The sequence below is a fragment of the Gracilinanus agilis genome, chromosome 5 (assembly GCF_016433145.1).
Source record: "Gracilinanus agilis isolate LMUSP501 chromosome 5, AgileGrace, whole genome shotgun sequence".
Classification (NCBI taxonomy): Eukaryota; Metazoa; Chordata; class Mammalia; order Didelphimorphia; family Didelphidae; genus Gracilinanus; species Gracilinanus agilis.
In genome coordinates, this window is record NC_058134.1 from 83,311,223 (window position 1) to 83,383,311 (window position 72,089).

A 72,089-nucleotide genomic window follows, 5' to 3' on the forward strand; every position below is an offset into this window, starting at 1 on the left:
ATGATGAGACATCCTACCAAAATCTGTGGGATGCGGCCAAGGCAGTATTCAGGGGGAAATTTATATCCTTGAGTGCATATATTAACAAATTAAGGAGGGCAGAGATCAATGAATTGGGCATGCAACTCAAAAAATTAGAAAGTGAGCAAAAAAAAAAAAAAAGAAGAGCTCCGAATAAACACCTCCCCCATCCCATAGTCACCACTTATTTGTAGAGGTAGGGAATAAGGACTTCAAGTATGGAACACTGCATATAATGTCAGATTTCTTAATATGGTGATTAATGATTATTTTTTCAGAACCCTTTTTCATAATCTTTTCAGTTTTTTATCATATTATAAATAATTGCCTCTGAAAAGTTAATGGAATAAAGAATCTATGTTATATTTAATAGCCCTCTATTAAGGCTTGTGATAGACTTTGAGCACATTGTATTTCTTCCTTGCCCAAGAAGAAAATACCTTAAGCAATAATTAAGACTTGAAGGAAAGGCTGGGATTTTTTTCCTCTCTAATTTGGGGCATAATCTCGAGCCATTCCTATGTTCCCTCCAAAGACAGAATTAATATGAGCTTTGTAGGGGCTAGGTGACTCAGTGGATAGAACCCTTCTATTCCTTTTAAAAGATTCAATTAAAAAATTTTTAAATACCTATATGTTACACACTCTTAAGCATTGGGGATATATAATAAGGAAAAGATAGTTCATTATATCATGGAGCATGCAATCTCAAAAGGGAAGACAACACACAACAAGGGGTGGGAGGGATGAGAAGGAACCTAACATAGGATGCTTCATAGAGTCAAAAAATAAGAGAGACTACTGGAAAGTAAACATTTACCTGGAAAGTTCTGAGAATTCTGTGTCTTTCAAAGAAGAAGACTTTGAAAGGATCTTATTTCTCTATGCTATAATTTTCTAGTCAGAGGGGAGAGAAAGCTTAGGTTGTTGAGGTGTTTAGCTTCAAAAAATAAATAAAAGATAATGACGATGAGACACAGAGTTTAAATAATTTCCCCAGTCACCCAAATAGTCAGTAGCAGATATAGAATTCAAACTCAAGTTTTCTGATTCTAAGACTTGTGTTCTTCCTACTGTGCCAGAGTCTTATTCTCTCTCTGGCACTGTCTCTGAATCTCTATCTCTGTCTCTCTGAATCTCTCTGTCTGTCTCTGTCTCACTCTCTGTTTCTGTCTCTCTCATGCTGACTCTCTCATGTTGTCTCTGTTTCTCCTGTTATCTGTGTGATTGTTGCATCACTTTGCTTTTGACTTATTTTTTGACTAATTATAAACATTTCAATTTATTGGACTTCTAGGACAGTGATAGGCAACCTTTTGAGGTTGGTGTGTCAAAATTCACCAAAAAAATGATCATAACTTGGGTGGCATGCCACTTTGAGAAAAAAAAACATAATTTCACAATATTTATAGTTTAATAACAAAAGTATATAACTGTAATATATAAATATATTTAATAAACCAAAAACTAATTAATTATCTTACCTATTTAGTAACAGTTGTTTTGGCCTACAGACCTCCAGCACAGAGTGTCTACACTACACTACAGCAAATATTTCATCCTTGGCATGAAGTCCTATACTTCTCTGTATGCATGTGGCTACATGTCATCCAAAATGGGTACTGACATGTATGTCATAGATTTGCCATCAAGGTTCTAGGATAATCCTGAAGAGATACATCTTATTTTTTAATTTTGTAGGAGATTTAACCATTTTATTATTAACTCTTAATTTAAAGGAAGTTAAACTTTATAAATGAACAACACATTTTTAACTGTTTGGAAATATTAAAGTGTTGTAGGTATGACTTTAAAAGTGAATGGTTCAGAGACAGATAAGCGACTCAACAGATTGAGAGCCAGAGCTAAAGATGGAAGTTCTTGGGTTCAAATCTAGTCTCAGACACTTCCTACCTATGTGATCAACTCTCCATTGCCTAGCCCTTGCTGTTCTTCTGACTTGAACCAATGGTTATTACTGTGAAAATAGGTAATAGAGGGCACCAGGGATGTTACAATAAATCTAAATAATTGTGGGTACACACACTGGGTTGTAGGAGAGACTGGACCAGGATTGGAAGACCAGAGTTCACTGGATTAACATGGGAATGGCAGTTGGTCTTAACTGTCACTCAGCTTTCCCTAGGCCAGAGTCTAGAAACAAGCAGGCAAGGTAAAAGGGTTTAACAGGTGTAATTATGTTTAACTAAAAGGTGGAAAAGGGATTTCTATACTTAAAACCTAATGGGCAAAACAACAGGGCAAGGGGAGGACTTCTCTACTCTAATCTTAGTGATCTAAGCAGTCAGGGCCAAAGGAGCAGTAATGGAGTCTCTGGGAGGTTGCATCAGACCTGGTCCTGCCAGACTTGACCAACACAGCTAAGGGCTGAGGGTGGCTTTGAGATTTCTCACAGTAATCCACAGATATTTACAGGATGTCAAAAGCCAAGGTATCCAAGTAGAGAGGGTGTGCTTGAGATACTGTCCACCAGATCCCAAACTTCTTCTCTTTCCTTGGTGCTGCTTTGTTGTTCTTGTCGTCTTTGCTAGATGCCACCACCACACAGGATCCCAGGGAAATCAACATGCAGGGTGTCCTTTACTCTGAGATCTCCCAGGGCTAACAACAGTTTGATGCCAACCCCTAATGGAGTCCCTCTCAGGGCACAAGCACCTCCTTCCTGCTGCTTCATTCCATCTTGGAATTCTCCAGCTCTAGCCCTTCCTGCTAGATGAACCTTAATTCTTAATTAATTACTAACTAATCTTCCTCACAACATTACTGATTCTAAGACAGAAGTTAAGGGTTTTTTAAAATGTTAATTCCTCAATAAGAGAACAGATTATTTTTGGAAAGGGTTAGTTCACCTGATTACTGAGTTACTAACATTTTACTTTTTAAGCTCATAATTGAAAGGAAAAAATCAATAATTTAAATTTAATTTCTGAGTCACTAGGAAAAAATTTTAGAAAGATTTTTTTTGAATTTAAACATTTATTAATAATCATTTTTAACATGGTTACATGATTCATGCTCCTACTTTCCCCTTCACCACCCGCAATTCCCCCTCCCCATGGCCGAACGCATATTTCCACTGATTTTGTCATGTGTCCTTGATCAAAACCTATTTCCAAATTGTTGGTGGTTGCATTGGTGTGGTAGTTTCGAGTCCACATCCCCAATCATGTCCACCCCGACCCATGTGTTCAAGCAGTTGCTTTTCTTATATGTTTCCTCTCCTGCAGTTCTTCCTCTGAATGTAGGCAGCATTCCTTACCATACATCCCTCAGAGGTGTCCTGGGTCATTGCATTGCTGCTGGTACAGAAGCCCATTACATTCGATTTTACCACAGTATATCAGTCTCTGTGTACAATGTTCTTCTGGTTCTGCTCCTTTCGCTCTGCATCAGTTCCTGGAGATCTCTCCAGTTCGCCTGGAACTCCTCCAGTTTATTATTCCTTTTAGCACAATAGTACTTCATCACCCGCATATACCACAGTTTGTTCAGCCATTCCCCAATTGAAGGACATACCCTCCTTTTCCAGTTTGTTACCACCACAAAAATCGCCACTATAAATATTTTCGTACAAGTCTGTTTATCTATGATCTGTTTGGGGTACAAACCCAACAATGGTATGGCTGGATCAAAGGGCAGGCATTCTTTTATAGCCCCTTGAGCATGATTCCAAATTTCCAGCCAGAATGGCTGGATCAGTTCACAACTCCACAAGCAATGCATTAATGTCCCAATTTTGCCACATCCCCTCCAACATTCATTACTCTCCCCTTCTTTCATTTTAGCCAATCTGCTAGATGTGAGGTGACTGGCTGTATATTGGACTTATTCCTGGTTCCTGAGACATCTATGATCATATTGGAGCTTCACTGAACCAGTGCAGTGAGAAGCCCTCCTCTCCAGCCCCTCCTTTCTAGTTAGAGTTTAACTTAGTTTAGAACTTAGTTTAGTTAAACCATTAGGGCTATTCCTTAGTATAGAAAACCTCTCTTCCCCACTTCCCTCATTTAATATCAATAAACCCAGTTTGTTAGTACTTCCTGTCTCCTCTAAGCCATAAAGAACTCACTTCATTGGTTTTCCCTGGTTGGTAGATTGTCAGTTACTTGACCAACTGTCATTCCTAAACCTCACATACCCAAAGACTCTGTCAGTCCTTCCCTTATGAGGTGTGAGAGTGTCACCAGTTTGTCTGGCATCTAGTTATCCCCCTATTCTCCGTATCATCTTTTCACTTCCAGAAAAAATTCCTCAAATGAAAACTTACAGGAATATAATTAAATTCAAGAGGCCCCAACCCAAGGAGAAAATACTATAATCAGCTAGAAAAAAAAAAAAACAATCCAAATACCATGGAGCTACAATCAGGGTTACATAGGACCTAGCAGCTTCTATGTTAAAGGATTAGAAACCATGGAATATGCTATTCAAGAACACAAAAGATCTAGTTTTATAACCCAAGGTCACCAATCCAGCAAAACTGAGCATATTCTTTCAGGGATAAAAATGGACATACAATAAGATAGATTTCCAAGTATTCTTGAGGAATAAGCCAGATCTAAACAAAAAATAGGAAGTCCAAACATGAGATCCAAGAGAAGCCTAAAGAAGTAAATAAGAAAGAGAAAATTTAATCAACTCAATAATGTCAAAATGCTTGCATTTCTTTAAGGAAATAGGAAATCTGTATTCCCAAAAATTACTCTCAGTATTAGAGAAGAAAGAAGGAATATACTCAGAAAGAGGGTGAGGAAGTAAGCTGATTATAATGATATGATGTATATGATGATGTATGATGATATGATGTATATGTATATGTGATGATATGAAATGATATGTATGTATGACATGATATATATGTATATGATATGATATGTAAATAAATCAAGGGGTGAAAAAATTGCCCTTAGAGAAAAGAGAAGGGAAAGATAGAATGGGGTAAATTATATAACATAAAGAGTCATGAAAAATCATTATGGAGAGGGGAGGATAAAGGTGGTGGTGGGTAATGCTTAAACTATACTCTCATCATAACTGACTCAGAGAGAGAAAAACAAATATACTCATTGTGGTATAGAATTATATCTTACTCTCCAGAAAAGGAGAAAAGGAATAATACCAGGGTAGTGAGAGGTAATTGGAGGGAAAGGAAAGTGGGGCAGTGATAAAAAGCAAAACACTGGTGAGGAGAAACAGAGTGAAAGAAAATAAAACAGAATCACAAGGGGAAAATAAGAGAGAGGACAATATGCATTTAGTAATAATAACTCTGAATGTGAATGGGATGAAATCGCCCATTAAATGAAAACCAGAATCCTATTATATGTTGTTTACAAGAAACACATTTGAAGCAAGGTGACACACAGATTACAGGTAAAAGGCTGGAATAGAATTTATTATGCATCATCTCAAGTAAAAAAAAAAAAAAACAAAAGCAGGAGTAGCAATGATGATACCAGAGAAAGCTAAAGTAAAAATTAATCTGATTAAAAGAGATAAGGAAGGAAATTTCACCTTGCTAAAAAAGTGCTATAAACAAGGAAGTAATATCAATACTAAACATTTAGGCACCAAATGGTATAGCATCCAGATTTCTAAAGGAAAAATTAAAGGAGCTTATGGAGGAAATAGATAGTAATACCATACTAGTGGAGAAACTCAAGCTTTCCCTATCAGAACTAGATAAATTGAATCAAAAATAAATAAGAAAGAAGTAAAGGAAGTGAATGAAATATTAGAAAATTTAGAGTTAATTGATATTTGGAGAAAAATGAACAGGGATAAAAAGTTATATACCTCCTTTTCAGTAGTACATGGTACTTATACAACGATTGACTATGCACTAGGGCATTAAAACATTGCAAATAAATGCAGAAAAGCAGAAATAATAAATGCAACTCTTTCAGATCATAATGTAATAAAAATTACAATTATTAAGGGTTCATGGAGAGGAAAATTTAAAATCAATTGGAAACTAAATAATCTAATTCTTCAAAAGTAGTGGGTAAAAAAACAAAAATCATAGAAACAATTACTGATTTAACTGGTAAGCATGTCAATGAGGAGATAATATATCAAAATCTATGGGATACAGAAAGTGAAACATTGTTTATGATCAAATGTAATCAACTTTGCTACTAATAGCAATGCAATGATCCAAGACAACCCTGAGAGACTTATCAGAAAGAAAGCTATCCACATTAAAAGAAATAACTAAGGGAGCAGAAACATAGCAGAAAAAGGCATGATTTATCATTTATTTATATGGATATAGGGTGTGGGCTTTTTTAATTACTTTTATAAAAATGAATAATAAAAAATGAATAATATGGAATAGGTATTGAGTGATAATACATGTATAACACTGTGGAATTGCTATTTGGCTCTGGAAGTGGGGAGGGAAAAAAGGAGGTAAAAAACATGAGTCATGTAACCATAGAAAAATACTTTAAAATATTTTTAAAGGGTGTTGGCATTAGAACCTAATTCAAACAGTGTTTTAAAGAAAATTAATCTGGTAGTGATATGGTTACATATAGTAGACAATACTGGGGTGGTGAATACTGGATTTTTCTGTCTTATATTTTTGTCTTACATAAATATTTTTGCACATATATTTTCCCCTATTATCTCTTTGGAATACAAAACCAATAGTGGTATGGCTGGGTCAAAGGACAGGCAGTTTTTTAAAGCTCTTTGGGAATAGTTCCAAATTGACTTCCAGAATGGTTGGATCAATTTACAACTCCACCAATAATGCATTAATGTCCCAATTTTGCCACATCCCTTCTAACATTTATTACTTTCCTTTGCTGTCATATTGGCCAGTCTGCTAGGTATGAAGTGATACCTCAGAGTTGTTTTGATTTGCATTTCTTTAATTAGAGATTTAGAACAATTTTTCATGTGCTTATTGATAGCTTTGGTTTCTTTATCTGAAAACTGCTTATTTATATCCCTTGCCCATTTATCAACTGAGGAATGGCTTGATTTTTTTGTACAATTGATTTAGCTACTCATAAATTTGAGAAATTAAATCTTTGTCAGTCTTTTGTTATAAAGATTTTTTCCCAATTTGTTGCTTCCCTTCTAATTTTAGTTGCCTTGGTTTTGTTTGTACAAAACCTTTTTAGTTTAATGTAATCAAAATTATTCATTTTACATTTTGTATTATTCCCTTTCTCTTGCTTGGTCTTAAATCTTTCCCGTAGGTATACTATTCTATGTTCACCTAATTAATTATAGTTTCTATCTTTATATTTAAGTAATTTACCCATTCTGTATTTATTTTTGCAAGGTGTGAGATGTTGGTCTAAACTTAATCTCTCCCATAGTGTGTTCCAATTTTCCCAGCAATTTTGGTCAAATAGTAGGTTCTTGTCCACAAAGCTGGGATCTTTGGGTTTATCATACAATATCTTGCCAAGGACATTTACCCCATGTCTATTCCAATGATCTTCCCTTCTGTCTGTTAACTAGTACCATATTGTTTTGATGAACACTGATTTATAATACAGTTTAAGATCTGGTACTGCTAAGCCCCACTCCTTCTCATTTTATTCATTACTTCCCTTGGTATTCTTGCTCTTTTGTTCTTCCAAATGAACTTCATTATATATATATATATTTTTTTTTTTCTAATCCAATAAGAAATTTTCTTGGTAATTTTATAGGTATGCCACTGAATAAGTTAATTAATTTGGGTAGGATTGTCATTTTTATCATATTACCCATGAGCTCATCTTACCCATGAGCAATTAATGTTTTTCCAATTATTTAGATATAGTTTTAATTGTGTGAAAAGTGTTTTGTAGTTGTGTTCATATAATTCCCGTGTTTGTCTTAGCAAATAGATTCCTAAATATTTCATATTGTCTCCATAGATTTTTAATTCAGGTGAATTCCTAGGCCACTGAAATATGTTTATGTCCTTTCTGTTGGAAAAAACAAAACAAAACTATATTTTCTCTAATATTTTATGACACATGGTTGTGTTATGGTATTCCATCTCTATTTGGAAATTCCTTTAATCATGGTACAATTGTGCTCCTCGGTATATTTGAATATTTATCAGAATTTATGATTTTATCAGTGGGGTTAATTCTTGCAAATACAATGGGAGAAAACATTTTCAAAATAATTTTTTTGTGTGTAGATATATTACTTTCTGATTAAGGTACTGAAATCTTTCCAAATAAAATCTGGACATTTTCTGGCAATAGTTTTGATATATCTTCAGTTATGTTTAAAGATTTACCTGAAGATTATGCCTCATTTTAAAAGTTTTCTTCTCCAGTTTTCCCTAATCCTGTCTTTCTATTATCTTGTCTATGACTACTTTTTTTTTGGTTTCTTTAAAGAAGAATTTTTTTGGTTGCATAGGAGTAACCCTTTCACTATTCCTCCAATTTCATGAAGTCCATAATATACAGTAAAAGGATCAATAATAACTTTGGCCTTTGAATGTCTTTTTGTTTTGTTTTGATTTCTGAGAATTTTTTTAGTCTGTTTTTACCTAAAAAGCTTTCCAATTCTTAATATTTAAAAAAAACATTACCTTCTCTCTTAGAATCAATACTATATATTGGTTCCAAGGGAGAAGAGAGGCAAGGGCTCAGCATTGGTGGCTAAGTGACTTGCTTATGGTTGTCAAGTGTTTCAGATGGGTAAGAAAAATGGGGTGTGTTAGGAAGTATGAGATGAAACACCTATGTGGGATCAAGAGGGCTAGAGGTGCTGATAGCAACCAAAAGCACTTTATTGAAAGTTAGATCTAATTTTATAGGGGGAGAAAGCAAGCTGGGGTTTCAACACAAGATTTTCACCCTACACAGTAAAAGTAAATGATTGTTAAAGGGATACAATATAATTTTGTTTACCTCATTGAGTCTACACAATGGTTTCTATAAGATAATTAATCAACATGTAATGGCCTAATTTCGATTCCTAAAGAAATACATAAATAAGTAATTTTGCAGGGTGAAAAGGAAGGGGAAGTTTGTGGCTATAGACCTTGGGGTGAAAAGTTGTGATACATGACATACTTCAGTTGTTTTAAGGCTCAAAGTTGTCCTTAATAGGGTCCCAGGATTTTTGCCTTCCATGTCTCCAGAGTTTTGCTCAGTGGAGTCTCAAGATTTGCCCTCCTAGGGGATGTGGCACAATTGGGACATTAATGCATTGCTGGTGGAGTTGTGAACTGATCCAACCATTCTGGATGGCAATTTGGAATTATGCCCAAACAGGGCTAAAAGAATGCCTGCCTTTTCATCCAGCCATACCATTGCTTGGTTCGTACCCCAGAAAGATGATAGATAAAAAGACTTGTACAAAAATATTTATAGCCTCGCTTTTTGTGGTAGCAAAAAACTGGAAAAAGAGGACATGCCCTTCAAATGGGGAATGGCTGAACAAATTGTGGTATATGCTGGTGATGGAATATTATTGTGCTCAAAGGAATAATAAACTGGAAGAATTCCATGTGAACTGGAAAGACCTCCAGGAATTAATGCAGAGTGAAAGGAGGCGAGCCAGAAAAACATTGTACACAGAGACTGATACACTGTGGTAAAATAGAATGTAATAGACTTCTGTACTAGCAGTAGTGCAATGACCCAGGACAATTCTGAGGGATTTATGGAAAAGAACACTACCCACATTCAGAGGAAGAACTACAGGAGTGGAAACACAGAAGAAAAACAATTGCTTAAAGACATGGGTTGATGCGGACATGATTGGGGACGTAGCCTCGAAACTACCACACCAATGCAACTATCAATAATATGGAAAAAGGTCTTGATAGATGACACATGTTAAAACCAGCGTCAGCTATGGGGGTGGGGGGATCTGAGTGGGTGAAGGGGAAAGTAAGAGCATGAATCATGTAACCATAGCAAATTTTTCTTTTAAAAAAAATTGCAAATAAATAAACAAATAAATGAAATTTAAAAAAATACTCCTGCTTAAAAAAATTGCCCTCCTACACATAGGAAGTGTATGTGGTCTCATTTGAACCCAAGAATCCTGTAAATGGGCCTGACTTTCCATCCACTAAGAGCCACCTAGTTGCCCCTACCCCATTAATGTTTTTCACTTACTTTCAACTACATAATCCTTTGAACCTTGATTTGATTGACCTTATTTTACTGTGGATTTGGACAATCCTTTGAAATACTTGATGTCTCTTTCTCATTAGTTGCTGTAATATCTCTAATAGTCATTGTCATATTCTACTTAAGAACAAAATGTTTTGCTTGTATCCTAGGAACAATGTCCATTCTTAAATAATTTAGAATTTAAAACAGAAGAGTAAGGAACATGTATGAAAATTAAATATAGCACTTATATGCCATAATACTTGGGTCAGCTAGCCCCTGGGAGTCTATTGTGAGGCCTGCCCTGTCTGGCCCCTCAGGACCCAGTTAACAGTGTGGCTCCCAGCACCAGAGGAGGTGCAGGATGGACATTCCTTGCTATGAACCATGTGGTGCAAAAGGTGCAAATCAACCCTGCAAAACCTTACTGCGGAATCTCAGACAGTTGAAAAGGGTTTTGAACCCTGACTAGAGGCAGTTGATCCTGGAGGCTGGATCAGAGCAGGAGGGTCAACTGAGCTCAATCTTTGAGGCTGAAAACCTGGCCTTGATTCTGCAGCTTTTATCTTAAGATTTGTAGCTTAGCTAATTCCTCTGGATCTCTCTGACCTTTACTATCCCAATCACCATTTCCCTTCCTGAATTTCTGTGGGTTTTGGAAGCAGGGTGGATCTGGGTGGTAACATTCAAACTTTGTAGACTTAGTTTCCAGTAATTAAGTAGGGCTTACCCTTGATACAAATTATCTCCTGAATCATTGTATGCAACCTTCCTAACCTTAAAGGCAACAAAACCTCCTAAGACTGAATGGGGCAGGTCCTTTCTCAGTCTCTCATTCCTGCATCCCTCCCCCACCTGAAGCTTCTCCCTAGGTGGCTGTTAGAGATACCTTGTATCCCTCTGTCCTTTACCATCAATCCTGAAACTCAATAAACTCTGTTGTCACTTAATCAAACCTTTTGCTAAGTCATTGGTTGAATGATAAAAGAAGGAGAAGGAGAGAGAAAGGAATAGTTTCTCTCTGGGTCCTGAGGGGAGTTGGAGGCATCTATCTTGGAGGAAGTGTAATCTCAATACTTCCTCTGGACTCTTCCTTTGTGAACCTGGGAAATTGACTAGAAAGCCCTCTAGTCAGTTTCAAGCCATTTCAGACTGGCCCCAACCTTTGTCTGTAGAAGTGCCCTTCCTCCTACCTGGAGGGCTCAGTCTTTTCCCTTCAGTGTCTCTGTCTCAAACCTGTGTACCCAGTCTGTGTCTCCCTGCTGCAGCTGCCTGCCCAACTACCTCATCTTCTCCCTTTGCAGCTCTTTGTGCTTCGAAGTCTTATATTTCCCTAGATTCAGTCATTCCCTTACACCTCCTACTACCTCAATTTACTACTTCCATCATTGTACCCTCCTTTCCCATCTACTGTCTTAGGGACCCACAAACCCCATCCACTGTTGCCTTATCCCCTATTACAGCCTGCCTAATCCCCTTATTACAACCACCTTATCACCCTACCTGCCTTAGTCCCATATTACCTCCAGCCATTATCCCCTTATTACAACTATACCTGCTTCATTTGGTATTACAACCAGTGATGGAGATTGGCGTGGGTGCCTATGGAACAGTGTACAAGGCCCGGGATCCCCACAGCAGCTACTTCATGGCCCTCAAGACTGTGAAAGTTCCCATAGGAGGAGGAAGTGAGGGTGACCTGCTGGTCAGCACTGTCCGGGAGGTGGTTCTTCTTAGGAGGTTGGAGGCCTTTGAACATCCCAATGTTGTTCAGCTGATGGATGTTCGTGCCACTGCTCGAAGTGACTGAGAGACCAAGGTGACCCTGGTTTTGAACATGTGGACCAAGACCTGAGGTCATATCTGGACAAGGCCTCTCCACCAGGGCTGCCTTTGGAGACAATCAAGGACTTAATGAGTCAGTTCTTAAGAGGTCTGGATGTACTTCATGCCAACTACATTGTCCACTGAGACCTGAAGCCAGAAATCATACTTGTGACCAGTAGCGGAACAGTCAAGCTGGCGGACTTTGGCTTAGCCCGGCTCTACAGCTGCCAGATGGCACTCGCACCTGTGGTAGTCAGTCTCTGGTACTCGGCCCCTGAGGTTTTCCTGCAACACCTGTGGACACACAGAGTGTTGGATGCATCTTTGCTGAGATGTTCCATAGGAAGCCTCTCTTCTGTGGGAACTCTGAAGCTGACCAGTTCAGCAAAATCTTTGACCTCATCGGGCTCCCAGCAGAAGACAATTGGCCTCCTGACGTTTCTCTGCCCTGCGGAGCCTTTACTCCTTGTAGTCCCCATCCTTGGCAGTGTGCTGTGCCTGAGCTGGAGGAATCTGGAGCACAACTGCTGCTGGAAATGCTGACCTTTAGCCCCCACCAATGAATTTCCACCTTCCCAGCTCTGCAACACTCTTACCTACAGACAGCTGAGGAAGGGAACCTAGAAGGATCACTGGAGGGATTGTATCCAGGACCAACACAAAGAGCTTTTTGAGAGGGACAAAAGCTACCATTTCCCTTCCCTATGGACTCTAGGATCACTCCTGTGGCCACTGTGATGTATAGCATCATAAGGCGGGAGGGAGAACATGATCCTCCATACACGTCCTTTACCTACCCCCAATCCTTACTGCCTTAATGACATTCCCCTTCCACAAATACCCTATGTGAGAGACATCCCTCTGTCCCCACCCTAACCATCCCCTCCTGGATTGGGGGAGAAATGAAATAGGGATTTATACAGAAAGAAAACAAAACACACTAAAAAAATACTTGGGTCAGGTAGGTGGCATAATGGAGAGTGACACATTTGAAGCCAGAAAGACTTTTCTACCTGAGTTCAAATCTGACCTCAGACATTTATTAACTGTGTGATTCTGGGCAGGTTATTTACCTTGTTTGCCTCCATTTCCTCATCTGTAAAATGAGCTAGAGAAGAAAGTGGAAATTCATTCTAGTATCTTTTCTAAGAAAATCCCAAATGGAATCACAAAGAGTAGGACACTACAACAATAGAGTACTACCAAATGGTGGGAGAACTAGTTCAATCCAGCTTTACCTCATCAAGGTCAGATATCTAATGATAATAGGAACATCTGCCCACAGCCTAAATGGCTGAATATCTCAAGGCATCCACATATCACAGTAAAATATGTATACATATGGAATATAGATATAAACATAGTTGTGTACATGTGTGTGTCTCTGTACAGATGTACATGCATACATACATACCTACAGAGATGTTGAACAACTTACCCAAAATTATAGAGGTAGTAAACATGAGAAGTGAGGTCAGTCAGACAAGAAACATTTATTTTATTATTTTTATATGTCCAACATTGTGCTGGAGATACAAAGGAAAGGGGGATGGGGAGAAAAGGGAAAAAAAAGAAAGAAAATCAGTCCTTGTCCTCAAGGATCCCAGAGTCTAATGGGGGGAACAGCATGAATACAAGTGCAAACAAAGTATATGTAGGATAAAATGCAAATAATCAACAGAGGAAAGGCATTATAATTAAAGAGCATAAGGAAAATCTTCCTGTGAAAGGTTCAATTTTGGTTTCTAGGGAAGCTGGTGGGGGTGGCGAGAGACAAGGGAGGAGAGCATCTCATGCAAGGGAAAGAGCCCAAGTTGGGAGATGGAGTGTCTTGTGTGAAGAACAGCAAGGAGGCCAGTTAATGGATGGCAGAATATCTGTGGGAGTGAGGAGTGGATAAGTAGGGTGTAGCAAGATTAGAAGGGGGCTTCTTGAAGGAATTTTAAGTAAAATAGACACTTTTATATTTGATCCTGAAAGTGATAGGGAGTCAGCAGAGTTTACTGATGGGGAGGGAAGATGACTTAATTGTCTCTTCTCTTTAAGAAGACCACTGTGACTGCTGAGTGGAGAATAGGCTGGATTGGGGAAGAGATTTGTGGCAAAGAGGCCAATTCCTAACCTATTGCAGATGCAAGGTGATGAGCAGCTATACCAGGTTCATGGTAATATCAGAGAAAAGAAAAGGGGTATGTGAGAGAGATATCACAGAGATAAAAATCAACAAGATCTGGCAACAGATTGGATAGGAAGAGTGAGACAGGACTTAAGCCCAGGTCCTCTAATTGCTGAATCAGAGTTCCTTTGTGTTGAGTCAGAAAAAGTCACCTAACTTTTTCATACTTCAGGCAAATCTTTAAAAGTATATGTTACAGACGATTTGCTATTTTCTATTATCAGAATTATCATGAGAAGAGTTTCCAAAGCAATGGAAGACACAAAATATCCTTTATTCTTTACTCTTGTCTTTTTATTTTCCATTTTCTTCCTTCCTTCCTTCCTTCCTTCCTTCCTTCCTTCCTTCCTTCCTTCCTTCCTTCCTTCCCAGGAGTTGCAACCTTGGGTTAACAGATTTCCCCTCTCCCAGAGCTGCTTAGAGAGATTTTAAAGGATTCAGAAATCTTGGATGAGAAAAATACATCTTTATTTTCTTTAACCTCTTACTAATTTTTTTTCAATTATTTAAAAAAAACATTATTTAGGAGAAGTGATCCACAGGTTTTACCCAGCTGTTTTGTGACTTGGCCAATATAAGAGAAATATGTGCCCTAAACCCAGTGATTTTTCTAAAACCTTACTTTGATAGGAGAGAGAGAGAGAAACAGCCAGCCACACAGAAGAATGATCCTGACAGTAGGTTCTGGAAACCTTGACTTTTGCTTCTACTGAACTGGTTTGAAAAGGAGAATCTGTGCTACCCACCGATAACAATCTACGACAACAGTGATGGTGAAATTTTATTATGCAGGCTTAGAACATGACATATGTAGTACTTATTAGTTTGGGGCCCCTGTGCTTACATTGCCAACAGAGCTAGAAAGTTAATCTAAGTAGTTGTGTATGTGTGTTTGTGTGTGTGTGTGTGTGTGAAAGAAGTGTGTTCACTTCTTTCAAAAAAAAAAGCTATTATGACACTCAATTATGCAGTGTTCATTTTATTCACCACTGTCATAAATACTTCTACTTGTCCTGCTGCTTGGCTCTGTACTGGGTTGCTAGGCAATTCCTGACATGGGCTGGAGTTAAATAAACGTATAGCCTGGGAAGCAGTAGCACATGCATATATAATCATATCTCCACCAGAAGAGGAAGCACCCTTTCACCTGTCACGCAAAATTTCAACAAAAAAAAATTGGAGCAATAGAGTGGCTTCTTAATTTTCCTTTCAAAACAGCTACTTTGAGATAATTGAGGAAATTATTTTATAAGTCTATTTATAGAAGAACTTCTTAACTAACAGATTCAAAATGTTTGTAAAGTGTTGGGTTTTTTTTCTTTTGGTGGCTGTATTTTTAATCAACTTACAAAGTACAATAGTGGAGAAGTTTGTCAGTCCCAGTCCAGGGAAAAATATAGAGTAGGTGTTTTGTTGCCATGGTCCATTTGGTCTCCTTTCATCCTAAATTTAGAGCTACAAGTTACCTGTTAGGTGGAGGTAAAACTACTTCTTCTTGGGATATGGGGTCTATGACACAATCTGCATTGTTGATGCAGTATGATTTGAAAAACCAAACAGATTCAGCAGTCCATAATACTTCCACAAAGTGCTTTCCCCCAATCTTCAGCCATGATGGACATGCTCCTACATGAGAAGTCACCTGCCATGATCACCTCTATAGCTGTATCTCTGGCCCCTTCCTCTCCATTGCCAAGAAAGTCCACCGCAGGCCCACAGATGTCCCTGAGGTCTTCAGATATCCAGTCTTCCAACCCCTCAGCCAGCTCAGCAGAACTTGAGAAAGCAAAAGACAAAGACCTCCTTGACTTCAAAGATTCATGCTTGCTCTGGCAGTGGAGATGCCTGGCTCAGTGGATATCTCAGAATTAAGCCCATGGTTTTGGGCACCACAATTGGGTCAAAGACTATCCTCTCAGAATACGAATCCACTCCTACCATGAGCACCTCCTTAAGTCAGCTTCTATGCCAGCACTGCAAGTGAGTCTTCATGTACAGTTTCATCCAGCCAGAGTGAAGACTAAGTCAGTCCACAAGCTGCACCTCCCAAAACAGTGCTCCAGACCCATTCCTTGAACAGAGATCCACACAAACTCATTAGTACTCCAATTCTATCTCCTTGTCTTCCCAGAATGACCTGACTCTGGCAAAGAATGGCTTGACCTGCATGCACTAGGTTATAGACCACACTAGCTGTTGAAGAAGCTACTGGCCCTGTGGTGTAATCTGACTCACCCTTTTATCCTAGAATCCCCCCATTAAATAATATAGTATCGGTGACTTCCTTGCTGACCAAGACCAATCAGCACTCATCCACACTGAGTGCTTTGGGCCACAGTGAGAAGCTTCCAAATACCAACACCACTGAACACAGCAGCACATTATCTGCCCAACCGAACACACTTTCATCACCATCATCAAGGAGCATCTCAACATCACATCTTTGGCACACATGTTGAAATTGAGGAGGAAAAAAAAAAGAAATTAAAAAAGCAAGTGAGATGAACCTCTGATCCTCCAGCATTTTCTCTACTGGGCGCAGCACAGTCTTGGTACCTTCTCCTGTGGTCCACATCTCATTCAGCCTCAAAAGTGACAGTAGTCTAGGACATCAGGGGCAGTAACCGCATCTTCTCTACCTCAACCAGGAGTTCAGTTGCCAATATTTCAAGAAAAATCTCCTTCAATCCTTCTTCCTGGGTTCCCACTGTTGTTGCCTAATCCATATATCACAGCTCCAGAGTTGTCCTATGCCTTCCCACACCAAGTGTATTATTATGACAACTTATAAATGCTTCAGTCAAGATTCCTCTTGGATTCCTACAGCATCCCATTCCCTACACCTATCACCCTGCTGAATGGGAGGGATGGTAGCCTGGCCAGTAGCCATTGTTCTGGTGACCTCTAGGAATTTGGCTATGAAGACATTCCTGAACCTGGAGCTGTCTCGTGGCTAATTACACCAGTGTGCCATCCTACAAAGGGATCCTGGGACTTCCTCAACCATTCATTATGGGCTTGCTGTATTCCCTGTTGCTCTTACCTCTTCCAAGAAGTGTGGCAGGACCACATCCGACAGCCAAGCAGGTATGGATCTCATGGATACAACACCAATCTGTTAATCACCTCCTGTAATATAGACATGCTACATATTTCGGGTTCTGTGTATTCCAAAACTAAGTCCTTTGAAAAACAAGGTTTTCATTCTGGGGCTTCTGAAGCATCCTTCACCATGCCTTCAGCCCTGGGGAGTAGAGGACCCATCATTCCTACTACAGTGGCTGCCTCTCTGCCAGCCCCCCTTTATACACATCCTGACTCCCCATTGGCAGTCACACTCCCAGATCCTATGCCACCAACTGCAGCAAGACAGCCAGCTGCCATATTTGTAGATGATGCTCTGTTTCTAGTGCCGTCAGGAGGAGCAGACTGGCAGCAGGCAACAGAGCCAGACAAGCTCCTTCCTGCAAAAGCCTCAGAACAGAAAATCTGTCTACAACAGCTGAAGCTGAGATGCCAATTGAGGCCCTGGCCCTCTTTACCTCCTTTGCCCCACTACCCACTGAGATTAGCCTCTCAGCCTAGCACCTAAGGAAACGGCTAAAACATAAAACCACATATGGCAAAGCATCCTCCTGCCCCACCCCCCTGCAGCCTGCCCCAGGCCTCAGCTTCACTTCTGAAGGCCTATTTCTTTTCTCTTCTCCCTATCCTCTTATACGGAATATAGATTTTGCAAGTTTTTTTCTTTCTTATTTTTTTTTCTCTCTCCAAACTACTCCTGCATTCAAGACTATGAAACTCTTTGCTATGGGTTTTGGTCTTCCTCTTCTTCTTCCTTCTCACCCTGGTGGTAGGAAATGTCTGGGGGGAGAGGACCCCAAAAAGATATCACCAGTCCAACAGCCCAAAGAATTCCTTTTTATATTAGGAAAACAAACCCCCCAAAAAAGTCATGAATATGAACAGAATTGTTGAATCAATTAGATGGTGTTTTGTGTTGTTTATTGATAGTGTCTTCAAATTTAATGACTTAATGTGTCTTATATGTATAAAAGGAAACCTCTAGCTTTGAAAAAAAATCATTTTACAGAGAGGGAAATTAGAATTTAGAGATATAAAGTGATTTATCCAAAATCACATAGGTTAAAAAAATAGCATTTACTGGGCAATTAGGTGGCTTAGTGAATAGAGAGCTGGGCCTTAGAAACAATAGGTCCTAGGTTCAAATCTGAACTTAGACACCTCCTAGCTGTGTGACCCTGGGCAAATCACTTAACTCCCATTGCCTAACCCTTTCCACTCTTCTGCCTTAGAACCAATACAAAGTGTAGATTGTAAGATGAAAGGTAAGAATTTTTTAAGCATTTTTATAGCAACTTTATTAGCAGCTAGCATTTTATACATTATCTCTTTTTATCCTCACAACAACCCTAGGAAGCAGATGCTACTATTAGGGTCAGAGGCATAATTTAAAGTCAAGTTTTTATGCTCTAAAATCCAGCTCTCTTTATACCACCTAAATTCGTAGGTGCCAAATCCGTGCCCTTCCTCATTGCCTTCCTCTTGGAGTCTTCCTCTTCCAGCCACCAAGTAATATCAAACTGCCTTCTACTACTTACTGATACTCAAGGAAAAAGCTCTTCAATCAATACATAAACCTCTGCCATCCAGACAGAGCTGTCCCACGTCTTTAATTTCACAGCCTCGTTGGGGACTGTTAAATTAGCTCAAGCTAACTTTGATTGATAACACCTGTATATCACCTTTCACGAAAGCATTTTAGGCCCTAAGCTTAGGAAGGCCAATGTGGGAGATATCTGCAGGTGCATGTTCTGTCATCACAAAGTCCAAACCTTGATTTCATTTCCATTTTCTTCAAGGAGAGTTCATCAAGCTAATCTTTTGGCAGGGATTCTCTCAAAATCCCAAACTCCTAAGATATAGTTTTCAAATGATTCTCTGTTCCCCACAATGCATTCTAACCATCCATTTTGGAAAACGGTTACCTCCAAATCATTCAGAAATTTCTTGAGAACTCACCACACATATGATCATTTAAATTTAGACAGAACTCTAAGATTTACAATGAATTTTAAAAATCATTGTAAAGTAAATAGCACAAATAATATTCCTGTTTGGAAGATGAGAAAACTGAGGCTCAAGGAATTTAAATGATTTTTTCCGTTGGACCTTAAAGAGTAAATTCCGAAGCCAAGATTTGAACTCAGTTTCTTGACTCCAATTCTTGGCATGTGTTTTGCTTTACCAAAGTGATCTTCTTCTGGATTTTTTGGTTGTTTTTTTTTCATGTGCATCTGACATATGGTTTAATGAAAAAAAAAACTTCAGAACATTTTATATTCTAGAATAAATAAGTGGGTATTTGTAAACCTGGATTTCTCTTTGCAGATTTCTGTAGGGGAAGAAAGATAAGAGAAATACATCATTATACACATCACCTGTGGTTCAATCAATTCTGCAATTCATAATCTTGAGTTCAAATTATGAGGGTTTTCAGTATTAAGTTATCTAACTGGCAATTTTTACCCTGTTTTAGTTTTTGTTTAGTCTTGTCAGTCACACTCAAGTCTTCATGATCCCATTTGTTATTTTCTTGGCAAAGATACTGGAGTGGTTTGCCATTTCCTTCTCCGGATCATTTTAAAATGAGGAAACTGAGTAAAACAGGGTGACGTGACTTGCCTAGGGCCACACAGTTAGCAAGTATCTGAAGCTAGATTTGAACTGAAAAAAAAGTTTCTTCCTTAACTTCAGGTCCAGCACTCTGTCCTCTTTATCCACTCTATGTCACCTAACTGCTCAGTGATTTTGAACATACTCATTTATAAAACCAGGAACTTCTAAAGATAACTGAGGTCTAGACATTCAGTTGCTCCTCCTGCTGACAGATCCAGGGAAGGAAGGCAGGGAAACAATAAAACATTTCATTCTTATAGAAAAAAATAGTAAAAAATTGGAAATCAAATACTGAGAAAGTACAGGAAAAGGGTCTTATTTTTGATCTGTTGAACTTGGAGCCACAACCTGAATATCAAACTCAGCTCATTAGTAATTGTTTCATTATGTGTAAAATAAAGGATTTGCACTAAATAAAAATTGTGTATTCTATTTCCAGATCCATGATGTATCATCTCATGTCATCATAATTCTATGGATTACAGACTTAATCCCCAAAACCACTTGGGTCTCAGGATACCTAAACAAAAGGAAGGTGATCTCTCAGTGTCTACCTGTAGCCCTTGTGAAATCAATGGGTGCCTTCTGTTCTTATAATCTTGGGATTTCTGTTTTTAAATTACACCTTCTTGTATCTAAGCAAACCTCTCTAGTTCCTGGTCTTCACATAACTCCCAGGAGGACTTGAATTACTCTTAGTCTCACAGAAAGTCTCCTTTCTCTGCAAGAGGCAAGGCATTCCTTTTAGAGCTGGAGCAATTAATCCAGTCAACAAGCATTTATCAAATACTTACTATATTCAAAGTATGCAATAAGAGCTCCATTTTTGCTCATGCTCAGTCCTGAAATGATTTTTATGAGGGTGAACTAAAGGGCAAAAAAATCTATGACAGAGATGACTACTCTCTGATTCAGACCATGTGGAAACCCCTTAGACTTAGCCATCACCTTGTCCAAATTATGAGTGTAAGAGTTGCTAGATAAAATCAATTAAAATGACAAGAGTACAGGAAAGGTTTATTACTGCATCAGTCAGGGCTGACAGAAGAGGAAGAGTCAGACTTTATGACATGCTGAAAACTTGAAGTAACTCATATTTTATATAACTCATGAGAGTAGAAAAGAAATTCATCACAAGGTTCTTCTTGCTCATGAGCAAAGCTTTTGTTTGTTTTTGGTTTTTGTTTCATTTGTTTGTTTGACAATCAGACTTTTTTGCATGTGGCAAAGAGCTTGGCATAAATGAATGATGCATAACTTATGAATATCTCTAGATAACATTTTACAATATCTCTAGAATATTGTCAATATGTTAGTCACCAAACTACATTTGTAAAATACCCAGGGACACACAGTAAAATCCTGGATTGAAAAAAAAAAAGTCAGTTTCCTCTCATTAATTGTAATCCAGTTATTGATGTACAAACAACTTATGACTTAAAAATGCATTCATTTGAATTATTTTTTAAATGGAGATTTCCTTGAGTATTTGACATTTTAATTTTGAAGTATAAGCCACATAATATGAAATAAAAGTTTTCTGTAAACTCTGTTTATGTTTTAGTTGTGTTTACATTTCATGCCACATTTCTTCATGCACAAATCTGAAAAACTCTTCTGGGATACCTTGCAAAAGGACAAGATTGTGTTCTCTGATGTAATTGAAAAGTCTCTTAACTTCATTAGATATTCTTGACTAATGCGAAACGTTTTCTAGGCTAGGAAAAAGAATCTTCAGCATTGCAGACAGAAACTTAAAAAGCTCCTACAAATTGCAGAAATATTTTTAACCTTTAAATAAATTTATGTAAAATAGGTTGCCTGAATTCCAATTTATCACAGTTTTCATTCTATTTTTAATAATGAAGGCAAAGAATTGACTGATATCATCACTAGAGTCTTTAGCAATGGGATTCCTCATAAAAAATGGCAGGTTCTTAAGATGTCTATCATTTGTCAAAGAAGCAGGAGAATGCAAAGTCTAAGCCTACTGTGACCGTGCTCCAAGATTCTATTGTGTAAAATGAAATGAGGCTAAGCCTCCACCTTCTTTTCTTACTTTCAGATTTTCAAGGGAAACAAGGAGTATTTACGAATCTCACCCATGAAAGAAAAAAATGAATGTCTGTCTCTGGATTCATTCTGACTATAGGGATTTATGTCAGAGTAAATTATTTCACTGAGCATTAGAGCTAGGAAAATTGAAACTATGTCTAGGTACCAAAGTTTTTGTTCAGTTGTTCAGTTGTATCTGACTCTTTGTGACTCCATGAACCATGTCACAACAGGTCCTTCTGTCCTCCACATTCTCCTGAAGTCTTCCAAGCTTATGATCATTACTTCCATGACACCTACCTACCTATTTCAGCCTCTTCTGTCTCCTTTTGCATTCATTCTTTCTCAGCATCAGAGTCTTTTCCAGTGATTCCTATCTCTTCATTATGTGGCCAAAATATTTAAGCTTCATCTTCAGTATTTTTCTTTCCAAGGAATATCCAGAGTTAACTATGATTCTAGAGGAGAAATAATGAAGCCTTCTACCTACTTCCTGAGGGAAATATAATGAACTCAGGGCACAGAATAGAAGAAATGTTTTTTTGGACATTCATGCATGACCAATGTGGGGATTTGTTTCACTTAACTTGGCATTTTTGTTTAAAAAAAACGATTTCTTCTTCCTTTTTTCAATGGCAGTATAGGAAGAAGAAGAAATAGACTATTGATAATTGAAAAATAATTTCTTTTTCTGAGGCAAGAAAGTTCAAGATGCAACCATTTCTTATCCTGAAACTTTTCCCTATAAAACAATTTAGCTATTAAGGAATCGCCACACATACTAAATCTTAAAGACATGAATGTCCTTTTTGCTTCTTTGGTAGCAAGTTAGCATAGTTGAGCCAAACAAAGACATACAATTGCCATCACCAAAGATGCATGACTTTTTCAGAACATTAATTCTATCCCTCCTTTGTCAGAAGCTGGATGACATGCTTTATCATCAGTCTTCTAGACTCATAATTGGTTTAATGCATTGACCATAGTAGTCTTTCAAAATGCTTTTTTCCCTTAAAATGTTGTTATGATATAAATTGTTTTTAATAGTTCTGCTCACTTCATTCTGTAATAGTCTACACAAGTCTTCCATGTGTATAAGATGCATGTTTTTGTACATGTATAGTTAGGAGACTATGCAAATTTATACATACACGTACATATATTTTATTTATAGATATGTATAAATTATTCCTATAAATATAAATTGATATTACATACATTAATCTCTAAACAGTAATACCTTGGCTTTCACCGACATTGGTTATCATCAGTTTTGGTTTTCATCAATTTTTTCTGCAAAAAATTTGTCTCAGTTTTGGTGGGTTGCCTCAGATTTCATTGGCTTGCCTGTGTGACCTCACTTCTAATTTTGAGAAAATAAAGGATGGCCTATGTGTTTTCCTGCTCAGTGTGGCATTGTTTTTCATTGTGTGAGCATCGCCCAGCCTGTCTGGCCAAACAATTGGATTGTTTTCCAGTGTTTTTGTGCTCTTTAAAATTGATTATGAGTGCTAATACTACAATTACAAGTAAGTAATTACTGCATCTACAATATTTGGCTTAATGTGTTTATTTTGCGTTTTTCAGTTTCAAAATGTACCTAATGCACCTAAGATAAAATCACATGTGCTCAAATCTCACTGTCCCTGTTAAGTATTTCCCTTGCTAATCAGCGAATCCTTTTTCTTTTAGCTTCATCATGTGATTAAAGAAAGTTTCCAGATAGTGTCTTGATATCTAAAGTCCTTATGGAGGGAGATTCCTCTTCCAAATAATAACCTCGCTCTCCCCTCCTAGCTGTCTTCCATAAGCCAAGAAGAGTCTTCACAATGATGAATGCCATGTTAAATGTTCATTTATCTTTTACATTAGTCTTTTATATTTATTTCTTATTGTTTTTATTATTAAAAACTATATGTATTCTCTATAAAATATGTTTTTGGTATGTATTTTAGAGTGTCTTGAATGAATTAATTGGATTTACATTGATTCATATGGAAATAATTGCCTTGGTTTTTACTGTTTTCGGATTTTGTGGATTGTTTTCAGATGACAATGAAAACCAAGGGATCAGTATATAAATAAAAATTGATATATAGCTAGACAGATGGAAAGATACAGATTGGATAGATAGATAATCTAGTTTCATTTTAAATCATGAATGGACCTTCCTACTTGCCCTACAAATAAAATGAAAGGTGCCCAAATATCTCCAATATAGTATTTTGATGGCCATAGGTTATAGGAGTACAGATAGGTAGCTAGGAGCAGCATTGGTAGTCATTTAATGCAGCCTTCTCAATTTAGAGATAAGGGAATTGTGACCTACAGAGGATATGACTTGTTGAATACCATTTGGCGCACAAGTAGTAGCCCTGGAAGTCAAACCCAAGTACCCTGACATCCGACAATCACAACCCTTGTTAAGTGGCCACATTAACTTAGAGTCAAATACATGGAGGGTTCATTCACAAGGATGAATATGGTAAGCCAGTGATGGCGAACTTACGGTATGGGTGCCAAAGGTGGCACACAGAGCACTCTCAGTGGGCATACATCCACCCCTTCTTCCAAAGTGTTACTAGAAAGGAGGAGCGTCTCTGGTGGAGGTACTCCCTTCACCCTTTCCACCATGCCTGAGGACATTTTTTCACATTCCCTGCCCCTTTGCCCAGCAGCCCAGTGGGAGCACTTTCTCCTTCCCCTGTGTGGGGTAAGGGGAGAGTGGGATATGCCTGGCACTTGGTAGGGGGATGGAGCCCAGCACTCCATCTCTAAAAGGTTCACTGTCACTGTTAAGGCTATGGCAAGTAGGTATGATTTAATCTCATTGCCATATCAAGACAGAATTTAAAGTTTCATTCCTTTGTTTTCTCTCCTCTTTAAATATGCAGTTCATTGTTAGTGCCTAATTTCACATTTAATTCCCTATGGCTTTCTTGAGCCAAAAAAAAAAAAAGTAGTTTCAAAGTACTCCCATTAATATATCAACTCATAATTTTGCAATGTTATTAACTTGGTTAAATTTAGATGAGTATTTTTCAGACTTTGGATGTTTATTTTCTTCTTTCCCTCAAGCAAAGAATCAGAAAAGTTTCAAGTTTTGGTCTCATTTCTTCTACTTCTTAAAAATGACGTCTATGTTTGTTTTCGTTTTAAGTAATGCCAAGGAATATTAGTAGACAGGGACTCTAGAACTTCCCTGTGTTCAGCAAAAATAACTGAATTGGTTTGAACTGAAGTTTTCTAAAGTAAACAGCTGCATATTATATCAAATCACAACAAGGTCTATTAAAACAAATCCACGCCCTGGAATATTTCAACTCCAAATTGAACTTTTCAATAGCTTTGCAAATAATTTATTTTTAAAAGATGAATTAAAATAATATAGAAGAATTACTTGATGAATTCAGTTTTCCAAAGGATAGAAGAAACAGGAATATAGCAAAAATTGAGGGTGAGAGAAACTTTATGCTATGTGTAAAACTAAAGGTAGCACAAAATTATCAAATTTAAATTCATACTGCTCCATACCAACTGCTAATACACATTTAAGTCATTTTGTTCTCACATATGCTGGTGATTTAAAGGCTAAGGAACAGCAGAGAAATCTGAGATGCTCAATAAAGAGAGGCTATTCCTGGGGGGTGATGAGAGCAACATATAATCAGTGTCTCCTGTAATTTTTCTGGCATTGATGCTGATCACCACTCCCTGGTTTGCTCCCTTCTTTACATCTCCTCCCTACTTCCTTGTATTCTCTCCTACTCTTCTTTTTTTTTGTCTTTCCCTTCCCTTTTCTTTTCTTTCATTTCTTCCCTTCCTTTCCACTCCCTTCACATTCCTTTCAGTTTCTTTTCTTTCCTTCTTTTCCCTCTTGCCTTCTCTTTCCCTTCCTTTCCTTCTTTAACTGAAAAAAGGAGAGCAGACTCAGGGGAATCAGTCAAAGAATACTTCTTCAATAAAGCTTCTGAAAAAGAGTAATGATGAATAGTCAAGGCCTAAGTAGAGCTGATTTCTCACATGCTTTTGTAACATGAATGTTAAGTTGAAAGATTCTTTGATGGATTTTTAAAAATGTAATGGCACAATTCAGCATCAAACTCAGTACACAAGGCAGATCTGGGAACTTTATAAGATGTTGATATACCTGAGGATTTTTTTAATACGTAGTCAGTTTTGATCATATGTCATCAAAGTATCAAAATGGGAATTATGAAGAGTTAAGCATTCAAGGAAGGTAGATAGAACTTTTTTTTTCCAAAAAAAAATCTACATTCCCTGCATTTCTATAATAACAGTCATCAGATTGGAAATGGTTCAAAGAGCAACATATTACAGAGCAGTTACAAACACCAGGCCTCCTCATCCTGTTTTTATTCCTTTGGTACAGTGGAGACTAATCAACATATTTGAGAAACACTGCTCTTTCCTTTTGCTGCCACTCTGACAAAGGCATTGACTAATTTTAAAATAATTAGTTCGTCTAGGTTTTGTGATTCGAACATCTGCAAATCAGACCCCTACACAGCTAGAGAAGTCAACCTCCCTGAGCCTTATCAAAGGGAAAGAACAGATGCTGCTTAGCATTCCCCTACTCCATAGCCAGGAACAGCAATCAACTAAACAGTGAGCTTTTTCACTCTTTCTAGATTGGAAAGATTGAGGAGGGAAACAACAATGTGGAAAAAGAGTCCAAAATCTTAGGTAAAGCAAGCTTTTCCCAAGGGCAATGGTTAATAAAATATTGTTTGAGTTGTGTCTATTGAAGGAGCATGACAGGAGTTACGGAGATGAGAAGCAAATCTTTAATTAAAATAGAACTGGTAAAGTGAAAAATAATGAGAATAATGAAGGTTCTTGATAGTAAACAAACTATCAGACATCACAACAAGATGATGACTTGGGATTAAGATTTAGGAAGAACAACTTGGTTTAATTAGCAAGGGAACTTTGACAACTGTATTTCTGAATATTATTTAATCAGATTCTGAGGTCTGAAATAGTCTTTATATAAAAGCAGGACTTTGAATGACATTTTTCCCTTGGGCTATAGAGGTAAAAATTTTGTTTTCTGTGGAGAGTTGGACATCAGAGCTATATATTATTTATCTGGTTAGGTGGGATCATTTTATAACCAGTCAGTAGACTTTTTTTAAATTTTTAAACATTTATTAATATTAATTTTTAACATGGTTACTTGATTCATGCTCCTACTTTCCCCTTCACCCCTCCCACTCTCCTCCCACCCATGGCCGATGCACATTTCCACTGGTTTTAACATGTGTCATTGATCAAGACCTATTTCCAAATTGTTGATAGTTACATTGGTGTAGTAGTTTCAAGTTTACGTCCCCAATCATGTCCACCTCAACCCATGCGTTCAAGCAGTTGTTTTTCTTATATGTTTCCTCTCCTGTAGTTCTTCCTCTGAATGTAGGTAGCGTTCTTTAACATAAATCCCTCAGAGTTGTCCTGTGTCATTGCATTGCTGCTGGTACAGAAGTCCATTACATTCGATTTTACCACAGTATATCAGTCTCTGTGTACAATGTTCTTTTGGCTCTGCTCCTTTTGCTCTGCATCAGTTCCTGGAGGACTTTCCAGTTCACTGGAACTCCTCCAGTTGATTATTCCTTTTAGCACAATAGTATTCCATCACCCACATATACCACAGTTTGTTCAGCCATTCCCCAATTGAAGGGTACACCTTCCTTCTCCAGTTCTTTGCCACCACAAAAAGCGCAGCTATAAATATTTTCGTACAAGTCTGTTTATCTATGATCTCTTTGGGGTACAAAACCAACAATGGTATGGCTGGATCAAAAGGCAGGCATTCTTTTATAGCCCTTTGAGCATAGTTCCAAATTGCCAGCCAGAATGGTTGGATCAGTTCACAACTCCACCAGCAATGCATCAATGTCCCAATTTTGCCACATCCCCTCCAGCATTCATTACTATCCCCTTCTTTCATTTTAGCCAATCTGCTAGGTGTGAGGTGATACCTCAGAGTTGTTTTGATTTGCATTTCTCTAATTATTAGAGATAGAGATTTAGAGCACTTTCTCATGTGCTTATTGATACTTTTGATTTCTGTGCCTGAAAATTGCCTATTCATGTCTCTTGCCCATTTATCAATTGGGGAATGGCTTGATTTTTTATACAATTACTCCTTATATATTTGAGTAATTAGACCCCTGTCAGAGTTTTTTGTTATAAAAGATTTTTTCCCAATTTGTTGTTTCCCTTCTGATTTTGACTACATTGTTTTTGTTTGTACAAAAGCTGTTTAGCTTAATATAATCAAAACCATTTAATTTACATTTTGTAATTTTCTCTAACTCTTGCTTGGTTTTAAAATCTTTCCTTTCCCAGAGATCTGACAGGTATACTATTTTGTGTTCACTTAAATTATTTATAGTTTCCCTCTTTATATTCAAGTCATTCACCCATTCTGAATTTATCTTGGTGTAGAGTGTGAGATGTTGATCTAAACCTAATCTCTCCCATACTGTTTTAAAAAATTTCCCAGCAGTTTTTGTCAAATAGTGGATTCATGTCCCAAAAGTTTGGCTCTTTAGGTTTATCATACACTGTCTTGCTGATGTCATTAACCCCAAGTCTATTCCACTTATCCTCCCTTCTATCTCTTAGCCAGTACCAAATTGTTTTGATGACTGCTGCTTTATAGTGTAGTTTAATATCTGGTACTGCTAGGCCCCCTTCCTTCACATTTTTTTTCATTATTTCCCTTGATATTCTTGATCTTTTGTTATTCCAAATGAAATTTGTTATAGTTTTTCCTAGTTCAGTAAAGAAGTTTTTTGGTAATTTGATAGGTATGGCACTAAATAGGTAAATTAATTTGGGTAGAATGGTCATTATTATTATGTTAGCTCGTCCTACCCATGAGCAATTAATGGCTTTCCAATTGTTGAGATCTAGTTTTATTTGTTTGGAAAGTGTTTTGTAGTTGTTTTCGAATAATTGCTGTGTTTGTTTTGGTAGATAGATTCCCAAGTATTTTATATTGTCTAGGGGGATTTTAAATGGTGTTTCTCTTTCTACCTCTTGCTGCTCTAATGTGTTGGAAACATATAGAAATGTTGATGATTTATGTGCATTTATTTTGTATTCTGCAACTTTGCTAAAGTTGTTGATTATTTCTACCAGCTTCTTAGTTGATTCTCTAGGATTTTTTAAGTAGACCATCATATCATCTGCAAAGAATGATAGCTTAGTCTCCTCATTGCCTATTTTGATATCTTCAATTTCTTTTTCTTCTCTAATTGCTACTGCTAGTGTTTCTAGCACTATGTTGAAGAGTAGAGGTAATAATGGGCATCCTTGTTTCACTCTTATCTTTTTGGGAAGGCTTCTAATTTATCCCCATTGCATATGATGTTTGTTGATGGTTTTAGGTATATACTGTTTATTATTTTTAGGAAAGGTCCTTCTATTCCTATACTTTTCAGTGTTTTCAATAGGAATGGATGCTGTATTTTGTCAAAGGCTTTTTCAGCATCTATTGAGATAATCATGTGATTTTTGTTTGTTAGACTGTTGATATGGTCAATTATGTGGATGGTTTTCCTAATGTTGAACCATCCTTGCATTCCTGGTATAAATCCCACCTGATCATGGTTGATGATCTTCTTAATTACTTGCTGGAGTCTCTTTGCTAGTATTTTATTAAGGATTTTTGCATCTATGTTCATTAGGGAGATTGGCCTATAGTTTTCTTTCTCTGTTTTTGATCTACCTGGCTTTCGATTCAGTACCATATTTGTGGCATAAAAGGAATTTGGTAGGACTCCTTCTTTGCTTATCATAGCAAATAATTTTATAGTATTGGGATTAGTTGCTCTTTGAATGTCTGATAGAATTCACTTGTGAATCCATCAGGCCCTGGTGATTTTTTCTTAGGGAGTTTTTGATGGCTTGTTCAATTTCTTTTCTGATATGGGATTATTTAGGTATTCTATTTCTTCTGCTGTTAATCTAAGCAATTTATGTTTTTTTGTAAATATTCATCCATATCTCCTAAATTGTTATATTTGTTGCCATATAATTGGGTGAAATACTTTTTAATGATTGCCTTAATTTCCCTTTCATTAGAGGTGAGGTCTCCCTTTTCATCTTTGATACTGTCAATTTGGTTTTCTTCTTTCCTTTTTTTTATTAGATTGACCAGTACTTTGTCTATTTTATCTGTTTTTTCAAAATACCAGCTTCTAGTCTTATTTATTAATTCAACAGTTCTTTTACTTTCGATTTTATTAATTTCTCCCTTAATTTTTAGTATTTCTAATTTAGTTTTCATCTGGGGATTTTTAATTTGCTTGATTTCTAGTTTTTTGAGTTGCATACCCAATTGATTAATCTCTGCCCTCCTTAATTTGTTAATATATGCACTCAAGGATATAAATTTCCCTCTGAGTATTGCCTTGGCTGCATCCCAAAGAATTTGGTAGGATGTCTCATCATTGTCATTCCCTTCAATGGAATTGTTGATTGTTTCTATGATTTCTTCTTTGACTAACTGGTTTTGGAGAATCATATTGTTTAATTTCTAATTGGTTTTTGATTTTCCTGTTCAGGTGCCCTTACTAATTATTATTTTTATTACATTATGATCTGAGAAGGTTACATTTATTATTTCTGCTTGTTTGCATTTGTTTGCAATGGTTCTATGCCCTATAACATAGTCAATCTTTGTGAATGTGCCATGTGCAGCTGAAAAGAAGGTGTATTCCTTTTTGTCCCTATTTATTTTTCTCCACATATCAATTAAATCTAATTTTTCTAGGACTTCATTCACCTCTCTTACCTCTTTCTTATTTATTTCTTGGTTTGATTTTTCTAGATCTGACAAGGAATATTTATATCTCCCACTAGTATGGTTTTACTATCTATTTCCTTCGTGAGCTCTGCCAGTTTCTCCTTTATGAATTTGGGTGCTATGCCACTTGGTGCATACATATTGAGCAGTGTTATTTCCTCATTGTTTATACTGCTTTTAACCAGGATGTAATAACCTTCCCTGTCTATTTTAATCATATCTATTTTTACTTTGGCTTTGTCAGAAATCACAATTGCCACTACTGCCTTCTTTTTCTCATTTGACGCCCAAAAGATTTTGCTCAAGCCCTTAACCTTATACTTGTGTATGTCCATCTGCCTCATATGTGTTTCTTGTAGACAACATATGGTAGGATTTTGGTTTCTGATCCACTCTGCTATTTGCTTCCGTTTTATGAGCCAGTTCATCCCATTCACAATCAGAGTTATAATTATCAGTTGTGCATTCACTGGCATTTTTGTATCCTCCCCTAGTCCCACCCCTTCCTCTTACACTATTTTCTTTTAAAGCAGTGGTTTGCTTTGAGCCAGTATCCCTTATCCCCTCCCTTGATTAGCTTCCCTTCCTACCCCTCCCTTGTTATTCCCCTCTTTTTATTTTTAAAGGCCTAATGATTTCCCTCCCCCTTCTTCTCCCCTCCCTTTTTTGACCTCCCCACTCCCCTTCTCCCCTTCGTTTATCCCTTCTGACTTTCTCAGTAGGGTTAGATAGAGTTTTTTATCCCAATGGATAATATAGCTACTATTCCCTCTCCTGGTTGATTACACTGAGAGTAAGGTTAAAATATTACCTCTTAATGCTCTCTTGCTCTTCTTCTTATAATAGTATTTGTCCCCTCCCCTTCCCATGCCCTCTTTGTGTGTAATAGAATATCCTATTTTTCTTATTCACTCAAGTTTCTCTTGGTGTCCCCTACTATTCACCCCCCTCTTTCCAACCCCCCATGTCATCTTAGACCATTTGGCATTCCGTCCTCTCCCTATGAATTATTCTTCTGATTGCTATGATAGTGAATACTATAATAGTGAATAGAGTTCACTACCGAGAATTATACATAGCATTTCTCCACATAGGAATACAGATAATTAGATCTTATTGAAGCCCTTAAAGAGGCAAATTTAAAAAATTATGAGTTTTCTTTCTTTCTCCTCTGTTTCTTATTTAGCTTTTCATGTTTCTCTTGATTTTTGTGGTTGGATATCAAACTTTCCATTTAGCCCTGGTCTTTTCTGAGTAAATACTTGGAAATCTTCAATTTTGTTAAATGCCCATACTTTCCCCTGGAAGTATATAGTCAGTTTCGATGAGTAGTTGATCCATGGCTGAAGGCCCAGCTCTCTTGTCTTTCTGAATATCATATTCCAAGCCTTGCGGTCTTTTAGCATGGAGGCTGCCAGATCCTGTGTGATTCTTATTTGGTGCTCCTTGATATTTGAATTGTCTCTTTCTGGCTTCTTGTAAGATTTTTTCTTTTACTTACAAGCTCTTGAATTTGGCTATTATATTCCTGGGGTTTGTCCTTACTGCGTCTAGTGTAGAGGGTGATCTATGTATCCTTTCAATGTCTATATTACCCTCTTGTTGTAGAACTTCAGGGCAGTTTTGCTGAATAATTTCTTTTAGTATGGGGTCCAAGTTTCTATTAATTTCTGCTTTTTCTGGAAGACGAATGATTCTCAGATTATCTCTTCTAGCCCTGTTTTCTTGATCTGTCACTTTCTCATTGAGATATTTCATGTTTCCTTCTATTTTTTCAGTCTTTTGACTTTGTTTTATTTGTTCTTGTTGTCTTGAGAGATCATTAGCTTCTAATTGCTCAATTCTAGCCTTAAGGGCCTGGTTTTCAGCTATAATCTTTTGGTTTTCAGCTATGATCTCTTGGTTTTCCTTTTCAATCTGGTCATTTCTGGTCTTCAGTAGATGTGCCTCACTTTCCAATTGTGAATTTCTTTCTGACTTTTAAACTGTTATTTTCTTGCAAGATCTCTTCCATCTTTTTCATCATCTGAGATTTGAACTCTTCAATAGCTTGTGACCAGTTTTCATTATTTTGGGAAGGTTTGGATATGATTTCTTGTTTGTTCCCCTCTGTTTTCTGGATTTTCTCTGTGTAAAAGTTGTTGAGTGTTCCAGAGTTCTTCTTGATAATCTTTCTCTTCTGGGGTTCCCGATTTTGGCCTGCCATTGTTGTTAGCCCAGCACCTTCTCAGCTTTATCCTCACACTCAGGGTCTGTCTGTGCTTTCTAGGCTCCCGAGGTCTCAGGTCCTGTTGTTCTCGGGGTCAAGCCTCCTGGTTGTCCCTGGGCTACCCCTCTGCCCGAGGCTCCTTCAACAGTCTCAGGGAGCTGCGTCCACTGCCATGCTCCCACTACATGCTCCTGTCTGCACAGGGTCCCCACTTGTGGTCTAAGCCTGAGCTCGAGATCCTTGTCCACTCCTAGGGCACTGCCTTCACCTGCGGAGATGCTCAGGAAAGTCCATGCATGTTCTTTAGCCTCTTGGGGTCCTAAGTCTTGCTGCTCTCAGGAACAAGCCCTGGAGCTGCCAGTGACTTAATGGGTGCCCCAAACCTGCTTTTACTCTTATGCACTGGCCTCTGAGCTATACGTGGGGTGGGGGGAGGGGGAGGGGCTTCTTCCTCTCACGTTTAATGAGAGCTATTTCACCCCTTTATAGCGTGGAAATGCCCCAATTCCACATACCTTCAATGCTGAGCCCTGTTGTGGGGTCCCTTCATTTGTCTGGATTCATTTTTATGTCCCCTTGAGGAGTCCTGTTTGCTTTGGTTAGGAGAGATCAAACAATGCTGATCCTTACTCTGCCTCCATCTTAACTGGAATTCTTATCCATATCAGTCAGTAGACTTTTTAGTAAGAGTCTTCTTACTATGTGCCAGGCACTGTGCTAAGTCCTATGGATACAAAGAGAGGCAAAAGATCATTCCTGCCTTTAAGGAATTTATAATCTAATTGGGGAGACAATTAAACAAATAGGTACAAACAAGCTACAAACAGGAAAAAAATAAGTAATAAAGAAGAGAGTAGACAGGAGACCTCTTAAAGAAGGCTGAATCTTCTTTACTGAAAATAGGACTGGATTTGGTCAAAAGATCAAAGTTCTTAACTCTAACAATTAGTTCCTATATGACCTTGAGAAAGTAATTCCCTCTCTGGGCCTCACTTTCTTTGTCTATAAGATGTAGTACTAGATGGTCTATGACCATCGAATACTGTTATGATCTCCTTTATGAAATTGTGTGTGTAAACTGAATAGCACATTAAATCCTATTTCCCCAATTGTTGCTTCTGAATCCAGGATGAGATCTAGCAATGTTGGCTTCTTGCTGTTCTTTGATACATCAGCATCTGTCTCTATGTCTTTTCTCTGACTTGCTCTCATGCTTGTAATGCTCTCCCTCTTCACCTTTACCTTTAAGCTTCCTTGGATCCCTTTAAGACCCAAGTCAAATCTCAGGTTCTGATAGAAAAGGTTCTTGTCCCCCTGACTTTCCTTCTTCACTTTCCCCATCCCTTATTACTTCTCATCTATTCTATATCATCAAAATATTGTTATAGTTGTTTGCATGTTGTTTCTCCCATTCAAATGTGAGCTCATTGACAACAGGGATAATGATTTTGCTTATTTTCAACCTCTTTATTTAGCAGAGTTTCTGATATATGATAAAATTTTTAAAAATGCTTGCTAACAAATTGACAGGATTTCTCTTCCACTTTCTACTGAGTGACTATGAGCAGATCATTGAATTTCCCTGAAAGTCACTCTCCCTCATAAAATGGACACATTTTTAATGAACAAAGTAATTTGCAAGTTTGTTTGAGGTTTATTTCTATAATTCATTATAATTTTTAATTTTTTTAACTTTTAATTTTTTAATTTAATTTTTTTTTAATTTTAAACTATGACTTCAGTAAGAAATGCTGCAAAATTTTTAATATGCATACACACATATAGACATGGAGATGTTTAAACTCAATGAGGAGAGTCTCATAGCAATGAGAGTTGGGGATTGGGTTGCACTGTTTGTGTGTGTGTGTGTGTGTGTGTGTGTGTGTGTGTGTGTGTGTGTGTTTGTGTGTGTGTGTGTGTGGATGTGGAAGCAAATGCAACCTGATCTCTTTGGTCTTTTAAAGCTCTTCTAGATTCCAAGGTCAAAAGAAAAAATAATGGGATCCCAACCTTTCTCCAAGGCCAGGAAGGGAGAAAAACTGGGAAGAAAAACAAGATGTAGAACTTTGATCATATCCTTATTCTCACATTGCTATATTAGGGACTTCAGGGAATTTCTCTTTTGTGTAAGATCTGTAATTCTCTCTTTTGTTTGAGCTCATTTAGTGGGAGCTCATTTAATCTCTGTTTTCTGATATATGTTTGTATATGCATAATGTGTCTGATTTTTACTTTGCTATTGATTTGAATGCATAAGTTTCTTTGCTATATTTGTTCATTGTAGAGCTGACATTTGGTAAGAAAGGAGTCAAGACAGAAATAAAGTTTGGGGTCCCTCTTTCTCCATTAGGAAATAGTCATTAGGATTTTAGCTTGAAAGCAAAAATTTAATCCCCTGGACCAGTGATGGGCAAACTTTTTAAAGAGAGGGCCAAAGAAAAGGAAATGCTCATCCATCGGTCTGTTTCTAAGGCAACTCTTTGAGGTTTCATTGTATTGTATCCTACTTCTTGTATTCATCAGATTAGCAATAATGTCCATGGCCAGATAGAACATTTCAGGAGGCCACATCTGGCCCACAGGCCGGAGTTTGCCCATCACTGCCCTAGACCACTGATGGAGAACATTTTAGAAGGGTGGGTGATGTCCTCAGGCACACATTGAGAAGGGGAGGGGAGCAGCCTGGCCCCACATCCCTCTGGCTTTCTAGGAACAAACTCTGGTGAACTCTTTGCATGTGCTGAGTGCCCCCTCTGGCACACATGCCATAGGTTTGCCACTATGGTCCTAGAGTAATATTTCAGGGATCAGATTATTATAATTCTAGCCCAGTACTCTCATTAAGGAGAGAAAAATTGGGACATCGATACCCTCTTTGGGGAACTATGAACTGATCCAACCCATTCTGGAGAGCAATTTGCAACCATGCCCAAAGGACCATCAAACTCTACCTTTTGACCCAGCAATGCCACTACTATGTCTGTATCCCAGAGATCAAAGATAGGGGGAAAAGATCTACTTGTACAAAAATGTTTATAGCAGTTCTTTTTGTGGTAGCAAAGAACTAGAAAATGAAGGGTGTCCATCAATTGAGAAATGGCTTAACAAGTCCAAATTTGATGGCCCTTTGAGCATGGTTCCAAATTGTTCTCCAGAATGGTTGAGTCAATTCATAGCTCTACCAACTGTGCATCAGTGAACCAATTTTTCCACATCCCCTCCAAAATGTATCATTTTCCCTTTTTGTCATATTAGGCAGGCTGATGGGTATGAGGTGGTACCTCAGAATTATTTTAATTTGCATTTCTCTAATTAATAGTGATTTGGAGCACATTATCATACAGCTAAAGATAGTTTTAATTTCTTCATCTGAGAATTGCCTGTTTATATCTTCTGAACATTTTTCAATTGGGAGTGTGTTATATTCTCATAAATTTGACTCAGTCCTCTATACATTTAAGAAATGAGGCCTTGACCTAAATCAATTGTTTAACCTGTCAGTGCTTCAGCCAACTATCTGAAACTTTAAATTACAGGAAAAACTGGCTTGCAACCATCACAAGAAGGCATTGCCATTCCAGGAATTCCTCACTCCTATAAAACCACAGGCCCAGTCCTATGTCAATCTTCCAAAAATACACACATTTTTTTAAATGCTGATGCTTTTCTAGTAGAATGTTTCTGGTTGATATTTTTAAAAGTCACAATCCACTGGTTCATTGTCTTTGTTGTCCAGTCACATCCAACTCTTTGGGACTCCACTTGGGATCTTCTTGGCAGGGATTCTGCAGTGGTTTTCCTTTTCCTGTCTTATGTCATTTTCTACATGAGAAAACTGAGGCAGAGTTAAATGATTTACTCAGCTTCACATTGCTAGTAAATGTCTGAAGTAAGATTTGAACTTATGGAGATGAATCTTCCCGATTCCAAACAGTAGAATCCACTCTGGCACTCAGCTGCTTCACATTCCCTGTAGTGTGATTCTAATCTAAAATGTTCCAAAAGTCTCTGCAATTTTAAGTATTAAAACAATTATTAAAGCTGAAAAGTCTATTGAGGTTTTGGAATACCCTATACCAAGTTTAACAGCAAGTCTGTTAGATGGGCTCAGAAACAGCAAGATTCTGACTGTGGATTCTGACTCACTGTGTGATTGTGGGGCAAATCACTTAACCTCTATATGCTCATTTGCTGACCTGTAAAATATACTTCATAATAATAATACTTATTTCCCAGCATTGTTGAGAGGATAAAATGGGATCATAATTGTAAAATGCTTTGTAAACCACAAATCATTATATAAATTCAGATTTTAGTGTTTCTTTATCAGCATCTGATTAAATAAAATAGTACATTGTATAAAATTCTGAAATATGCGTGTTTTACACACACACATACACTTATATATATATACAATGAAAATTTACATATATTGTATTAAAGATATACATGTGTATATGTATGTACTTATTATCTTGCCTATAATGAAAGCAATAGAATTTTATTTTAACTTATCCATCCTAAGCATAGAGTGAAATAAGAACACTAATAACAATTGCAAGCAATCTGTGTAACAATGAAAAGCCATTTTAATTTTAGCTATTGTTAGATTATTTGACTATTTCTGCTTTTTGAATAAACTCCTATAAAAGGGGCGGAAATCATCTTCTGAATTTTTATGAGTCCAGTTCATCTTGCAAAAAACCATTTTTGCCTCGGTGCAGAGCTTTGTCAGCTTGTAGCTACATTATAAATTAATTTGTAAAGCATAGAAATAAAATTAAACTAAAAAAGATTTCTTGAACTTATCCCTCAAGAGAATTTTAGTGTTATTATCTAGATCTCTGAGAAACATATTAATTCAGTTCTAACTTGATAAACTTTTCCAGCATAAAGCGGGACTAAAAACTACAAGTTTTTAAAAAGTTTTTATAGAGAGTTGCTCTTCAAAATTCCACAACTCTTCAAAACATCACTGCCCACTTTTCTTAATAGACCTAACTCCTGTGAGGCATAAAAGTGTTTTGTACTTTCTGCAAGGGGTTCTAGGTCATATAATCTCAAACACTCTAAATTTTGTAACCACAGCCTCCAGTCCTTGAAACGCATGAAAAGAAATCGAGGTATAAAAAGAATGCTTGAAGATCTCATACTGAGAAATGACCTGATATAGGAGAGACCACTGGAGAGAACAATGTCCTTGAAGTCAGAAGTCTTAGGTTTGGGTCCTGGCCCCGATTCTTGCTATCTCACAAATCCTTACTTTCTCACCTATAAAATGAGGACTGGACAAGATGATCTCTAAGGGGTACTCAGTGGTCAGAAGTCACAAGCTAGTCCCAAATCCATCACAGGTTAAGATGTTCATTGTAACACATTCTGAGTTTGCACACATTTCTCTTGACATATTCACATCTGACTAGAGCCAGTGCACCGAGTGTGTGTGTGTGTGTGTGTGTGTGTGTGTGTGTGTTTGTTGTTTCCCTTTATACTGGAAGAGTGCCACAATGACACCACTGGTGATGTCTTTCTACTTGCACATAAATTGGATTTAAGTGAAGCAGAATAGCACAAAATCATTTGGCCATATTCTCTCTTCCAGAGTCATTGAAGTCCAGCAGCAAGACACAAGTCAAGATTATTAGTGATGGCTCAAGATGCAGTGGGTGACTTTGGCTTCTTCAATGTCTATCCAAACTCTAAGCACTCTACATGCCAACTTATTCAGCCCTCATGGCTTTTGGAACAAACTTTCCTCATCTGCCCCTTCCAGTGGGGGAAGACTTCACATACCTGGGGCAGACACCTCCCTAACTCACCAATGGGTTTGAGTCTTGATGGTTAGTCTCAGCCTGGTTTAGCTCCCCTGCTAAAATAGTTTACCAAGGTGTAACCACTGTGCATGTTATGCTACAGCTTCATGAAACCACAGGTGCAAACTAGGTGGTAAATAGACATCAAAAGAAAGAAGCAACCCTAAAGGGGGCTGGGCAAGCCCCTGAATACCTCATACACTCCATACATAGATAAACATATATAGTCTCTCTATATAATAGTAATCCTAAAGTTGTCCCTCTTCCATCATCAGTAAACTTGATAAAATATTCTCTTCTAATAAAAAAAGAAAGCCTTGCCATTTTTTAAGGCTTTGCTATCTAAGCCAAAGACTCCAATACTTTTTGGTTAAAAAATTATATGGCTGTGAATATGTATAAGCTTAATCTCCTCTAAATCTAGTTTTCTTCTCTTAGCATATATATTACTGTAGAAGAAAATATCTCAGCTATCATTTGCAGCCTTTCTGCTTTTCCCCTTCAACTTTATGAATCATTGGTACTATACTGCAAACATGACTTTGTTAGCTCCTCTTTCCCTTTTGCACATTTAACACTCCTTTCTTGGTGTTGCTTGAATGAACCTTAAGAAAGGAAGATAGCAACAGTTTGGAAGAAATGTGTAGAAACCGAAAAAGAGCAGAAACAAACAAAAAAAAACCAGATGGTATAACAACTTCAATAAATTGTGAAGTCCTGGTGAAATAAATTATTTCCTACATGATGAGATTATTTTTTGTTTTGCTACTCCTTCCTCAGGAACTACAGTTTATTTACTGGTCCTGGGTTAATGCAACTCATATTTTGCACAAAATGCCACATCCATGATTTCTTTCACTAACACAGAAATTGTTTTTTCTGGAGTCCAGTATCCAAAGGCTAGTTCACTCTTTAAATCTAAAGTGATGCTTTAATTAATAGACTACATATAGTCAGGGAAGTGTCTCCTCAACAGAAGGTTGTATACCATGTGATCAATATTTTGCATATTATTACTCATCAATACTTTTACCTAAGACATAGAGGAAATGTAATCTGGAATGGCAAAATGAGTGACCACACCAATTATATCAGGGATCTTTAGGAAAATATTCTTTTCCATCCCTACCTTTAGAATACAGCCAGGACAAGACAGAGAAAAAAAGTGGAAAGAACACCAGAGTTAGAGATCTGGTCCACACTCCTGCCTTGCCACTAAACAGTTAAATTGTCATGAACATATCACTTAGCCTCAGTTACCTCCTTTGAAATATAAGGTCAGACTAAATTACACCTAATGTCCATTTTTGTTCTAAAATTCCATGATTCTAGGACTGAGTCTATGATTAACTACTTGCTAGATGTTTGAAAAATCACCAAATACATTTCTTTTTTGAGATTGCTCTACTAGAAAACCCTCAACTTTCTATTACCATGGAAACCTGAAAGATTCCATCATGAATTGAAGTTGAAGGTCTGCACTCTGCTGGTTGAGTGTAATTACCTTGTGTTGTATCCTATTTTTTTCTTATAACCCACAAAAGTTGTTTTGATACTAACAAACTCTACCTGTGTTCTCTGTAGGTATTCTAAAGACTGGATTGCTAATACAATTTTTTTTCAGAGCCAAAAACTAAGGAAACATACTATGCCTATATCCATACATGTAAAGTTACTGGATCAATTTCTTATGAACCCCCAATATTTCTCATGATTTAGGCTAACTCAGTAATTAAACTGGAAGAATATTTAGAGGAAATTGTAAAAGGGCCAGGTATGTAAAAGACAAGTCTGAAACAAGCAAATGAAGTTCTTAACTATGACTCATTATATTTCTGTATATAGCTTTGCATGTTCTCATTCTACTAAGGCCATTTTTAGAAACCACAACCACCTCTAATCTCAGTTCAAAAATGTAAATTGCCCGCAGACAATTGATAATGGAAATTGTATGGTTTAAAATGGTTATATTTTTCATCTGCCCTTGACAACCTTTTGTCCTTTTCATTCACGTAATACAAAGAAGCATATTTTGAAACCTCCTAGACAGCCTAAAGGAAAAGGAAAATTAATTATCGGTTGGAATATGTAGCAGCTCATAAAATAACTAAATAATTGCTTGCCTGATATTAGCATATATAGGAAATTATTTTATCATTTATTATTAATAATGTATTATTTATTATTAATAATGTTATTATATTACATTCAGAATGTAAACTCATTTTGAGTAAGAATCGTTTCATTCCCCATTCTTGTATGCCCCATCAATTATCATAACCTCTGACCTCTAGTAGGGACTTAATATGTAATTTTAGATTAATTATTGATTGATATATACAATTATAGGTAGATGGATGAATATACTATTATGTTCACAGAGTAGCTTGGAGTCCCAGAATTCTGTGGCAAATAATACAAGCAAAGGGGGAAATGGTAAATAAATGATTTTCACTTATTCTATTCAGGATTCAAAGGTTTTCTGTGAATTTGTTAATTATATGTAGCAATTTTATTAAAGAGGGACGCTAAGACCTTATTAAGTTACCTAAGCTAACTAGAAACCTGGTGTTAATTGCTCACAAGAAGACTGATTAGCCTGACTTTGCTGACCAGGGAGATCCTGGGAAAGACCAACTTAAATGTTGTTTTCCTAGAAGGTGGCAAATAGGTATAAAAACCAAGAAGATCACCCAAGGAGGTTTCTGTGATTCATATTGGGAAATATCTTGGAAAGTGTAGAAGACAATTTTTATCATCTCAGAAGACAAATTTTATCATACACCAATGTCTAGAGAGAGTAGCACATAGGTAAGTCCAGTGGCTAGGGCACTGGACCTGGAGTTAGGGCATAATGAAACCAAATTAGTGATTTGAAATTGGCTACATGGACCAATTAAAATTCTTCAAGTACTTCAATATCTTTGAAGGGGAAAAATAGCCTACCTTTATAGTTGGCTAGTATCTGAGGAAAAGCTAGCCTAGCCTAAAAAGCAGGGCACTATAGGAAATTAAAAAAAAAAAACTAGCACAGCCTGTGCAGCAGGAATGCAGTAGATGTTATTTCTATCCCAACATTCTATCCAGCCAAGTTTATCAAGAATAGATCATTCCCTCATTCACATTAATCTCCAGATACTCTCTTCTCTGGCATTTACTGCTATTTATCTGCTTCTTCCTCCTATTAGAATATAATATCCTTAGGTATAGTAACTGTCACCCCTCACAATCTTGATTCTATTGATAACTAGTTCAATTATAAGGTGTACCTTACTCTTGAGCCTTCTTGTCTCATTGATGCTTATTCCCAATCAAATTAAAATTGTGGATTGCCTCTTCAGCCACATACTCCTCTCCTACTAAGTTGCTATTAAATGTCATCGAATACTGTCACATGAGGTTCCTTCTGTCACTAGATATATGGTCCTATGAACCATTCTGACTAAACCACTGCAAATATATGTGATGGAACAATAATTATACTCTGAGTGCTGAACAGGAATCTTTCCCTCTCCTCAAATGACTCCTCGTTGCACCTCACCCCGTAGCAGCTATTCCAAACCTTTTTATTATCCACAAGCTTTGAAACAGCTTTTCTTCTACTACTCCAAACACACACACACACACACACACACACACACACACACACACACAAAAGCACAGCTTGACCATGAAAAATATGGAAAGAATGGTCCCACTACTTGAAGTCATTGTTCTAAGACTGATTAATAAGACAGAGGAAGTAGAATAACAACTATTTTCACTACTTTCATCTGTATAAAAATGATGATGTTTGAGCTGGAAAGGGTAATATATACTTAACTGAGTTAATATTGTTAGATAAGGACACTCTGTAAGGGAATAGTTCACATCTCTAGGTACAGACTAATTTCATGTTAGAGTATGAACATAACTTAGAGAGGTGATCATTAAATAGTTATTAGAAAACTGAAGAATCATGGGAAATGGAAGAGGCCCCATAAATTGAATGTAGAAATATATCTAAATATTCAAAAGTTGGAAGAAAGGTATAATTACAAAGCCATAGATTGGTGAACTTGAGGATGATCCCTGAAAAACTGCAAAATTAGTTACCAAAATAGTGGTTTAGGTACCTTAAAAGTGAAAGCAGTCATCACTAGGACTCAGCATGGATTAACTAAGAAAATTTCTGTCATTGTCACTCTCCAGAATATTGTGTATAAAGAGTATGGAAATTAGGGTCAGTGGAACTACATTTTTAAACCCTTACCTTCTGTCTTAGAATCAATACTATGTATTGGTTCCAAGGCAGAAAAGTGGTAAGGGCTAGGCAATGGGGGTCAAGTGACTTGCCTAGGGTCACACAGATAGGAAGTATCTGAGGCCACATTTGAACCCAGGACCTCCCATCTCTGAGCCTGACTCTCAATCCACTCAGCCATCCAGCTGCCCCCAGTGGACCTACATTTTAACATTGATTCCTACTTCCTACCAGCTTAATCTCTGTCAAGATTTCTTGGAATCTCAGTTTCCTCATCTAAAAAATTAAGGGAGATGAACCGAAAGATCTCTCAACTACTTCACAGTATTAAATCTATGATATTATAATCCTTATTGGCAGGTTGTTTAAATTCATTTGATCTAGTGAATCAAGGTTTTCCTGAGGCATTCTTTCTGTCAAGTACTGAGAAATCTGAACTTGGTGGCAGTTCAGTCATATGGATCTGTAGCTGGTTGAACATCTTTTGCAAAGAGTTTTGACTAATGAATTAGAATAAGCCTGGAGGACAATCTCTAGTTGTATATGCCATATGAGGTATGTAATGGTCTTCTCATGTTCAGTATCCATATAAATGACTTTCAGGGCAAAGGATTTAATATTTATCAGAACTACACATAGTAAAAAACAGAGAAATATTGATGATACAAATGATGGTTAAAAGGATCCAAAATGATCTTGACAGACTGAGCGATTTACCATATCTAATGGAGAAATATAAAAGGGAGTTGTTTTTAGGTTCAAAATTTAATTATAAAAGAAGAATAAAACAAGGACATTAAATATCACCAATTCATACGAAGAGAAACTTGGGGACTTAGTTGACCACAAGTTCTGTATGAAAATCACTGGGTTGTGATAGTCACCAAAGCTAATAAAATCTTCTATATAATAGTGCTTATATTAAAGGAGGTAATAATGCCTTTGGTTCATAAATAGCCTTGATTCATAAAGAGCCATCCTTAGAATCAGGAAGGCTTTAGTTTATTTTGCTTCTAATTCATACTGGTTTTCTGACCGTGGACAAATTGCTTAATCTATTATCCCCCTACTAAACACACTAAGCTATTAGTTAGAGAGAAAGTACAGTCCTGAATTGGTGGAAAGATGTTCCTCTTCTGGGAGTTCCCTTTGACCAATGAAATCATAGGTCCTCTGACTCTAGTTTTATTTGTACTTTGAGGTGAACAGGATACATGGGATTGTGGATCTAATGTTGGGAGAGAATTTAGAAGTCATATAATCCAAATCCATTATTTTGCAAGAATAATGAGGAAACTGAGGTATGGAAGTGAAAAATAATTTGTATCATTATTTAACAGAGCTAGCATTTGAATCTAATACTCCCTCTGCCCTCAAATTCAGTCTTCATTTCACTGAACCATATTGTCTCCCTTTAAAAACATATTTTGTTAGCTTTTGGACAACAAATCATGAGAGAAACAATGACATAATGAAACTAGATCCAGAAGGCAGAAGGCAGAAGCCAACATAATGATAGTTCTGGAAATAATGTGGAAATGGATGATGGAACTATAGATTTTCAATCACTAAAAGATAAGAAAAGATGATATGGCTATCTTTAGATGTACGATGAGTTGTCATATGGAAGAGATACTAGAATTATTTCCCAGGGTTCCAGGAGGTATAACTGGGACCAAGAAATGAATGTTTCTCCTGCTGGCATTGCTAGGCTGGCATCGGCTTAAAGTAGGAAGAACTCTTTTTAACAGTTTGTTGTTGTTCAGTCATTTCAATCGAGTCAGATTCTCTGTGACCCCTTTTGGGGTTTTCTGGGTAAAGATACTGGAATTGTCTGCCATTTCTTGTTCCAGATAATTTTATAGATGAAGAACTCAGGTAAACAGAATTTAGTGATTTGATCGTGGTAACAAAACTAATAAGTATCTTAAACTAACTATGTATTCAAGAAGATAAGTCTTCCTGAATACAGGCTAAGCACTCTATCCACTGTGCTACCCCAGATATCCTTTGAATAGTTCTATAAAGATAAAATGCAAAAGCAATTATGTTACAGATTATTTTGGAGACTGACAGGTAACAATGTAGAGGAAAGAGCAATGGGTTTGTTATCAGAGGAGATAAGTTCACATATCCGTTGTGCTGCTCACTACCTCTGTGAGTTGGAGCAAATCATTTAACACTCCTCAGCATAAATTTCTTCCTGTGTAAAATGAAGTGGTTGTATTAGAAGACTTCAAAAGTTGCCTTCAGGTTTAATATTGCTTTGTAGGATTGGCAATATAAAAATAGGGCATCTACGTGGCACAGTGGATAAAGCATTAGGCCTAGATCAGGAAGACCTGATTTCAAATCTGAACTCAGATGCTTACTAGCTGTATGTTCTTGGGTAAGTCACTTAACCCTATTTGTCTCAGTTTCCTCATCTGTAAAATGGGCTGAAGTTGGAAATGATAAACTAAGTATCTCTGCCAAGAAAAGCCAAATGGGATGGCTAAGAGTCAGACACAAATAAACAACACCAATAAAGGTTAAAATTAAGTTTTAATATGAGTTTGGAAGATATTGGACTATTATCTTGACCTTAATTTTGTATTTTGTGATTACTAAGCAAATCCATTTTCATTTAAAATAGGACATCATCTGCTTTATTCCTTATTTAAAAAATACACCAAAAGTCACAAGTCTTAGAAAGAATATTTTTGGAACCATTTGTAATGATCTGATTAGAATGATTCACAATGATCCATTCTTTTATCCCTAAAGCTAACTTTTTAAAAAGACCTTACAATGAGAGATTTTCATCAGGCATGTACTGTTACATTTCTACATGGGGCAAGGAATAATGTTTATCTTCTATTCTAGGAAGGAAACTAAAGCAAGAGGAAAATCCTTCCTTCTTTCCCTTTCTTCTTTTCTTTCCTCTTTTTTTCTTTTCTCCCTTCCCTCTTGCCTTCTATCCTACTTTCCTTCAGTCACTCTATATCTTTCCTTCTCCCATTCCTTCCTTCTTTCTTACCTTTCCCCTTCTTGCTTTCCTTCTATCTGTCCATTTTGTTTGTCCCATTGTTCCTTCTCTCCTTTGTTCCTTCCTTCATTCCTTCTCCCTTTCATACTTTACCCCCCTCTTTCCCAATAAAACTAGGATTCTTTGAATTCCAATCCTGTCTCTCTCTCTCTGGTTCAGGGAACTTTATGATTCTCCAAACATCATGCCAAGCTGTGATCTCTTCTTTTTCTTTCTCCTTTCCTCAGTATTTTTTCCTATGATGAAATATCCTCTTCTTCTGGCCCAAAGATCCTAAAAAAAACTTTCTCATGGTCAGATGGACTTGTGTTTGCTGTTTTCTAAAGAATGTATAAAAATGCCTCTAAATTCTACCCTTCACCTCAATGCCCCTATTATGAAATAATTAGCTCATCATCTAAGTACAAGGACTGTCATTCAAGTTCCTGGAGGTTTTCTTAAGAACCTCAAAGCTCCTCTCATCTCCTTTTATACATGCCACATGGTAACTCAGGTGTACAGAGTCAGTGACAAAGACTGGGGGTTTTCATTCACCAATGGGGAGTTACCTTGGCCCTATGCAGCAATTTGTTCTGGATTAGACCACTGCCAGCAAATACTAGTATCCTAGTGCTTTCTGCCACCTGGATTCCATGCTTGCCCAGTCTTCCTTCTTAATGTCCAATCTTTGTTTTATTACTTCCATTTCTTTTACAAAAGGCTGAGGATTTCTCTCTCTCCCTGACTTTCCCTGATAAGCTTCTTTACTAAAAGGAATACAATGAGACTATTGGTGCAAATTACTGAGCAGATAATGTTGCCTGACATTAAGGTCAGTGGTGTTGTTTGCAATGGGGAAGTAGTTAAATTTAAATAAAAGATCATTCAAATTAGAGAGACTGAAATTTACTGGCCAGGCACAAAGGGTAAAATTATAAATATGCTAATAAATTCTTCCATCACAATAAATGGCTTTCATTGTGAAGAACGTATTGAAGAATTTATACATATTGCTAAATATAGTGAGCATGGGCATTTTCAAATTATGAACCTGTACCATTTAAGAAAAAATCTCATAAATATTATTGATTCTTCTTACAGAACCACTAAGGGGAAAATATTTACTTTTTTTCTATTTGGGTTTAAAGTGAATTTGGAAGATACTTAGGATCCAACTTGTGAAAAAAATTGTTCTGGGGTCAGCAGGAGTCCTTCCTGTCCATTTTTTTGTTTGCTTTGACAGCAAAATTTATGTCCAATACACAAAGAGAGGGGAAACACTATTTCTTTAGGTTATTCATAGGCAAGTCAAAAGATATTTCACACAGAAGTCTTTTTATAAGCTTTAAGAGACCAACTCATGTTGGCAATATCTACAGACATTACTAAGAATCCACCTTTAAAAATTTTGGTTAAATAGAGTAATAGGTTCTTGTCTTTTTCCTTATGTGCTCATATCACTGCTATATCCCTAATTCAAATATTTTTTCCTCTCTCCTTTCATTGACATAAAATATAAAATTTATTCTGGTTCAGATATCACTTGATATTGTTTTTTTCTCATGTAGTTTTGACAGCAGGTCCCCAAGGAAGAAAAAATATCAATCAGGCCCAGTGGCTACCCTCCCCAAGAAGATTATTATTGAGCTTTTTTTCTACTATTGAACATGGTAATATCTTCACTAAAAATTATTCCCAGTCAATCATTTAATCCACAATTATTTATTAGCAACCTAATATTTGCTCTGAACTGTATTAGTGACTATGGAATATATAAAGGGAAAATGTGACAGAGTTCCTGATCTCATGGTGCCTATAGCCCAATTGGGCACAAAGACATTAAACAATAGTCAGAAGAATATATAGAGTGTGCAAATAAGGATTCCATTATGTTGTTGGACTGGAAAGGGAAAATTTTCTAGTGGAAGGTTTTCAGTCAATCATTCTGAAAAAATAACATTGTACTTGGATTTACCATATATAAAAATACCATATATACCATATATATAAAGCCACAGCTCTGAGTTGGATGGAACCTGAGTTCATCTTGTGGAAAAGAAAATTCTTTCTTCCAGATTTCATCCTGATTAATTGGGCAAGGCTCAAGTTTATATAGCAACTCTGTCTCTTGCTACTTGTAAGATCTTGGGCTTATATCAACTTTCTAGGTCTCAGTTTCCTTATCTGTGAACTGGAGGATAGGCTGAATCAGATGGCCTCACAGATTTTTCTGAACTTCTAATTCTGAGATCTTATGATCTAACTATTGATTCAATTCTGTTCTTAGGGGACAAGCAACAAATTTGAATCTTTCTCCCTCATGACAGACTATCAAATACTTGAAGATGGATAAAATAACCTACTTCTGAAAGTATTTCTTCTTTAGGTTAATTATCTCCTATTTGTTCTCATTCTCATTTAGCACGATTTCCAGTTCCTCCTGCTCTCTTCCCAGCCTTCCCTCATACTTGCCCTCAACAAAATAGTATTAGCATTCCATGCTTTGGGTGCTTTGGTTATAGTTCATAAAGGTTTCCTCCAAGGAGTCTGTTTTATTCCATTACTGCATAAGCAACTAGAGCTTGTAATATTTTTCAGAAAAGCTAATTCTTTTCTTTAGGTAAATATGCCTTATGACTTGCCCCAAATGTTTTCAACTCATCAGTCCAAGACTCTGAAAAGCTGTGATTTGGATATAGTCAGATTCACTCCTTGTCTACCATAACAGATGGTAGAACATATTAGACAATATAAATAAATACACAAAGGCAGGGACAAGTGAGAAGCTTATACAGATGAGAAGGACTGGACATAAAGTGCTGGGCTTGGAGTTAGGACAACCTAAATTCAACTCTTTTTCCAGATGGTTAATAGTTTTGCAAGTCTAGTCAAGTTATGAGGTCATAAGGATGTCTGTGCCATATAAATTAACTATAGATGTTTTTAATTACTAAGGAAATTCAATTCAAATATGTTCTTTTCCAAATGAGTTGCAAATAATCCCTACGAATTTAGGAAATTTGTGTTTTAGGAGATATATCATTTTTGACTTGGGTCTAATACACCTGCATTTAGGGGTTTATGAATGCTGTCTTTTTCTTTGTTTGTAACAATCTATAGACTCCTCTGGGGAAATAAATTAGGACATCTCTGAAATACACTTCCCCAAAAGAAGGATAATGGTGTCTACTGCTTCAATTCTCCACCTCCCCTTCCTCTAACCCAGGGGTCGGCAACGTATGGTTCTTGAGCCATATCTGACTCTTTTGAGGGCCAGATATGGTTCTTTCTGCAGGAGCCATAAAGTCAATTTTTTTTTCAGGTGCTGTTACAGGAGCGCGCACTATGAGCACTATACGGCTCTCAATCCACTGAGCTACCCAGCTACCCCCAATGGATTATTTGTGGCATTTATGGCTCTCACAGCCAAAAAGGTTGCAACCTCTGCTGTAACCTTACTGGGCCTACAATAACATGCACTGGGGACAAGGGCCTGATACTTGTTCCACCTGATCTCACTAATAGTGACCATTTTCTTTTATCACTTCCTCTTAGAATGTAGATGTAAGCCAAGGGCAAAAGGCCTCTCTCAGTTTAAATCAACTGCAACTAAATTTGTATCATAAGAAAGACAGCACAGGACATCAGAGAACTAACTTCAGAGTCATATAGACTAGTTTCAAATCCCACCTTTAACAAATACTGTCTATGTGACTCAGAGGAAGACATTTATCTTCTCGGTGCCAAGCACCTCTCTAAAGCCCTAAGTTTCAGAACTATTTTTGGCATGCATTGATAGAGTAGTAAGGGGCACAGACAAATTGAATTATATACAGAAGTAAGCAGAGCAATTGGGTGGCACAATGTATAGTATGCCATGCCTGGAGCAGTAAGATTCATCTTCATTGAGTTCAAATCCAATCTCAGACATTTAGTAAGTGTGTAACCATAGGCAAGTCACTTACCCATGTTTGTCTTAGTTTTCTCATCTGTAAATGAGATGGAGAAGAAAATGATAAGCCACTCTAATATCTTTGCCAAGAAAGCCCCAAGTGGGATAATGAAGAGTCAGATAAAACTAAACAGCAAAGCAAAAGCAATGTCATTATGATTTGAGTAGTAAAGACCATGTTATATGAAGATCAAAGGAAGAAAAGTTGGAATATTTAGCGTAAACTAAAGAGTCGAGGTAAATATATTAACTCTCTTCAGGTATTTGAGGGGTTGCCATGTGCAAAGCATTAGATTTATTCCATTTGATTCCAAAGGGTAGATAAAGGAAATCCGAGGTAGATGATGAAGAGAGGAAGATTTAGACTCAATATAAGGAAATACCTCCTAAACATTGGGACTGTCTATGGATGAAATAACTAGCTTCAGCAAACTTATACCTTCCTCCTGGAAGTCTTCATACACAGATTAGATGACCATTTATAAGTGAAAACTTAAAAAGGGCAGCTATAGATTAGTTACATGACTATAAAGTATTTTGGATAGTTATGAAATTCTGTGAACTACTCACCATATGCCTCTTCTACTTGCTATCCTTTTAATTCTTAAAAAAAGCAATCACCTTTTTCTATCTTCTTACTCACAAAGTTGGTCTTCATATAAGTTATACTCAGTAGGTACTTAATATATATTTTTGTCAGTTATTGATTCATCTTATTTTGTATCTTAGTTGCTATACTTTAGATGAATGCCCATTTATTAATGACCCATTAAAGTGTAAGTCTGAGAAGTGAAGACAGTGGTACTCTAGAGGTGATCCAAAGAGAAATGAAACTATAATTTCTCAAGATTTAGATACTATTCTTTCCAATGAAGAAGTCAAAGATTATATTAGGGCTTTTTCATTTTGCTTCAGTTTTGTTGTTTGTGTTGGAAAACACTCTTGAAAAAGATAAGCTTGTTATCAGTTAAAATCCCAGGTCTTGTCCACAAACAAGGCTAGTAAGCCAGGTTTCTCTCATCAGATATATATGTGGCTGATGGTTTCCATCCTTGTAAGTGACTTTATAGCTACTGAAATTCAAGTTGTTGGTTTATTTATTTCATTCCATTCTAATTCCAAATAACTGAGAATAGAGAAGGGAGGAAGCTTTAAATGGGAAACTTTGTCTAATTGAATGAAATAGAGCTGAAATAATGCCAAAATGAAAAGAGATTACAATCAATGTAAAAGAAGGATGACTTTGGATAGTAGAAACTGGGACCAGAAAAGAGGTATAAACACATGAGAACATAATAGTCAGGGTATGAGGGAGAAACAGCTGGAAGAGGGGCAATCTGCGCAGATGGTCTATCCATTGTTAAAGCAGCCCAACTCCAGAAAGCCATCTGTCCATGTCATGTCTCAAATATTGGATTTTTCAGTGGTTTAAGATATGCCAGTCAAAGAGGAGAGAAAATAAAAATGAACTGAACTGAACTGTGTTCTCTGTCCCATATTAGACACTAAAACTGAGTTATGTTTCCTTATATTCCCACTTGGCCTATAATCACTTTCAAGGCTTTTATTTATGACAGGCATCCAAGAAAGGAGTGCAAAATGCATAAAATTCCTTAACAGTATTAAATAGGCTAAAAGTTATTAGATTTACATTATTATTGCAACAATATTTTATATTTCCATTTTAAAATTTCACGTAAATCTAAGGGGATTGTCAATTTAATTAATGTTCCTACCCAATAAAGTCACATATAAAATCATGATTTTGTGACATTAATGAAGTTTGCTTTTCTAGCACAATTGGAAAGAGCAATTGAACAAAGTACAGGAAAATACATTAACATCAGGTCAACTACTTTGCATTACTAAGAAAAAGCCTATACTTCCATGACACGTAAACTGAAACCTTGAATGGCATTTATGTTATTTTTTTTCTTTCCTTCCAGAACAAATGCAGCTTTATCTAAAATTCCAATGACTCCTCCAAAGACAGGGATAGACAGAACGATTAAAAGCCAGGTTATTTTCCAATATTCATTTGTACTGGAGAAAGCAGTCATCTCTTATAATATGAAGAAATGAAGGTTATTACACATGGAGACACATGTGCCTCAATTGGTAACACACAAACAAAATTATTTGAAGTATAGTTATAGAATATGGAAATTTTAAAAAAGATTTAGTCCTTCCCTATAAGTCATAAGAGATTTTTTTCCCCAATCAAGCAAGAAGCTTGGGACTGGTCCAGGCTGGAAATCTAGTCTCTATTCCAACAAACTTGATAAAGCTGTGCATTTTCAGTCTGATTCCTTCAGCCATTATCCATTCTTTTCATTAGGCTCAGTAGAATGAAAGTCTATGCGGTTCGTTATAGGAGCCTGTAGCTCAAGAAAGAGATTTGACATGAAGAAAGATATATGGATTGTGAGAGTTAAAAACCTTAGGAATGAATGAGACTTTTGAGGAAAATAACATAAAGAGAAAATAAGTAGGTTGAGAAGAGAAACTTGGGAAATACCAACAATAAAGACTAAGAACTAGAGACAGGGAAGAACTGGGTAGAAGAGAATTGTCATTTTATTTTTGTTTTACATTTCAAATTTTTTACTTGAAAAATATTTTTCCATATTTCCATATTTAATTTTCTTTCCCTCCCCTAACCTCTTCGAGATCCAATAAGCATTTCCACTGCTTTATATAAGTGTTATCACTTATACCTATTTCCATATTATTCATTTTTGCAATAGGGCAATCTTTTAAAACCAAAACCCCAAATCATATATCCATATAAACATGATAGGTCATTTGTTTTTCTTCTGTGTTTCTACTCCCATGGTGTTTTTTTTTTTTACCCTCGATATAGATAGCATTCTTTCTCATAAGTCCTTTGGGATTGTCTTGTATTAGCAAAATCCATTATATTGTATTGTTACACAATGTTTCATTTTCTTTGTATAATGTTTTCTTGGTACTGTTCATTTAACTCTGCATCAGTTTTTGGAGGTCTTTCCAGTTCATATAGAAATGCTCCCATTTGTCATTCCATACAGCAAAATAGTATTCCATCACCATCATATACCACAATTTGTTCAGCCATTCCCCAATTGAGGGACATCTCCTCATTTACCAGTTTTTTTGCCACCACAAAGAGTGTGTTATGAATATTTTTGTACACAATTTTTCTTATTATCTCTTTGAGATAAAAACCCAATAGTGATATGGCTGGATCAAAGGGTATGCATTCTTTTAAAGCCCTTTGGGCATAGTTCTAAATTACCTTCCAGAATGGTTGGATCAATTCACAACTCCACCAGCAATGCATTAGTGTCCCAATTTTGCCACAACACCTCCAACATTTATTATTTTCCTTTACTGTCATATTGGCCAAGGATTGTCATATTTTGGAACCTAAGGAGAATGGAGACATACAAAGGCCCTTTAAATTTAGCAAAATAAAATAAATCATTAATAATCTCTAAGAAAGTGATGCCAGGAAGATAGATCCCTACCCCCTTATACTTGATTGGATTTTAGTGATAATGATAGGTTTAAGATAATCAATATAGTGATTCTAAAGTGATTAGTATAATTCCATTATAATCTTAATTACAATTAGTAGAATTCATGATTTTTATAAGGATTTCTAACTTATCATAAAACTGCTTCTAAGGGGACTTCCAAACCTTCCCTAAGTCATACTTCCCTTCTAGCATAAGAAGCTAACCATCTGAGTTTCATGTCCCAATATGGTAAATCATGTGCGGATATAGTGCAAGTATGCACACCTTCCTTATTGGGAAATAACCATCCTCTCACCAGATCGGATGAGTCTGAGGTAATGGTCATCACTATTCTCTAAATAAGGGTAATGTCTTGTGATTTGACCTTTAGACTAATATAGGTTTTCCTAAATGAACTCATCAATCAGCTGTGTAGTTGGGTAAGGGTTTCTAAAAAGGATCTACATGATGTTGTGTCTTATGATATATCATCAACCTTGTTTGGAAATATTCACTTTGTTATTATCCTAGTATATAAACCAGGTCTCTCTTCCCTGGCTTGGTCTCTCTCACTGAGGTTCAACTATGTAACATGTGCGAGATTCTGGATTTATCTGGGAGACTTGGCCCTCTTCCAAGAAACTCTAAAATTCTACCTTGACATGGAGAAATTTGGCTTTTTTACTTTGTTTACCTAAATTGTCTATATCAGGGCAGTGGAATAAAGATCTCCAGGTCAATAATGATAGTATTGATTCACAGTTAGATGAAGTTAGATCATAAAGAGAGTGCAGAACAGTAGACATTAGGTATAGATCCTGATGGCACACCAAAAAAGATGGACTTCCTAAAGTAGGAAGAGTTAAAAATGTATTGGATAAGAGTTATGGGGCAAATTCATCTCAATAGGCTACAGTCATTGTAATGAATCTAAGGATCAAGTATAATTCAGATAAATACGAAGTATGTGAGGTTCTTTTTTTTAGAAGTCCTGTACTTCATATTTAAAAATCCTTGCCACAAATATTGAATTGAGAAAACATTAAGATCTACAGAGCATTTCATGTGAAGGAATTAAATGTTTCTAGTTTAATGAAAATTCAGCATGAATCAACAGTTGCTGGCAAATAGTTAACTACTAAATAGATGATAAATGATAAATAGATATATTGAGAGAGAGAGAGAAAGAGAGAGAGAGAGAGAGAAATATAAGATAATAGGTGTGTATATGTAAGAATTTCCTAACAATCACAGTAGTTCCATTTTGGAACAATTTTCTTTGAACAATAGTGAATTCTCTCTCCCTGGAAGTATTTAAACAAAGGCTGCATGACTTCCTATTGGGTATGTTTTATAGAGACTCTATGTATTTGGTAGAGGTTAAAGCAGATGGTCCCTAAGGTCCCTTCTGACTCTGACATGCTATTATTGCTTCAGACTTTTAACCTCTGTCTTGTGCAATCCTTTGGAATTTATATTCTTTGGGTTCCTCTCTATATCTGCCTTGCTCTTCTCTAAGCTGCACTATGAACTTCTTCCAACATTCTGAAGATTTAGTACAGTCCTAAAATTCCCACATGAGAAGTATCCACCAATGGAACTGGCCCTGTGGCCTCTCCCTTTGATTGGATAGTTCCTCCCAGGATCCTCCTTTAAGGAGGGTGCTCAGTCCAAACATTTGCTATTCTTCTCTAGACTGCAGCATACTTTGCCTTTCTCTACCATAATCCACTGGAAACCATTGCCTCTCCCTAGCCCTTTTTAGCTCCTGTTTGTTGTCTTCCCCCCAATTAGAATAGAAGATCCTTGAGGTTTTTCTCCTTCCTGTTTGTATTTCTTTTTATTTCTAGAATTTAGCATAGTGTTTGAGACAGAGAAAATTTAAAATGAACACTAGTTGACTGCTGACTGACTTCTTGGTCCTTCACAACTGTATCTCATGATGTCACCTGTGGAAATCAGGTTTCCAGGGCTGTTTTATTTTGTTATGCATCTATAGAAGTTGACACTTCTTCAGAGGGCCATGGGTTGAATAAGGATTGCCAGCCCAAAGTAACTAAAGAAATACTTTTCCATGGAAAAGTGGCTTGTCTCAAAAATAAACCTGCTCAAGTTACTAACTACTTGGCTTTCAAATATTCTAATCATAATTTCACAATTGCTCCATGCTAATTTTTTTTTCAGAAGGGAGATGAACAAAGTTAATGTCTCTGGGCTGACATTGCAGAAACATTGTTTTCAGTACCTATATCCTTTTCAGTTGTTTATAAAACACCAATATATTTATCCACATCTCATGTAGTGATCTTGAAGCTTTGGGGAGATGATAAATTGTTCTCAACTTTAAAAATGAGGGGCTCTAGGCTAGAAGTTTATCTTAGTAGGGGTAGAGAGAGCAACAAAATAACTTTTTTTGTGAATCATTTTCTGAATTCTTTGGCTTACTGGCTTCTCTGGAAGAGGATGGATTTCTGGTAGAAATGTAGGTCTTTGTCACTTTGAACCAATCACTTATTTTTAGCAATAAAATAGAATTGAATAAACTCACCCATTTCATGGGGCTGTTAAGAGTAACAACCCATTACAGAGGATATACATCTATATCATCTTATCTAGTCTATCGCTGCTAATACATTACATTCAGAGGTATTTTACTTTGAATGTGGACTTTAGATTGAGAAAAAACATTGTCCTATTTCAAAAGAAATTAGCTAATCTGCAACTCTGAATATTAATTAAAATTTTGAAGTCTGATCTTGATAAATGAGGTCAGCTCAGTGGATAAAACATTGGATCTGGAATCAAAAGACCTGAGTTATAATCTAGCTTCAGACAAGTTCTAGTTGTGTGACCCTGGGCAAGTCATTTTACCTGTTTGACCTAGTTTCCTCTTCTATAAAATGAGAAAATAGAATTCCCCTATCTCCCAGTTTTGCTGTGAGGATCAAATGATACAAAAATTACCTTAGGTTGGTACCTGCTTAATGATAGTAAGTGCTCTAAAAATGTTAGTTTCTTATTATTAGTCATTCATTTAGTAATTATTAAGCAAGTACTCTGAGACAAGATGCAGGCTAGCAGTTTTCTGTATCTTTTGAGCTCCTTATTTTGGTCACTATTTTCTATCATTGAAATGTCATTAAATTGAGATACTACAAGTCAATAGTTTTGAGAAAATGGTAGTTCATGATAAAGTTCTTTCCTTTAAGGAGCTTATCATCTAGGTGAGAAGATAATAATAATAATAACGTATTTATAAAGCTGCTTATGAATTATTTTCATTTGATCTCCCAAACAATATCAGGAATTTAGTGTAAGTAGTATTATCTCTATTTTGCAGTTGAAAACACTGAAGATAAGAGAAATATACAATAATTTAGCTGGTGAAAAATGGAAGTAGAATTCCAAACCAGGTCTTTGGACTCCAGTGTTCTTTTCAATATGCGACCCTGCTTCATATTAGCATACAGGAAACCTCAACACAGAGGGTAACACATACAATGGACCAATTCAAAATGACAACATAATGTCAGACTAAATTAAGTGGCAAAGACTATATTTACTGTGATCATACAGAGAGTTTCATATTTAGCCTTATACTTCATTTAATGACAGTTCTAATTAATTTATCTAATGTTTTCCAGTGAGTTAACTGATAAAACAAGGGACAGAGAAATGAATCTTTAATGTTGGCATTTCAGGTATTAATTAATTACAACCAAGCTGAAGGCAGATGTGGGCAGAGATAGAGGGAAGATAAAAATTACCTTTCCTCAAATGTCCTTCCTTAGAAGGGACCCTTCAAAATATTCTAAATTAAACAAAAAACCAAAAAATCAATAAACCACATGAAAATGGTATTAAAGTATTTATTCTATATTGTTTTAAATATATATCATATAATTATAAATAAAATATGTGGTATAGTATGTAATTATATATGATATAATATGTATTTATGTATTTATTTTATGTAAATATTATATATGTACACACATAAATATGTATGAAATATAATATATTCAACATATATATACTCGACTTACCACTTTCAAATCTTTTGTTCAGCTTTAAAATGTCTCAGTGGATTTCCCATTTTCCCTTTTGTTTTTTGTCAATTCAAGAAATATTTGTTGACTATCTTCCATTCTAGACACTAAGAAACAAATACACTAATACATGAAAAATAAATGTTTTCACCAGGTGGGGAATGCCCAGTATGGGGATATGCTTAAAACACTTCCCAATCAGTCTCTGGGTTGGAAGAAAAATCCTAGGGTTGCTTTAAGGCATAAGGAAATTATAAGATTAGTCCTAGGTAATAACCAAAAGAGTCAGAGGCAGAATTTGAACCCATGTCTTCCTGTCTCTAAGGCCAGGTCTGTACCTTCTAAAGTAGGTAATATCAAGAAGCATAGATATTAAGATTATAAAGTATCATGAAAAAGTATTTCTTAAAAGTTAAACTGTATCTTACTGACCATATCAGAAAATGATAATTAGGTAGTCGGGTATTTCATGGATAGAGTGCCCAGGTTGGAGTCAGTTAGACATGATTTCAAATCTCTTCCCCAGACATTAACTAGTTGGGCAACCCTGGGCAAGTCATTTAATCCTATTTGTCTCATTTTCCTCATCTTTAAAATCAGCCAGAGAAGAAAATTACAAACTACTTCAGTATCTTTGATAAGAAAATCACAAATGGGTTCATGAAAAGTAGGAGATGGCTGAAATGACAGAACAATAACAATAATTGATCTGTGGGGAATATGTGCAAAATATAGGACCAATATGTTATCTCTTTCTCAGAAGAAACAATAGACACAATAGAGTCAATGTTGAAATGAGAGTTAAAACCCAGGTCTTTTATAGTGTACTTTCTACATCACAAAACTCTATAATCTCTGCATAATTTTGTTTTTATCTACTACTTCATCCCTAGACTCTAATTCAGCAATTTTACTTTCTCTTTTACTTTTCATCTGAAAAAAGATACTTTTCTATTTTTTCAAATGTTAAATTATTTTTCAACTTAGAATAATTTATTTGAAATGATTGCTTCAACACAATCAATTATGTTTCTGTCAAGAAGTGAAATTATCATTTCATAATTTTTATTTAAAGAATCCACAGGGGTATTTAAAGAATGAATACAATATCACGATAGCAAAAATGAAAGAAAATATAGCATTTATTAAGCATAAACTACGTGCTAGACACTGTCCTGAGTTGTTTACAAACATTTTATCATTTAATCTTCATAATAATCCTAGCAGGTAGGAAATATTATTATCCCCATTTTACAATTCAGGAAACTGAGGCAGAGAGAAAGTAACTTAACCAGTCACTCAACCAATGTCTAAGGAGAGATGGGAATTTATATTGTCCTTGCTTTATTCACTGTGCCTCCTAACTGCCTCTTAAGTATCCCTAGAGGTCTTCTAGTTCTAAATTGCACAAGAACTATTCAGTATCTCAACTCTCCCCTTAACCCCACCCCCACCATAAAGAGAGTGAGAGATTTATAATAAATCAGTATTGTCAATCAAAACAAATCCAGAGTGGTCCCACTCCATAATGGACATCTCCTTCAGTAACTTGAATCTGTCCCATACAGTTCAGAATACAAGCAACATGCTTCAAATGGGACCTTTGGAGAACTGGTGGCTACTGCTTACAATTCTTAAGGCTTTCAAAGCTGCTTTTTCTTTACAATGTTGTTAGCATTGTATAAGTTGCTCTCCTAACCTTGGTCACTTCTAGCTGACTGATACAGTGGGTAAAAGCAAGTAGTCTTGAAGACAGATAACCTGAGTTCAAATCCTACCTCAGACTCTTATTAGCTATGTGACCCTAAGCAAGTCTTCTAACCTCAACTCTTATAAGGATAAAAAATAATAAAGGCTGAGCAAAATATATAAATTAGTATTTTAATTAAAGCCATGCTGGTAGATAAAGTCATTAGACCACACGCTTGTAAGAATTTAAAACTGCCGCCCTCGCCATTATTACCTCCTGTCTCTTCCTGAGTCTGCTGGCCAAGAGGGCCACTCCCTCCTAACCCAGGAGATTTAAACTGTTCTCTGCGTGGAGACCTAGGCATCCCCATGCCCAAAGAACCGGAACCAGAAACCCGTTGGACCATGGGAAATGTAATTTGATAATTTCCACGTGTCCATAGAAAATACATATATATATATACTTAAAGATGGCATCTCCCAAATTTCATTCTTACACTCTTCTTCCTCTGTAAATCTGGGATAATAGTAGCACCTCTTTCATAGGGTTAGCATGGAAATAAAATGAAATAACCAGATGAAATAACCTAAGTATAGTGCTTTGTAAAGCTTTAAATGCCATTTAAATGTTATTGTTATTACTGTTGGTATCATCATCATCATCATCATCATCATCATCACCATCATCATCATCATCATCATCATCATTCGTTATGTACCAATTCCTGATCCCCAAGATTTTCTGAAGTCACTTCTTTGTGGAGATCTCTTTATCATCTCTGATAATCTGATGACAGTTTAGTTGATAAGGAAATAAGGACAGGACAAGGGAAATGTCTTTTACTTCATGCTTCCAGCTCTGGCTCCAGGAGCATGGAGTTTATTATATATATTTCAAGACTCATTTCACACAAAAGAACCCCTCCCCCCCCCCCCGGAAACTTTGCAGATGCGCAGAAGTTACAAATTATGTCACATCAAAACACAAAATATTGGCTTCAGAATAGACCAAGGCCAAGGCTGAATTTTTACTAGGTTCTTATCAGAAAGCCATGTTGGGGAGTATCTTGGCCTTAGTTATAACAGGCAGCAGCATTCCTTGCTGTGTTAACAATGTTAACCCTTTAAATTCAGGTTTGATAGGAACTTAAAGCTTTTCAGTAAGGCCATAATACTTTTCAAGAAGAAATCACAAGGATCACAAAAGGGATCAAAAGAAGAGTCTCAGATTTTTATCTATTCTCTTATTGGCTTCCCACACTTCTTTGTCATTTCTTAAGGCATGTTATATCCATATATCACAATGTATTTATCCATTCCTCAACTGATGGGCACCTGTTCAATTTCTAACTATTTTCATTTTAATTTTCTTACCCAGTTTAGAATCCAGTAGTTTGTTTTTCTATTTCCTGTCCCTTTGTCATTACCATTATATAATGACACAGTGTTTGTGGAAACCACTTCTCACCTTCTGGAGAGGTGATACTCATTAAAAGAGTTCACAGATTCCTGGCTGACTGAGGTGTGAATTATCATTTCCTGGCTGACTGAGTTGAAAGGGTGGAGAGCTCCTCCACCTAGTTCTAAGTAGGGTGTTCAAGCTTTTGTTGATTCAATTCAAAAGTAGACAAAGGAGATTTCATCCTGTCTTCACAATCTAGGGAGGTACTAACTAAGTAGGGGTACTTAAGTTATTGTTAACCAAAGTATTAACTCAAAATAGGCTAAGAGAATAAAGGATTCCCTTTCACAAGTGTAAACTCAGAGAGAACAAAGAATTCCTTTTTATAATACAGACTTTCCTGATCAGATCCCTTGTCTTTTATCTATAGGCTTCTGGATTATTATTTTTTATCATTATTATAGAGTAGATAAATTTTATTTATTGTAATTTTTCAATGGGTTTTCTGATCATTATTCAATTCAATATGAATTTTTTTAGGTTTTTTTATGGGAGTATATTTGTAGGACCCTATACTACCTGCTTCCACTCAGCTTACCATTTTGGCTAGAAATTTGTGATAGATAGTTTTGGGGGTTAGAAAGAAACAAAAGGATGTACATGTTGTCAAAAGATAAGGCAGAATCATTGAAATAGGGTATTAGGAGAAAGGTAACCTAAAGCAAATCTCCTCAACTACTCAGTTTTTCACAAGGTTCAAAGATGTTTGGTTGTTGTTGTTTTTGCCAAAAGCATACAAGTTCTCAATATGATTCATAGAAGTTTGTCCCTAGGGAAAGTTCTCTCATATTAAAATTTGTGTCAGTGTTTCATTGTTTATATTTCTTTAATTTTGGTGCCACAGACATCAAAAGAGACTGACCAATTTCTAGAAGTAAAAACTACATCATACTAAAAGAAACATTAAATAATATACTAATTATGATATCACATTTCAACAAATCTGTCAGAATAGAGGAATTTCCAGGCTAAACTTTATCCTTAAGTACCTTCTTTTCTAAAATTATGTTTAATAATGTTTTTCCTCCATCATGATTATCTAAATTATCAGTGCTTCAGACCACTGAATTGTAATAGTAGAAATCACAGCTCTATTGTTATTGTTGTATCTAATACTCAACAAATTGTGATTATATGCAATATTGGTCTTCTGGATACCAACAGCAGCCAATAGCTTATTTTTGATAATACAATGCATAGCAGGGTTAAATAAATGGTATCACAATGATTCCCATTCAGTTAATCTAGAATATGTGTGAACAAAGTATTCTTACTGAGGTCAGGGACATAATTGAGTCTTTCCTTTCTTTCATTAGGCATTTCCAAGAAATATGTAAAGTCCACACTTCTTGGCTGTCTTTATGGCATATTTGGTTTTATGCTAAGCCAAATCCACAAGAACCTATTAATGAAGATGGTTTAATGCCTATGCGTTATTATAATGGGCTCTTTTGTTCTCTAGTTTCTGTGTCATAGACTAAGTCATTAATCAATGGGTGCTGAAAAATAATTGTCTACTTCTTAACAATTGGCTATTGTTGAAACATTTGGAATTTTATGATAAAGATGTACTGCCTGTTCTGGGGGAAAAAAAGGTTTAAGATTACCCTTCATGGAAGTGTGGGCATATTGTTAGAAATGCAAAGTAGCTGACCTGGTTTTAATGTATTTTAATGCATTGTTGTTCAATTGCCTATTCAAATTGTGCTGGAAAAGTTGATTTCATTAATGTCAAGAAATAATGATTTTGTACGTTCCTTGTACTGGCACAGTCATTAAGTGGAAAAATATCATATAAAGACATAGAATTTTTAAATGGTATATAATTTTGCAGAGATGAGTAATAAGCATGACGATTAGTATCAGAGTAATAATCATGATAGCATTTTAGCTGTTTAGTATCTTTTCTGGATCCAGTACTCGAGTTGCACATAGCAGCTATAAATATGAGCTGTGTATTTTTGAGTGATTACAACTCAGCAAGGAATATATGACTATATCAAGCTGTTTTAGTCCCTGGAAATTAGACATCTTTCTCACTGAAAATGCAGCATTTTGAAATGACAGTAAATCATATTTATTGTCATCTAGTATTTGAATAAAAGAAGGAACTGTGATTGCTTGAGTGCCTAGATTTCTAGGCATTGTATATTGAGGCAAATCACAACCTTCCTATAAATAACTTAATAGATAAATATTAAGAAATTGCTTGACTGACTAAGAGTTAAAATAGCCTTGCCAGAGACAAATAACTATATTCCCAATTAAACAAAGTCTAGGTCCATCACTGGCACTCTACCCCAACCCAATTAAGCCTTCCATTTCCCATTTTGTATGATAAAATTCACCTTTCTTCTTTTATCCTTGAACATAAACTATTCCAAGAATGACCTTATCTAAATTTATATGCTAGACTAACGAAAAATCTACCAGATTTTGTGGCATGTTCATGGAAAATTAATTTTGTCCACCTAATTCATAGAGATGTCCATTTACAATAATTAAAATATATAAAATACCTTTCAAATCTGGATGTCATTTTGTCTTGGGAACAATGATAATCCTTTCTATATCAATCCCATTTTAAATTATGTGCTGTGGAAGTGAGCATTTGAAAAAAATGATGATAAAATTACACATATCCAGGGTATCCTTGATGAAGGAATTTAGAAATAGTGAGGCCCTCCAAACTTTCCTGGATGGAAATGAAATTATGTTAGATGCAATATTCCCTGGCTGAAGCAATGCAATTCTTCTTGAAAAGCTTAACTGCTTAAAAGAATTTGGTCGAACCATCTTTATGGAAAATGAAATGAATGAAAAGGAACTATTATCCAAACTATAACATGCAATAAGATTACCAACATAAATATTTAGAGAGATAAGTATTTAGTTGTAGATATAGATGTCTATGTGTGTGTATATATATATATATATGTGTGTGTGTGTGTGTATGCGTGTATATGTCAATGCCATTCATAAGTTAAATATATACATACATACAAACACATACGTAAATGCATACATACACATACACATCTCTTGAATAGACATAGGAAAAGAACAAAGAGTTGGACCCATTATTAAAAAGAATGAGAACAGTCTAGCTTTCCTTTACGACTTCCAAAGCCCTTTAGTTAAACCAAACTTCTTCCAAAAATAGTCTCATATGTGACATAAGAATACTTAGTTGTTATGTCTGGATGACTATGAATCAGAAAATACGCTAGTCTCTAAAGAATTAAAAATTAATGTCATTCAAAGGGTAGTAATAGTTACGAACAAACCACAAAACAAATTGAACAATAAAGGAAAAAATATTATAAAGGATGTCATCAAAGAAATTTATGTCTAAACTGAACTCTATGGATTCCACAGATATCTCCATAATTTAAGGAATAAAATTGAGAATGACTCCTAGTGTATTGAGTGTATCTATCCCTTGTCTTAAAAGTATGAAAGAATATGGGACATGGAGTGAATATCCAAATCGATGATAATGCAGACCCACTGGAATATACGGTGTGGAGAGCGGAATGGGATTGTACATTAAAGTATGATAACATCAAGAAAAAATTATAGATTATGATAGAAGCAAAAGAAAAAATTGAAATAGCAAGGTCTAGGAAAATGGATTAAGAAGAGATCAATCATATGCAATAAGGGAGAGAAGCAAAATAAAGTTTCATAGAGGACAAAAAAAACTAAGATGAGCCTTTAATGAAGAGATAGTCTTCAACAGGAAGTAATGAGGAATGTGGGTATTGTAATGACAGTATTTGTATAATTTAACATACTTTCAAACAAAATCCTTGTTGTTGTTACAAGTATACAGACTGTTTACTAGCCTTTATTATGATTACTAATGTCATGAAAGAGACAAATCTGATGGCATAAATATCAGTCACATAAATAAAGATAATTAAGCCAGTTCCTCTGTCAGAGCCATATGGAGAGTGGATGAGATTACTTCCTCTCAACTGAATCACTAGTGATTTTTCTGAATAAACCACCCAGACAAATGAGTCCCTTTAAACCTTCACTTCTTAAATTTACTCAATAATTGCTTCATTTTAACTATACATTTGATGTTATGTTTATTACATGTGTTTTAGCTAAAAATTGGAAAGTAGGGTTTTTGTTCAGAGTACTGGTAGCTTTTCCCAAGATACCTACTCTGATGCTGAGGCATATAAGTAACATTGGATTACTGAATGCTGTGCTAGTCCAACCTAGAAAACCTATGAATAAGGAAGGGAAACTCAATTGTCTGTTCAAGGACCAACCTACTTAAACATAGAATCAAATCAACAGTATGGTCTTCAGTCATATAGGTCCTCTTTTGTTCTTTAAGGGACAATAGTACAAAGGCTAAAAAGGGGAAAGATGGTGCTATGTAGCACCAAAAGTTTATACTGTGTGTGGATATTAACTTAATTATAGCTAATTCAAATATGACACCATCTGCTAATCATCAGTTGACATTTGAGATGTACCCACTTGAGATGAGAAGATATGCACTATGAGTGGCAAGAGAGTGGAAAATGCCCATATCTTTGTTCTTAGATCTACTTAATTTAATTAAATTCAATAAATATTTAAGTTTTCATTCTCTGTTATGCACAAGACTAGATATAGAGAATATAAAGAAATAATGAAATAGTGCTTGTTCTAAAAAATCTTACATTTTACCCTATGGAAAATCTTTAGAAACATCGAAGTTTCTAGGGACCCAATAAAATTGTCATTTTTTTCTAGGCAAGTACATCTGTATTCACAATTTTACATTTATTTCTATATATTATATATCAGAGAAAGGGCATTGAACATTAATTTATTTTAAAATGCTCTATTTCAAAGAAATATATCAAATAGTACTCGCTAAAAACAAAAATAAACTATAGCTAGTATATGAGAATATTAAAGACCTATGGCCTTTACTTTTTATTATTGTTCATGTAAACACATGTTCTTGCCTTAAGTACACTACGTAACTTTTTTAACTCCATTCTATCTTTTAACAATTGGATCAAAATACAGATGACACAGTTTGATCTAGGGATCTCTGTGGGGGAGTGCTACCACATGCACATAATTCATGATGCACTACTGGTTTTTTGAGCATGAAAAGCTCTTGGCCATTTTTGGTGTTGCTGTCTTAGATAGTGTTAGTTTCCTAATGTTAAAAGTATAGAATGAGAAAAAAAATCATATGAATGGCCAGAACTTTAAAAGATCACTTAGCTTTCATTTAATTTTAAAATATTCAGATGTTGTTTTCAAAGATAATGTTATTTGATATTGAAAAATATTAAATGAATCAGCATGATGGAAAAGGAAAGTATTGGGCTAACATCTCTTTCTACTAAACTATCCCCAATCACTAGGTGTGTAGTATAAGTATTGCTACATTCTAAATTGACCTCTAAGTGACAGATCCCAATGAAAATGAATTAACTCACCAATATTTATTATAGAACCTACTAAATAGTAGGAAATGTGCTTCTTCCTGGGTGATGCAAAGAGAAAAATAAAACATTCCTCATTCTAAGGGAGCTGACATTCTATGGAAGCAATACTGATATGAATGTAATATATGTAGGTATGTGTGTGATTATATTTATATATACTATATTATATATATGTCTCTATGTGTGAATCATGAATACATTCATTCATTGTTTGGCTTTCATTTTCTAAGAGGTCCAATTCCATTATGAGACAATGTCCTAACCTGCTTATGATTTGAATTTGAGTGAGGCAGAGTTGCACAGTTGTCAACATCATTCTCTCTTCCAGAATCATCATCGAAAGTCTAGTGGCAAGACAAAAGTAAGGATGACATGGAATGTAGTGGATGACCTGGGTGTCTTCGAGATATATATATATATTCTTTCTTCTCAAAACTAAGGCTGAGAACAGGGTAGGAGAACTTTGGTGTTATAGTAGAAAGTTGTAGGCACTCCAAAAGATAAATATGTTGATTCTGTAGGGATCAGCTTTCCTTGTAGTCCAACTCTCACAGTCATACCTTGGTACTGAAAAAGCATAACTTTTACTATTTACACCTTTATTAGTAAGGTGCTATCTCTGCCCTTTAGAATAGTGACTAGATTGACCATGGTTTTCCTTCTAATGAGCAAATGTCTCTTAATTTCATATCTGCAGTCATCAACTGCAATGATCTTTGAATGCAAGAATAAAAAAATTGACACTACTTCCACTTATTCTCCTTCTATTTTCCAGGAAGTGATGGGACCAGTGACCAATATCTTAACTGTTTTCTTTTTTTGTTTTTAATATTGGGTTTCAAGCCAGTTTTTACAACACCCTCCTATTTCATCTTCATCAATAGGTTTCTCAACTCTTCTTCTCTTCCTGCTATCAGAGTTGTATCATCTGCTTATCTGAGATTATATTTCTCACTGCAACCTTCATTCTAGTTTTTGATTCATCCACCTGGCATTTTGTATGATGCATTCCACATACAAGTTAAATAAATAAGGGGACAATATCAATTCCTGACATATTCCTTTTCCAGTGTTAAACCAAATGATTCTATGTTTAATTGTAACTGTTGCTCTGTGCATGCCTCAAGAGGAAAGCAAGAGTATGATGGTCTGTTTATAATTTATACATGTATATGTATAATTATATAGTTTATAATTATTTAATTGATAATGAAATTCCCATCTCTTTTAAGATTTGTCACACATTTCCTTATTTTTTTCTTTACAATAAATTTTATTGAAATCTTTTAGATTGCTTACATTTTCCCCTGGATTTCTCCTTTTTTCCTTTTATCCTCCTCCAAGAGACATAATACTTATTACAAATAACTTTTTTTTTTGTTTTAATTTTGTTTTTAAGCCTGTTTACTTTACATAATAATGACATTTGCTTGATTATATATGATTCCTAATAAGTGAAAGGAAGTATCATGTGACCAGCAAAGGAAAGACTAGACATTTTCCTCTGCTGCCACTCACTCTCTTTTTTGTAAATTTTAAATATTTTCCCATAGTTACATGCTCCATGTTCTTTCCCTCTCCTCCAAACACTCCCAACCCCCGTAGCCGACACACAGTTCCACTGGGTTTTACATGAACCATTAATTAAGATTTACTTCCATATTATTGATAGTTGAACTAGAGTTATCGTTTAGTGTCTTCATCCCCAATAACATCCCCATCAGCCCATGTGTTCAAGCAGTTGTTTTTCTTCTGTGTTTCTCCTCCCAGAGTTCTTCCTCTGAATGTGGCTGGTTTTCTTTCTCATAAGCCCCTCAGCCTTGCTCTGGATCCTTGCATTGCTGATAGTAGAGAAGTCCGTTATGTTTAATTGTACCACAGTGTGTCAGTCTCTGTGTACATACATTTCCTTATGATCCACATATTCAGAGACTTTAGTGTAGTCAATAAAATGGAAGTAGGTATTCTGGAATGCCCTGGCTTTGTCTAAAATGCAGTGAATGTTGGTAATTTATATCTAGTTTCTTTGCCTCTTTGAAAATCAGCATATATATGCATATACTAACAAATTCATATACATGCATATATAAGTATATCTATCTGTGTGTATATATATATATATACATATATATGCATATGTTTATTTGAATTAGTTCCATAGGTATAAAGAGCTAGGTGATTCAAATAATAGAGTGCCAGGTCTGAATTCAGGAAGATCCAAATTCAAATTTGACCTTAGATATTTACTATCTCTATGAGCCTTCATTTTAACTCACTTTGGTTAATTGAACATAAAACATGGAAAAGAGCTAAAAATCCAGTATGGCTGATGGTAGAGTGTAGGATGGAAGTAATGTATAATAATGTCGGAAAGATATATTAGGGTCAGAGAATGAAGAATATTAAAGAATCAAACAAACATCATAAATACTTATTGTCAGATTGGAACCAAAGTCTTCTTATGACTCTAAATCCAGCACTCAACCTCTCAAATATGCCACTACTCTTGTAATTGTAGAATAACAGAATCTTCCTATTAGATATGACCTGAAAGGTTATCTGATATAACCCTTCATTGCATAGTAATCCCTTTATCAATATTCTCAAGTAATTCTCTTCATGCCATCTTTTAAATTCCTTCAGAGATTTTCCTTTTTATTTCTATATGTTTCATTGTTAAGGTTTTCTACATATCTAAACTAAATCTGCTTCTCTACAACTTTCATTAATTGCTTTTAGATCTGAACTATGGGGCTAAGTAGAACATATATAAATACTCTTATACATGAAAGCTCACCAAATATTTCAAGACGGTTACTGAGTTAGTTCATCAATCCTATTCTTCTCTATTGGCACTGTTGATTCATAGTGATTTGGACCCATAACTAAGTAGGAAAAGATAGGGCTACATAATTTTAAAATATTTTTACATGTTGATACAATTTTTAAAAATCATTTTCTGACATTTTGTGATCTATGTTCTCACCTTCCCTGCCTCTCTATATTCCTTCCCAAGAAAGCAGCTAATCTGATATAGATTACATGTGTGCTGTCCTGTAATACATCTTTCCTTGTGTCCTGTTCTAAATGAGGAAACTGAGGCAAGCAGGGTTAAATGATTTGCCCAGGGTCGAATACCTAAAAAGTGTCTGAGGCCAGATTTGAACTCAAGAAGATGAATCTTCCTGACTTCAGGCCTGGCTTTCTACCCACTGTATCCCTAACAGGCTAGTTGGGATGCATTAATTTTAAGAAAATATAACATTTTCAGTGATCCCAAGCCACATAAGGCCAACATTTTAAGCTTCAATATTTGTTAATGATGCCTTAAGGCTGAAAACTTGGATAATGTAATCTAAGAATGACTTCAAAAAACATACATTATCAAGAAAATTCATGCACCCCAAATTAATTGAGTTTACTCAGTATCAATAATGAGGAAAAACTGCTGGACATTCTAGTTCTTAAGCCTATTTCCACAAAATATGAAAATAATTAGCTGAAAGAATCCACCACTTTGAGTGAGTGCTCTATGGAAAATGTACGGAAAATTCTGGTGGCTAATTCAACTGAAATGAAGCCAAATTGTATCATTTTAACGCATGTAATTTAGTCCAGCTTTTATTTCAGGGAATATATATTTTCTTATTGATAGCTTTCACATTAATACATTTCAAATTTTATTTAATTAATTAGTTGCTTCATTGACTGATATTTGCAAAATTGAATGCTAGTAGAGTTGTACATCTTAGAGAACAGAAAAGTAAAAAGAGATGGTATTTCCAGGACCATTAATTGCTACCAGTCAATCAACAAATATTTATCAAGCATCTTCTGGTCTTGGGGATACAAAGACAAAAGTGATATACTCCTTGCTCTCAGAAAGCTTACGTTTAGCTGGTAAAAAGACATTTTCACAAGTGTAGGATATTTATAAAATAAATAAACCATGATTTTTTTGTCAGTGCAGATCTAACATAAGGGAATTAGGAAAACATGGTTTGATGACTTTAAGGAAGCTCCATTTATACAGCTATTCATTATATCCCATTTATACAAATAAATGATAGCATATCGAATATGATAAAGAAAGTTAAACATTGAAATATGTATGGCAATCATAGCAACTTAAGATAATTTAAACCAGAGATAATGGAAGGAAAACATTCTAGTTAAGAAGAAAGAGCCTATGTTTGGAGATTAAATATTATCTATAGGAAACTAGAGGACAAGGTTGGCTAGAATGTAAGGGAATTCATAAATAATTAGCCTGGAAAGATAGGCCACGTACACATTGTCAAGGACTTTAATCACAAAGGAATTTGTATTTTATCCTAAAAGCAATGAAGAGCCACTGAATGTATTTTAAAAGGTCAATATCAGACAAATATTTAAAGAATATCACTTTGGGGCAGCTGTGGAACAGTTGATAAAGGAGTGGGCGGAAAATCAGGAAGACCCGAGTTCATATCTAGTTTCAGACAATGACTAGTTATATTAAGTAGTCATTTAAACTTCATTTTCTGCAACTATAGAATGAAGATAATAATAGTGCCTCCCTCACAGCATTTTGTTTTCAGGGGAGAGAGAGTCTAACCTGTTTCCATTTTTATCTGGAAAACACAAAATCAAATAATTGCTGCTATTAGATGTGAGAACTGCATGTATGAAGAATTACAGAAAGAAGTTTATTTTTTTCTGCTGAATGATTTTAAGTCAAAACCATATTCTTCATTAAACAAATGTTATTCTGAAATACATTGAAATAAATATTATAAATAAGATTGCAATTTTGATAACTGTGAAAAGGACATTTGGGGGGATGGCAGAGGGTATATTTGACACAGAGAGACTAATTAGAAGTCCAATTCCAGGGGATGAGAATCTAGATTATGATGGCTATTGGTTGAGTAGAGAGATGTGGGATGATTGCAAGAAATATCAAAAAGGTAGAATCAAGAAGAAATGGAAAATACATTGTTATTATTTGAGAATTCATGTGAAGGGTTCAAGGTGATTCTCTACATTGTAAAACTATGAAACAAAGAAAAGTGATGGTATCATCAATAGGCATAGAGAAGTTAGGAGGAGAGGTGGGGTTTGAGTGATAAATAATCAGTTATATTTTTAACATGCTGAATTTGAAAAATTCATCCATGAAGAAAAGTCCAGAAAGAGGTTGAGAATGTGAAACTGACTCTCAGAAGAAATTATCAACTGCAAATGTAGATTTCAGAATACACAGGATCTAATGACATTATCAATAGAGAAAAGAGGAGATTACTCTGGTTAGTGCCTTGAGGGACATCCCAGACTGAGGACACACAATGTATGGAAATGTATGCTGAACCTAGAAAGACTATTAAGAAAGACCACTTGGCCAGGTAGTAAGAGAAATATAACAGAGCACTGTCACAAAAAGTCAGGAAGGAGAAAATATCAAGAGATATCCAGGATAGCATGCTCAACAGTGTCAAGTACTACAAACTAAAAGAGAAAGAGAGAGAGAGAGAGAGAGAGAGAGAGAGAGAGAGAGAGAGAGAGAGAGAGAGAGAGAGAGAGAGAGAGAGAGAGAGAAGAGAGAGAAGAAAGTTTGTGTGTGTGTGAGAGAGAAAGAGAGAAGAGAGAGAAAAGAGTATGTGTGTGTGAGAGAGACAGAAATCGACAGAGAAAGACGAGAAATACTAAATGGATTTAGCAATAAAGAGATATTATGACCTTTGAAAAAGCAGTTTCAGTAAAGTTCTATGAACAAAAGCTAGATTGCATGAGGTAAAGAAGTAAAAGCGTGAAAAACTGTAGGTAGTGAATATAGATGGCTTTTTCTGCATGTGTGGTTATGATACACAGGAGATATATAGATTGACAGCTTGACAGTAGGTTAGGATCAAGCAAAAAGGGTCTCGTTTTGTTTTAAAGAGGGGAGAAAGGAGGATCTGTGTATGTTCAGAGGCACAA

The 72,089-nt window shown here is 36.0% G+C and overlaps 2 pseudogenes; both read left to right on the forward strand.

Moving 5' to 3' along the window:
• The first annotated feature begins 10,500 nt into the window (after positions 1 to 10,500).
• Positions 10,501 to 12,637, forward strand: LOC123249843 (annotated as a pseudogene).
• A 2,920-nt stretch (positions 12,638 to 15,557) lies between these two features.
• LOC123249844 lies at positions 15,558 to 17,645 on the forward strand (annotated as a pseudogene).
• The last annotated feature ends 54,444 nt before the right edge of the window (positions 17,646 to 72,089 follow it).